Here is a 60,948-nt window from a genome sequence, read left to right on the forward strand (position 1 = left end):
TAACAGACTTACCAGTAAGCTAACAAACAACCAAATGAAAAATTAACAAAACTGTTTTAAGTGTTGAATCACTTATTTAAGTGAAAAAATATATAGTTTTCAGTTCGGTCAGAAACACTAAATGTTTCATATGCGAGGGATTGCAGGACGGTAAATGTTACTTACAGGGACAAAGTATTTTGAAGCTTCGTCAATAGCAGCCTGTTGTCACGTAGAGAACACTTGATATACATAAATATTCACATAACATGCTCAAAACAATAAATTACCATTTCCATTCACTATACCCTTCATAGAATGACTCATAAACCTTTGTTAAAATCTGAAGTACGCTTAAAATATGCTGCACAAGGCTGGTACGTAATACTACAAATACTATTATCAAACCTTACAAATTCAGTAATAGTTTGTTTTTTATAATTGTATTAGCTAAAATCAGTCAATTAATTGTGTTGAATATACGGTCACGAAAATGCCAAATAATATAAAATATAATGTTTGTTTACTAAAGTTACATTTGGAAACTGATTTTAATAATAAAAAAGGTTAAAATATGTTTCCAAACATAAAAAAGAAAATTTGTAAATGCCTCTTTTGTTAAAGTGCACAGTGATAAAGTTGATAGAGAACTGCTTTTACTGGGAAGGTGTTGCCTTTTCCTAGTTGTTTTGGACAGGTATAGTAGGGAAGTAAATGTGCGAACCACTCTCACCCAAACACTATCAGCCCGTCTCATCCGAAAACAAATAAACAAAGAACCGCTCAATTTATCCATAAAATCAAAGCATTTGGTGAAGGTGGAAGTTGAAGATACTGTTATACGTTTCATTATATACATAAAGTATTATAGACATTAGCAAATGCATCCATCTCATAGCTGTTGAGACTGTATACCACTTATATGTTAGAAACTAATAACCACCAATAAAAATATAATATAAAATCATTGATTTAAATTAACTATATGTATAACAACGTCACAACAGCTTGAATTTAAATCTATCGATCTTTTAAACGACTAAACGATAAAACTGTCTGCCAAAACACCACACGATAAATTTACAATACCCCCGCCGTAGCAAACCTGCACACTAAGTTAATTTCTACTTGTGATCTACATTTTTACTAAAATATTTCCATAAATAGGAAACATTACAAGCTCCAGACATAATGCCTTTACTAATTCCTAATGACTCTCTTCATGGTGCACCCATCAACCCTTCCTGACCACCTATGTACTTAACAATCATCTACTATGGTTTATTTTAATGTCTTGGGCACATTTTATGCTCCAGACATAATGCCTTTGCTAATTCCATCATGACTCTCTTAATGGTGCACCCATCAACCCTTCCTGACCACCTCTGTATTTAACAATCATCCACTATGGTTTATTTTAATGTCCTGGACACAATCCATGCTCCAGACAAAGTGCATTTACTAATTCCATCATGACTCTCTTCATGGTGCACCCATCAACCTTTCCTGACCACCTATGTACTTAACAATCATCTACTATGGTTTATTTTAATGTCCAGGACACAATCCATGCTCCAGACAAAGTGCACTTACTAATTCCATCATGACTCTCTTCATGGTGCACCCATCAACCCTTCCTGACCACCTATGTACTTAACAATCATCTACTATGATTTATTTTAATGCCCTGGACACATTAAATGCTCCAGACATAATGCCTTTACTAATTCCATCATGACGCTCTTCATGGTGCACCCATCAACCCTTCCTGACCACCTCTGTACTTAACAATCATCTACTATGGTTTATTTTAATGTCCTGGACACATTACATGCTCCAGACATAATGCCTTTACTAATTCCATCATGGCTCTCTTCATGGTGCACCCATCAACCCTTCCTGACCACCTTTGTATTTAACAATCATCCACTATGGTTTATTTTAATGTCCTGGACACAATCCATGCTCCAGACATGATGCCTTTGCTAATTCCATCATGACTCTCTTCATGGTGCACCCATCAACCCTTCCCGTCCACCTCTGTACTTAACAATCATCTACTATGGTTTATTTTAATGCCCTAGGCACATTACATGCTCCAGACATAATGCCTTTGCTAATTCCATCATGACTCTCTTTATGGTGCACCCATCAACCCTTCCCGTCCACCTCTGTACTTAACAATCATCTACTATGGTTTATTTTAATGCCCTGGACACATTACATGCTCCAGACATAATGCCTTTACTAATTCCATCATGACTCTCTTCATGGTGCACCCATCAACCCTTCCTGACCACCTATGTACTTAACAATCATCTACTATGATTTATTTTAATGCCCAGGACACATTAAATGCTCCAGACATAATGCCTTTACTAATTCCATCATGACGCTCTTCATGGTGCACCCATCAACCCTTCCTGACCACCTCTGTACTTAACAATCATCTACTATGGTTTATTTTAATGCCCTAGGCACATTACATGCTCCAGACATAATGCCTTTACTAATTCCATCATGGCTCTCTTCATGGTGCACCCATCAACCCTTCCTGACCACCTTTGTATTTAACAATCATCCACTATGGTTTATTTTAATGTCCTGGACACAATCCATGCTCCAGACATGATGCCTTTGCTAATTCCATCATGACTCTCTTCATGGTGCACCCATCAACCCTTCCCGTCCACCTCTGTACTTAACAATCATCTACTATGGTTTATTTTAATGCCCTAGGCACATTACATGCTCCAGACATAATGCCTTTGCTAATTCCATCATGACTCTCTTTATGGTGCATCCATCAACCCTTCCCGTCCACCTCTGTACTTAACAATCATCTACTATGGTTTATTTTAATGCCCTGGACACATTACATGCTCCAGACATAATGCCTTTACTAATTCCATCATGACTCTCTTCATGGTGCACCCATCAACCCTTCCTGACCACCTATGTACTTAGCAATCATCTACTATGATTTATTTTAATGCCCTGGACACATTAAATGCTCCAGACATAATGCCTTTACTAATTCCATCATGACTCTCTTCATGGTGCACCCATCAACCCTTCCTGACCACCTCTGTACTTAACAATCATCTACTATGGTTTATTTTAATGTCCTGGACACATTACATGCTCCAGACATAATGCCTTTACTAATTCCATCATGACTCTCTTAATGGTGCACCCATCAACCCTTCCTGACCACCTCTGTATTTAACAATCATCCACTATGGTTTATTTTAATGTCCTGGACACAATCCATGCTCCAGACAAAGTGCATTTACTAATTCCATCATGACTCTCTTCATGGTGCACCCATCAACCTTTCCTGACCACCTATGTACTTAACAATCATCTACTATGGTTTATTTTAATGTCCAGGACACAATCCATGCTCCAGACAAAGTGCATTTACTAATTCCATCATGACTCTCTTCATGGTGCACCCATCAACCCTTCCTGACCACCTATGTACTTAACAATCATCTACTATGATTTATTTTAATGCCCTGGACACATTAAATGCTCCAGACATAATGCCTTTACTAATTCCATCATGACGCTCTTCATGGTGCACCCATCAACCCTTCCTGACCACCTCTGTACTTAACAATCATCTACTATGGTTTATTTTAATGTCCTGGACACATTACATGCTCCAGACATAATGCCTTTACTAATTCCATCATGGCTCTCTTCATGGTGCACCCATCAACCCTTCCTGACCACCTTTGTATTTAACAATCATCCACTATGGTTTATTTTAATGTCCTGGACACAATCCATGCTCCAGACATGATGCCTTTGCTAATTCCATCATGACTCTCTTCATGGTGCACCCATCAACCCTTCCCGTCCACCTCTGTACTTAACAATCATCTACTATGGTTTATTTTAATGCCCTAGGCACATTACATGCTCCAGACATAATGCCTTTGCTAATTCCATCATGACTCTCTTTATGGTGCACCCATCAACCCTTCCCGTCCACCTCTGTACTTAACAATCATCTACTATGGTTTATTTTAATGCCCTGGACACATTACATGCTCCAGACATAATGCCTTTACTAATTCCATCATGACTCTCTTAATGGTGCACCCATCAACCCTTCCTGACCACCTCTGTACTTAACAATCATCTACTATGGTTTATTTTAATGTCCTGGACACATTTTAGGCTCCAGACAAAATGCCTTTGCTAATTCCATCATCACTCTCTTCATGGTGCACCCATCAACCCTTCCCGTCCACCTCTGTACTTAACAATCATCTACTATGGTTTTTTTTTAATGTCTTGGGCACATTTCATGCTCCAGACATAATGCCTTTACTAATTTCATAACGACTCTATTAATCATAGACAAAATTTTCCGTATAAGTCACTTGTTTACTATTAGATAGTTCACAATGGTTAATTATTTTTGATACATATACATTTTTGATATAATACAGTACTTTTCTTTATATATTTTTTTCTACTTTTAAGGTTCGTAAGCATTGGTTATATTTTTACAAATTTATATTGTCTTGTATACGTTATACATCCTACTGACATTTGTTAAGTACTTTCGTAACAACACTCTTATTGACACCTTTCCCCTCACTACTTTAATCAACTGTTCCAAAAAAGGCCGCTGAAATTGCTTGTCAACGGTTTTGATTGATTTAAAATTGGCTATGACTTCGTTGCAAGTCCATAATAGATAAAACGCATAAAAACATTCAAGAGAACATTAATTATATCCTAGAAAGTGAATTAATCATGTTAAAATCAGCTCATTCCCGTGTTCTTAGTATAACCGTAGATTAAAGAGTAGGTATTTTCTTTAATCTATGGTATAACTATAAAAATCATTTTAATTTATATAACTTTTCATATACTTAAACCTATAATAATATATTCAAAAGTAACATTTATTTGAATGACAGTCAGTACGAGTACAGTAATACAATAATCAAAATGCTAAAATAGTAACCACAAAATTATAAACTGAGTGAAATTATACATTGAATAAAGTTAATGTAAGTGGAAATAATACTTAATAGTCCTGGGGACTGTTTCATAATAAACTGCAAACAATGTTATTTGTAAATCAGCTGATCGCCCAATGCATAATGGAAATTAAAAGTTACAAGTTATAACTTGTAAGGCCCCTGTTAATTATTTTCGTAATTAATGCATAATACAGAAAAATGTTTTTACGCCACACTACATTATTTTGACAAACTTCCCATGCAAGGATTTAGTCCAGAAAACAGCTGTTTGCCGCCAGCTTATTCAAATGGGGTTTCATTGCGTAATACTGTGCTGCAATGAGTTTTGCCGGACACCAATCAGCTGATTATACTGTATTTAGGTGGCAGTGAGTGGTTATAAACAAAAACATAACCTCTCTTAGAGGTTATGACTAGTGATTTTTAGTCCTTTAGTTGGTGGAAATATATAAGGATTTGTACGGATTTAGTAGTATGGCGTAAACTATCGTACGTAACTCGTCCAAAATGTGTGTACCGGACTCGTATGGTAATCCCGTACTCGACTTCGTCTCGCACGGGAACGACCACACTCGTCCGGTAAACACTTATTTTCAGGACTAGTAACGTAATATACTATTACCTACGACCGTTTTTTAAAGTAGCCATTTCAGTCCAGTTCTTAGAATTGAAAAGTTTCACTTTACAGCTGTTTACTTTCATATCAGCATAGTTTCATTTCATATCATCATAGTTTTTCTCATATCCACACAGGTAACGGACCAATGAGGTTCAAGTATTGAGAGAAAAGAGTTAAAATTGTAATGCTTCGAACGTCAACTAATCAGCTGATCAGCTGATCAGTTGACCAATTTAATTGTTGATCCGACTTGTTCATGTTGATACTCGCGTATTCTTAATTAAGTTGGTGGAAGTCCAAAAATAAATAAAATATTTGCCGAATTGTACCTGATACAATATTATTTATGCTAAGAATGCTGCTAGCAATGTAATATTTAACGAAGTTTAACAAACACGTAATTATAGGAAATCAGCTGATTATACAACAAGTCGTTGCATCACTTTCAGTGGCAATGACAATACATGAAAACATAACCTCTCTAAAAAGTTATCAGTAGTGATTGTTAGTAATTAAATCCAGATTGATAGTAATTAAAAAACGGTCGTAGGTAAAGTAGTGTACGCAACTCGCGTTAATAGTCTTTACGACACTCGTAGAAGTTTTTAAGGCACTCGCCAAGGCTCGTGCCTTAAATTTTCTACTCGTGTCGTAAAGACTCACTTAACGCAATCGTTGCGTAAACTACTATTCCTTATGAATTATTTACTTATTATCATATTATATTTATTGATATACAGTACATAATATAACAATCAATTGTATACAGTATGTTTTAGCGTATTCAAATGTTGGCTAGTAACTAACCAAAAATCTTCTTCTCGAACAGCTGATTAGCGAGTCATCTACACGCATGATGTGTCAGTTTCTGATTGGTTCATTGTTGTCCTGTACGTGACATTGAACTGTAAGCTGTATTTTCATGTTATTACGTGTAGTCGTGTGCTTCTATGTCGTGAGTGTTCATGAGTGTACGCGAGTGTGTTTTAGTGGACATTTACTTGAAATAGTTAGTGTCAAGTGACCTATTTGGGCTGATTTTCCTGTCTACATTAATCATCTACAGTAATAATACTAGTTGGTTAGTATTTTCAATTATTTTGTTCTATTTATCAAGTATACGTATTTGAAGAAGCAAAAGTTGATTGTGCAATACTCTAATTGTTAATATCCTAGTTTAGTCTACTCTATAATTACCAAACTATGCCGTTCTATAATTCCTAGCATATTTTGCCTCATAAATAATTGTTGGGCTATCACAAACTGAAGATTTGTTGTCGTTTCATGATTAATGACTCAATAATGGTATTACGGTTATTATTTGTAAACAAATAAAGAAAAGTATTTGCAAACTGTTGAATTTGAATTGGGTTTAGGCTTTGAAGTAACCAAGCTTAAACGTAGGATTAATGGAATTTCGGATTGAGTAAGATTATATGCCGAATATTAAACACATAGAAAGATTAAAACTACAAATAAAAAAATACTCTGAAAGCTTTGTTTTAATTGTAATTTAGCCTTAATAACCGTATAGTTTATGGAACTTTATTGATGAATATAAATCAATTGAAGCTACTAAAATGGAAGATTAAGGTACTAATAAAACCATGAATATAATAACATTTTATAGCCTCTTTTTATATCCCTAAAAATGTGATGATTGTGTTTGTGCAGCCCTATTAGGTAAATTTAGATTAAATCTGTGATAGTTATTTAATCTTCATACAAATCCAAAGATAAATCAATTATAGCCAGCCAATAGCTTTTGCGGTTCAAATATCATTCGAATTTGATACAGAATTATTATTTTCTTTATAATTTCGATATTTTAAAATAAAATCTAAATTTAATTAACTATTTGGAATACAAAATACCTTAGTCTATACTAAATGCTGTATCGACCACCTATTAATATAGATTTGAAGAGGTCTTCTGTAATTTATTATTATTTAATGTCCAATTAATTCTTGAATGATAAAAACTATTTTATTTGCAGGTTAGTGGTTGCAGTCGTACCAAAGGTAAGGCTTTGTATGTGTGCATGCCTTGTAGATTTGGATCGTCGCATCGTTGGACTTGGAAAGAAGGAGGTTAGGGCGTAAACTACAGCTAATTGGTAGGTTATAGTTAGAAATTGTAGAAAAATTATTATTTTTTAGACATCAGCATTTACTATAACAACGTGAAATAACAGTACGATATTTAAATTTTTATTTCCTAGCATTTTATTCATTATGATTATTTTCTCGTAGGATATTGTAATATATAGGTACAACATATAGGTATAGGTATAGGTATAACGTATAGGTACAAACAATCGGGGAATTTAAAGTTAAATACTAAGGAAACTGTTTATTTGTAGATTAACTAATATTTAAAATCCCCCAAACTAAGGAACCTATTTTCAGCAGACCTGGGAATAATATTTGGCGATACATTAGGTTAGACAACATAATCCTTGTACTTTTTAGCTGAAATTGTAATTTTTCGTAGTTTTTATCTCAAATAATTTTGCCATCGGAGTTTTACCAGTGTATTTACTTGATTGACATCAAGTGAGTAAATGTTATATAACAAATTAGCAGCTATGCTTCTATCAGAACTATGACAAATCCTTGCTTTTCACTTTACACATATAGGTACCTACTATAACAGACTAACTTTGTCGTGCTCTTGTTCGAACACTCATCTCGACTGACGAAGCAAAAGGCTGGGATAGTTGCGGCCGGACTGTCACAGCTGATTGTTACGTCAGACCCGAAACTTTCAAAATTTTTACATTTTAGTAATATTTTCCTTTTTTAAACTTTGACAGTACACTATATATATTTTGTCACGAAATCTTAAACTCTTCCCAACAATTATTTGTAAATAGGAACCTGTAAATATTTGTGTGATGTTCTTTTTTGTGCATTCGAAATAGTCTAATAAAAAAATATTGAAGTTATCATAACAGATGCTATATTTAGTTATATCAGGAAAATTTATCTTACTTTTAAATCTTTGTTTTTGCTAGGTAAAAAACATAACTATTCCATTATTCAACTTCTAGCCTAGGTCTGCTGTAAAATGGTGTCTTGTTTCTTAATATTAACTAAAGATGCAAATCTATTTTACTTTACTTTGAGTTTTTAAATCAACAACCTTTTTACATGCATATCCTTTACACTATTATAGAAAATTTATTATATTCTTTAATATATTTATTTAGACCAGTATATTTTTAAAATAATGTTATATAGATTAGGGTTTATCGTTAAAAAAAAACTAAATATCTAGCTAAAACTAGTGTAAATGAAGTTTTTTTGTCAAACCATTCATAGGACTTTCAACTTTTCACGACATAATATTAAAACTATTTAGTAGGAAGTCAGGAATCACTTTATAGATTAGTGCTAGTCAGGCCTGTTACAACATCAAGACTTCGGATCTTCTAACCTCAAGATGCATGCTTTGATTTTTAGTGCATGATGTTTTAGTTGTTAACACATTCCTTGTATCCAGGCTGCGGGTAGGTTTGTTTTCTGTCGATATACAGCACCACGTGAAGGGTACAAGTGTTGGCCAGTTGCCGTTGTTGGCCAGATCAGACAGAAGACTATCAACAACCACCAATAACACGTCGGGGGGTTTGAACCGTCGATAGGCATATAATGTTTAGATAAATACTGACGACGTAACAGTTGAGTTTTAATAAATCAAGTCGTCGAATTTTACATCTCTTGTGTCTACGTATTTTTAAGCAATGTTATATTATCTTGTGATGTATGAGCATTTGTCATGTTTACTTGTATTATGAAATAATGTGTTATATGTCATTGTTTTGTTTGAATATCATGTCTTGTTTGTTAAAAATCCAATATGATGTGAACAACAACCATCAAGCCCCATTAGGGGTAATTTCTGATTAGTCATATCCTAAAGTTAATTGACTCTTTTATAGCACAAATTTATTTTTTGAGAATAATAAATATATTAGAGTAACCAAAAAGACAATGTTCATCTTTATCGGTCAATGTAAAAGTTTAACTCTTGCAAATGTAAAAGTCTCAGTGTTTTGAAAAATTGATTTTTGGATAAAATCTTTAGATTCATATTTGAAAATAATTTGTTCACACCATAGCGGAGTTTCAGCTGAAGCCAACCAAAGGTAGGAGGACTCAAATTCGTTTATCTTAGATTTGTGTGTTTTAATTTAGCCTGGATACAAGGAAATATATCTGCCAACATATATTTTATGAGTTATGTTTACTAATAAAATTGGTATGAATACTTAATGATAAGAGATTAAAATTAATTTGGAATGAAATTTAAATCAATATATGTTGTGCAGATATTGTAATGTTATAATTGTGTCAACTTTAAAACCATGATTAATGAAGTGAAAGAGTTCAATGTTGCAAAGTTGATATTGAAGTATGAAACCTACAGTGACTTCTGCATCGTTACAAGCAATGGTAGGTTTAGTTAACACAGTTTCTTTTTAATTTTGATTAGTATTTAACTAGTTATTTGTACAGGCTGGAACATGGCCTTAGTATGAATTGTTATTTCTATTATTAATTTGATTAATCAAATCTTTGATAGGCCCAGTAGTGCTTCTGTAGTTTAGTTATTAATTCATGTTACATTTCATTACTTTGCATTTCATTTTAAGGCCAAGATAAATTAGTTTTGGGTTTTCACTGAACCAAATTTCTAACTTTTTTAGATTGCTTTAAACTATTTTTAAAGATTTTAGGACTTATAACATTTTACAGCATGTGACTTGGTTGCATTTTCTTAAAACTGGGCCTTCGCTTGATAGTTTAGTCAACACTTTATTGAGAGGTGCGCCTATAGAGATTGAACTAACTGTTGTATTCGTGGGAATAATTGCGTTGCAGAGTAAACGATCTTGAAGGGAAAACAATATTTTGATCAGTAATAAACGAGTTGACAGTTTAATTTCAACGAATTTCGATATATATGGGTAACATGAATAACTAACATAATACTGTGGTTTTCCCAACTTTTCGTATTACAAGGTTTTCAATGTTTGTCTCTCATAAAAAATACGCAAGGACATAAGATATTTCCGTACTGTAAAATGCAATTCAATTGTTGTTCGTCCGAAAATAACAGACAATTTCCTGGTAGTTGAATTATTTTTAGTTTTAATTTCCCCAGTTAAACCAGTTAAAAACTATTTATAAGTTGCAATAATTCATCTCAATGGCAGCACCTTTATAAGTTAGTTAGGTTAGTGTAGATTAGGCTAAGTACTGGAGGTGGCCGGAGTTATAAGATATCAGGTATCACAGGTGGGAAGTTTCTAATCTATTGCGTTTTCTACTTCGTTGACATTGTTTTACGACAATTGCTTCGGAAATGTTATTAAAAGAGTAAAAACACAAAATGTAATATATTTCGGGAGTAATTTTATTAATGGAAGTAGCTCTTGACGAATCTCTCGGCAAGCAGTAGCAAAATTGTAACCGGGATTAGTAGTAAATTTCAATTATTTTAAGCTATCCCAGTTTTTATTAAACTATGCTATCTTTAAAGATCTAATAACACCTTACAAAGTGGGTATCATTTTGGAGAAGTTACGAAATTCATTTTGGGTTTTGTTACTTAATTTATACTTAAACTGATAATTTATTTAAATTGTAGCTGTGACTCCGCCCGCCTCTACCATATTTTTCCCGTGCGGAGTTGCTAGTCTCCCATCGGGCGCCTCCCCAGGTGGCGGATAGGGGAAGACCCGTCACATGGCGGGTACTGGGAACATACAGGGTGGTTATAAAGTCACTTCTCCTATGTTTTTTTTTCAATCGATACATTATTCAGTTTCCATTGTATAAATAACGTCGAACTCTATAACTTGTATAGTAATTTAAAATATTAGGAAATTACCTGAGGTCTTAGATGAATGACACATCTTCAAAATTCCTTATGAGAAAATAAGCTTACAAACTGTCTAATTTTTCTCTGATGACAGTGGTGCAATCTAAATTCAACAGGGTTGTACCGTAACGTTTTTAGGATATCTATAATGCTAAGATGTAAGATTCAACTACTGTAAAGCAATCTAATGAGAAGCCAAGTCGACGCGTCAAGTCAAACGATACTCTCCTTCACCTCTGTAAACATTGGGGCCATCGAACCATAAAAGGTTTGAAGGAGTTCAAAGAAATAAACTCATGATTTAAAATACAGTTTGACAATACTGACACATGAGTGTTTTTTCTGTGAAAACTATTTATGATCTTCAATCCAAGCAATATGTCCATTTTTACTGAGGAATCTTTAATGGTCGTGTTAGTCTGGATTTTGTTTGCTAACAGAATGGGAATATTTATTTGAAAGGTCACTTAATCAGCTGTTGACTCGTAGATTTAAACCTACCCGTATCTTGAAAGCGATAGAATCATTTTGAATCATGAGGAAGGTGGGTGATATTTGTTATGTCGCATTACTTAGCTTCTCATTAAAATGTTTAAGTTGACTTTATTTCCTAAATGGAACATCTTTAAATGGGTACAGCCCTTTGGAGTTTAGACTGCATAGTGTTTCAGGGTGGAAAGGGAGTGTTATTAGACCTGTAATTTTATTATCCTCCAACAAGAAGTTTTGTAGTTGACTTCTGTATCTTAGACCTCATACAACTTTAAATGGCTACAACAAATTAGAATATGTACACGTTCAATGAATTCCATGGTTGAAAATCACTTGAATATGCATTTTTATATCAATAAATAGGGATAAGGAACTTTGCAGCCACCCTGTACTCCCAGGGTGGACCAAAACTAGCTTAGTATTAGTATCAGCTGAATGGATATAATTGTCCTTCAAATTTAAGAGATTTCTAACCTTGAGGTACCAACATAACTAAACATTTGGGTTTTAAATGAAGGTTATAAAAAGCTTGGGGCTGTAAATAAATTATTGTAAAATAATTGAACACGGATTATTTCATAAGTTTAAAGACCATGATGATTTAGGTTTTACAAAAGATTCATCAAAGTTATATTACAATGTGTTGCCGTATATTTAAGCAAACTTATCAGTTATAATTCAGTGTCATCTATTTAAACATATTGTTAACCATAGAACTGTTCCACATGCTTAATTTAAACTTAGAATTTAAGGATATGTTCGTTTTAAATTTTTTGATTGGATCGGTTGAATACTTTTGTACTTGTATATTAACGACTTTGTAAAATATTTATTTAAACAAATTGTGGTTTGATCATTATTCTGGCAAATTTTCCTTTGCTACAGGTTTAAATACTGTATGTAATCATATCAAACAATAGAAACAATCAAAGTAGATAATAAATAAAGGTCAGTTGTTATTTTTGGATTAGTCTTATGAGAATCTAAATTGCTTAAATCATTGAAATATAAATCTAAACCACAATTCCGGTTGAAAATCTAGTGCCAAACCTTTAGCTTAAAATCAAATCGAAATGAGTTTATTTCTAACATAAATTAGAATACAAATAAAATAGTAATGCTTTAATATTACATGGGGATTTTCGTTTTGGAGGGTGGGAGTGACATTTCTGGGGGTAATATTATGGGACACGTATCCTATCGTGTTTTAGCTTTTACAATGTCTACAAGGGAGAATGATTTGTAACCAAATTATTTATACTTCCAAGAAACATAATTTACAAACGTATTTAATATGTTAATTATGTTTTAACGTTTATTTTACTGTGTGAACTACTGTATCACGATGTCTGTTCGTAGCGAGTTCTACAAATATGTTCAATGACTATAAAAAAATACCGGATACTCTAGTAGTAATCCTGTAATAATTAGACAAATTCGTTAATACCAAAGCAAAAATGTGGTTCGGATTCCAATATAAATTGTAGGTCCCTTCGTTGCCATGGGCTATCAATTAACAGCTGTGTCTAAGGAATATGTCGGCCTTAGTTATTAACAAGACTAAAAGATCGCACCACTCATCCTACATTCATCTCCATTCATACTTTGCTTAAAATACCTGCTTTGTATGGTCGCCATTTCATTGAAAAGTAAAGTATTATGGGAAATTTGCTAAAAGGAAATCACAAAGAGCTTGATTTATTTGCAATTTTAAACCAATAAATAATGTTTTGTGTCTATAATATATATCTTGTTCAGTATGGTTTAGGCTATTACTATATTTCTGTACATTTAACAACAGCTGACCTAAACACCAACAGATTTAAGATTAATAACTATCGTGTGCACTTTGACAACCATGACTAACCAATTAGACATTTGTGTTGCAATTCTTTCTACGTGTACGCTGTCAGCTGTTGACTGTAGACTGTAGAGTTACCGGGTGTCGGGTAAGCGAGGTTTTACTGTAATATGAAACAACTTATTGCAATTGCTACATAAATTCATGGTGTCAAAATTGTAGGATTATTATTGATATTTACAATGCCAGTATAAACTGCCAATGGCATAAAATACGTACAGTACATAATTATGGAGTTACTGTGATCATTCCCAATGATTTGTTGGAAATCACCTGCCAGAAGTACTTAGCTACGTGATTTTATTGGAGTATTACACCTCTTAACGAAACATTCCTTGCTTTAAACATACTTCATAGCTAAAACACTATAATACTCTTTTTAAACAAGGCAACCTTACCTTTGTTTTAAAAAACACATTTGTTTTAAAAATACGTTTAATAATGGTAGCCTATATTAAATTAATTACTTAATTATTAATTATATTAAATTAATTATGGTCTGTTAAATTAATTACTGTGCTTATCAAGTATCAACTACATTTGGCAATTTTAACAGATAAAAAATACACTAAAAAAGATTTGGATAAATTACCTTGAGTAAAGACTGCTCCCAGATATACTACCGGTAATTATTTTACCCGAGCAATGCTCGGTCCCCAGGTACTCAATATAAGCACTAATATTGCAACGAAACTCCTTAAATATATAATTTTAAAATGTTTAAGAACTTTATAAAGAACTCATTTTCTTATTACTCTTCGCATTATTCGTAAACTAGAAGAAATAACAATGATTGAATACAGTACTTAAAGAAAAATTTCTTTCATGAGTTAGATATTATAGTTATTTGATTGTCAAAATGTCCGTCAAAGACAGAGTTCTGCTTGGTCGGTTGAAACTTTCAAATGGACAAGTTGAGAGCTGGGCCCTGATAGAGGCGTGTTGAGTGAGACACACAAAAAACACCTCATAATGCTATTTAAAACTTATATTGTTTGTTATATTGAGATATCAATTAAACAAAGTACACACACCATCCTTTTGTCATAACCAATGCCGTTGTAAGTCAAGTTGTAATCGGGATTACAATATAGAGGAAATGTGAACCAAAATCAGATACAGTATTACTAAAATAGGAAATGAATTCATCCTATGATATGTTCATTCCTGTAAGATCGCTATCTTGAGAAATGTAACATAACATTTAATGCATTTCATGCGGACATAAAAATAATAAGGTTTAGTTTGCTGAGTAAACGTGCCAGCAAGTCGATCTGTTACAATCTACCGTTAAGTATTTAGTTTTAAGCTATAAATATGTTTTGTGATTTCAAATTCACCGCTAAGTTCGAGGGGTTCAACACCTTCAAAACGCAACCCGCTCTCCGATATCGGTCGAGAAAGAATTTTTCCGTTTTCATGGTGTTTCCTCGCAATAGAGACGAGACCGATTTTGCCTCAGTGAAGAAGAACCCTTGCGTTCCATCGCGAGCTATTTCTCTCACCCCAGTGTAACTCTTTTAATTGATCTGGCCTTTATGAACCTCTCTTTTACAGTGTGAATCAACCAATCTATTCTTAACTTTGTATTAATCCCTCTTTCTGAGTGTCTGTGCGTCGACTTAGCCGGGCAACCGCGTTAAATGCATAGACTGTTTTTAGAGCGCTCGTAACCATCAGACTTTTGTACGGTGTCGAACCTCAACATCAAGATTCCTCAGTGATTAAATTCCACAATATTTCTCTTCACGAGCTGCGATGGCGGTCGTGCATTAATTGCGCCCAAGAGTTTCTTAATTGCGCTAAGCCCTCAAAGGGTCTCAAAAAAATGTTCCTTAGTTGCGCCCAAGTCCAAGCCAGGTAGGGGTGAGTTGCCAGCAGAAGGACCTGTCCTTCTTTCGGTTCTTCTTTCTTTCTTTGCCTGTCCTGACATGTCCTTGTTTACATATTATCCTAACCTAATTAAATCTTAGCTAACCTAACTTAATTTAACCTTACCTAACCAAACGCAACCTAACCTAACTTATTCAATTATACAGTCAAACAGGGCCGCCACTTGGTGCAGTTAATTAATGTATTGGGTGGCTCTCTGGAGTAGTTGGCGCAATTCAGGAATACCCGACTACCTGACTCAGGTCAGATGACCGCGTCCTCAGGCCATGGCGGACGGTTATGTTCTATTCCGCCCGAGTTTCATTTCGCCTGTAGCCTAATTAGTCTCAGTTCGCCCACGGTCCCAGATTATCTCTTATAACCCTCAGCTCTACCTGCGTCAGGAGTCTCATTCCATCCACGAAGGCGAAGCCCCGCCTTCTAGGTACCCACCCACCCCCAACTATGATCCCCATCACCTTCCACCTTTCTCATGGCTATTGAAGCTTAAAATAAATATTTGTTTGACAAACCAGACAAACCAAGCGAATTTCCTTTATAGTAATAATGTAAAGTTGGAACACAAAGTTCTTAGCATGAAAATATAGTAAAGTGGAACGTGTCCTTATTAGGTTAAGTTAAGCTGAAATAAACAAATCAGAATACAGTAATACTAACAAATAATCACACCTGATGTTAATTGAAAGAATAACAAACAAATAAGTACAGCTGAGGTATTTTCGCACAGTATGAAACATAACGTTGAGGAAAACGTTATGCTTAAATTTGAGTAATTCTAGTTACATCTTAGAGTTTTGTTTGTAAACTTGTCAGAAACTAATTTTAAATATCTCTATTTGCGTAATCAAGGATCACCTACATTATTTCTGCTCTAAGTTTTAACTGATAACTTCCAATGAATGCTAAACACCCTGCTTCAATTCGAGTTAACATGTTGCAACAAAGTTTTTTCCATATTTGAGAACAGAAGAAAACTGTTGCTTTACTGAGATAACCTGTGTTAAGTATTTTAAGTTGGGTAATTTCTTTATTTATTTCATTGATTTGAGACATCCCCTAAACCAACGAATTTTCTCCGTAGAGAATCCACTAAAGTGGGGTGATATCAACCATTTCATGTGGTCAATGTTTGACTCACAAACTCTGGGTTAAAACACAGCCATAATCCGCTTTTAATAGGCTAAAGCAGCAAGCAGCAACACCATTGAAAGTTGATTAACGTATTTTAACGTGTTGTCTGTCAGTCACAGTATATGCCCGGCATCAGATAATTCTCACGTTGTTCAGTGGAGTTTCTCTTAATACCTGTCCCAAAGTTTTGAAAGTATGGATTCATTTGTCAAAATAGGTTGGATTACTTTTGTAGCTGTAAGATTTGGATATCCATTTTTTATTTTCTCTTTTTGAACAGCGTATATTATTTGAGTCTCCTGAATCATAAAAAATAAACTTGGCCGTAACAACTTGATCGTTGAATACATCGTTGAATGGATTGCAGTCGTATCGTATGTTTCTGTTTGCCGTTAAACGCTATAATCCAAATAATTTAACTTGCTTATTAACACATTTTAGACGTGGAGACAATCATACAGTAACTAACAGCACATGGGCAGTAAATGTTATTATTTTTTTTTCTTTTTTTTTAGATACAGCCTCTGGATCGTTATTGAACATAATTAATTAAATTTAAGGCTTACCTTACGATCCAATTTATTTATATAGTGGAGACCTAGGTTTCTACGTCGAAACGTTATCGTCAGTCCTTTGTCTCTTAGGTTAGCTAAACTTCTTGTTTGCCATCTCTTGCTTGAGATATAGTCGATTTGGTATAATTTGTAAATATTTACAAAGACATAAATGGAAACAACATAGATACATGGCCATGAACTTCGTCTTTATCAAACCTAACCTCCGAAGTTGGGATGTGATGACTTTCGCTTCTAGCAGCATGGTCTTATCACTCCATAGAGTTATGTATTTGTTGCAAACAGGTGTTTGATAATATTGTATTGTATTATTTATTACTTATTTCAATTAATGAATCAAACATGATGTTAGCGGTGGAGTTTCTGGATTAAGGATGGGTCTGTTTTGGTAGCGTTATATATATGAAAATGTTCTATTGTATTTAACTTGTTACTTTTGGGGGCTTTATGTAAGATCTCTAAGTTGGCATCTATTGAGGTGTAGGAATGGTTTTCTGTAATTAGATGTTCGGAATATGTTGATGAGCTGGCTGAGTTAAAAATAAAGTTAAATCATCAGTGTGCCAAGTGTTTTATTATAAAATAGAAGTATGAAACGACGTGATGTTTGCGACGATGCTGATCAATAATTCAATAGCAGTCAGCTTTACAATAACCATGGCGATGAGGATTAGATTGATGCCAGCACTAGGCAACCCCCTTCATAGGATAACAAACACAAATGAAAATTCCATTAAAATACGAACCTGTTCTCGATTCATGATTTGAGGGTAGATTTTGCTAACATTTCTGCTTTATCATAATATGCCTTTTAATATAAAAATTGACATTACCGTATACTAAGATTGAACTTTATTTTCAACTACACAATTACAATGAACAGTCCTCAAATTGATTCTGTATGAACTGTGTATGGATTTTTGTATTTTACCTATTGCATTACCAGATTAAAAAGGGATAGATTAAATAAGTGTACGGATTTTTGTTACAAACATCTTTCCTTGGCACCGATATATCAATTAACTAATTTAAACAAAAAATTCAATATGTATGACTTTTTTAATGCATGTCGGTAAATTGAAGTATCACGATAATAATGCAGTCCGATCAAACATTGCTATGTCTGTTTCCATTTACCAATCACTTAGACATTGGTTATGATTTTTTCTCCGACCTAATTTAAATTTAAAATTTTAATATTAAAGCTGAAGTGGTAAAACAAACTAAGTACTTTCTATTTAAATACCTGAGGTGATAGATTTTATTGTATCTTGTTAAATTATTTTTAATTCGAAAGTATTATGTAAACTAAAACTGTAGCGAAACACTGATCAGTGAGCTGTTGCAGCTGGGGGCAGAATTAGTATCCATACCGTCATCATATCAATGGATTTTATTCCGTGTAGCGAATGAGAAACTGTCACATTCAATCGATGGAACAAAAAGTCAAGAGTATGAAAATACTTTGATAAACAAATAAATAGTAGCTGTGTAAATATATATTGCATTGTTAACAGTTTTTGGTCTAAATTAACTTCAGGTTATGGTTGATACAAGGTTTTGGTAGCGCTCTGAAACTCAGCTTAATAAATATAACATTTTGCTTTGCGTGTAAAAGGCTCGGATCTCTTTACGAGATCTTAGCGTGTACGTGGCTGGAAAACAAAGCTTCTATTTGAGAGGGAGAGAACGAAATAATCTTGCAAAACCATAATAGCTTTTCCAGGTAAAGTGTACATTCGATTTTAGTTACACAAAATATGTTGTATACATGTTAAATCAATACATAGGAAAGCATATACAAACAATGTTTGATGTTATATTTCTGTTGTTTACTTGGTGAATCTGTAGTTTAAAAGCCTGATTGTCCTTTTGATATTTTCTACTTGTGTACGCAAACGGTATTGATTCATTGATTACGAATCAATGAATTTGTTCGTGGCCAATATTTTAGATTATGATTACTGTAGGGTGGTCTTAAGTTGCATTTAGTTCTCTAGTACCTCTTCACAAACGAGTCCTATTATTTACCTGATAGGTGGGTCGAAGGCTTTAGGTGGTTTCCAAACTACTAGTTGCTGGTATTGTTTACACCATTGGTTACTAACAGGAATTGAACCCATGCCTTAACTCAGAAGTCTCACTATCCAAAACATACAGACTATGAGACACGTTTCAGTTAGAGAAGATGTTAATTAATGGTCGTTTCATCAAATCTTTTATGTCATAAATTATCTTAAAACATCTATGAAACTAATTAAACGATTTATTTTTTATTCCCAGTATTAATAAAGGGTAGTATAAAACAACCAAAAAACAACAACCTCCATAAAACAACCAACAATCACATAAATAACCAGCATAAAACAATCATTGGCATTAGGTAATATTTTAGATATTTTATGGCGTTTGGCTTTTTTCCCCAAGTCATTAGGCTTGATTACTACAGTAATATAACGTCTATTTACAAACAAAAACCAAATTAAAATAAAACATAAAATGAGGTCCAATTATAGACTTTTATCGATTGTGGTTTTAATCAGGTGTAATAAAACAAGTTTGTATTAATGAAACCAATCATCACCAGTTCTAATCTTTCACTGTGTGATTAAACTAGCCATCAGAAGACCGTACTACACTTTGGTTGGATAGCTACAATGTCACCTGTTATTTTCCAATCATTTTAATAGTTTAAATCCTATTCAAAGGCTCAGTTAGCCCCCTGTAGTTTGCATTTCGATTCCCTTACTTCTCAAAACTTCGGACAGCTGCGCCAAGAACACAACTGTAGTCTTTATTGTCCAAACGTTTAACTGGTGTTCCAATGGAATACTAATAATGTATATTCAGAACAACCACTCATATGAGAGTGGAATCAAAACAACAATGCCCAAAGTGTAAGGTTATGTACGCCCGATGAATTGAGTTCCATATGAGTATTTTTAACACAGTTGTGTTATTTGTATTTGTTTTAAATGTGGTTCAGTACTACTCTCTTCACATTGATTTAAATAATAACATTTCCTGAAAAGCACTACATGTAAGCAATGGAATATTTTGTCCGAAAAATCCTTATAGTTGGCCTTTGAAACTGTATTACCCAGTCTAAGTTTTTAAAATGTTTATGTACATACAAGTATCATATTCTGTAAAGTCTATGATACATTTCATTATATTTATAAAAGTATATTCATCACTTAAATTTGCATCATCTGGAATAAAAATTACATTATCTTTTGGCCTCTAGTGACTCAGATATTTAACAGAGGTTATGCCAATAAACTATGAAATATCAACATTACTATTAAAATACTATGGCACAACTTAAAACTAATTATTAATTTGTGCGAATAATTAAACAGTTACCGTATTAATTTATAAAATAAAAATAATCATATTATTTATAATTAAGGGAATTGTAGAATTTAGCTACAATTTAGTTTAACTTCTAAGCCACAAATTAAGTGATAAAGTGATTATTTTATGCTTCAAACTCTTGAAATATGCAATTTTAAAACTAACATTACATTGGAATAAATATAAGGGTTATTAAAAGCCTTTTAACCAAAATTTTATATTTTAAAATTGCTTATAAATGGAGACTGCATTAAAAATGTGTTTTAAATTCAAACGCAATAACCAAATTTTCAAATTTATTAATTAACTCTGAATTCATCAAAACATAAACCTAAATAGTTAAATAAATTAATCCTCGCCTTTAAATAATTATAGCGTATTGTTGATTTGAAAGTTGTTCTCAATGAAACGTCTTCATTTCAACATCCTAATGTCAATTCAAATAATTTAATTTAAATAATCATTGAAATCATTATTCGAAAACTCTGCCCTATTTTATTGATTTCATTTGATAAAATTATGTAAATATATAATTTCATTCGCAATTAGGTTCTGAGATATTAAACATTAGTAGATTACATACCAAATTTTCTTTCGGAGCTTACAATGTTAATCCTATGATAAATAAGTACAAACTCATATTTAACCTATTAAACACATATATATAAATATTAATTCCAGGACCTTATAAATATCTTCCAGACCTTGTATAATCCGCATATATTTTTACTTAATTTATTTCTGTATTTAGGGTACACTTTATAATAACCCGTTCTGCTTAAATATTTTTATAAGACATGACATGAGATTTGTATGGTCGTGATGTCTATTTCATGTAACTATGTGTAGATATATTGAGATAACTCTATTTTGATGGTTTGATTGACAATGTTTTAATTGACAAAAATGTTACTTTCTGTAAATCCTAATAACATGTATTCAAGTGTTTTTTTAAAATAGCCAATCAATTAAAAATATCCCCGAGAATATTCTTTGGTAGATTATGATTACATATTTGATCATTGCAATGTTGTACGAACGTGTTGTATTGTTCAATCTGCTACTTAGTGGTTGGGCAGTTTTGACACCCGAGCACGTTTAATGCGTGTCTATACCAATACAGTACAACGTTTTTAACATCATTTAAATGGGATAAACATTATTAAATGAGTTATAACCTATTAATATTTTAAATTTTCCCACGAAAGAAGTTAGAACCCTGTCCCAAAATATGGCCTGTCAGACTGGATGTTCATTTTTAAGTCTAACCACGCTTGGTAATATTTTTTTCAAATATTGAAAAAATAAATGTAACCGAACTTTAATACATGTATCATACAATAATAATAATTATAAAGCAATCATTAATATGAAATATCATGATTTGGAAGGAAGCAGTTTTATCCAACAGCCAAAAAGTAAAAAAGAACAGGAATAGTGTTACGATTAAGACAACAAATACATTTTAGTCACTTGTTTTTTTTTTATAAGTGATTTCTTTCCTGTTTTAGTGTTTATGTAAGAAATAAACTACAGTATGATCACTTTCCTCCTCTTGCCCCTTTCTATGGTTATTTGGGGGCTTTTACAGTTGAAAGCACTTTGAGTATTACTAGCTAGGTTGTAGATAGTAATGTTTTCATTTTTAAACGTGTTCTTGGTAGTTTTCTATGCAGTGCTTTAAAGGGAACGATGTACTGACGAATATAAGGATTTTTAAAGTAATTCTTGTAAAGACAGGTATAAGGAACGGACCCTCTCCAAGAAGGTTTTGTCCACCAGCATTGAATACTCTGTTCATTCATTAGTTACGATATAGCGTTTGAAATTGGTAACTAAGTAAGTCGTAATTTATTTGAAGCTGTCTTGCAAAGCTTACGGAAGGCAGTAAGTAGCTTTGGCTGAGGTCTATGCCGAGCTATTGTCATTAGTTAGTGGAAGTGGTTGAACCGTTGGATAACGAGCTCAATTTCACCCTACTTGCTACTTGCATAACTTGTGTATGATACTCTGTGATGCGCGTTTTCACAAATTACTTCTACTGTACACGTATAGATTGACAAGTGATTGATTGTAGGGTTTTTAGGTGTTAATGAAGATTGTATATAATAAAAATATAGGCTTAGGTGCAGCAAAGAGTGTACGTGTGTGTGCCTGTATGCTAGGGGGGAAAAAGTATGTTAAGTTTTTTTATTTTCTTTTATGTTACGAAATGTGTATTTTACTTCTGTGCATGACTTGTATTATTATTATTATATAGAGGCTGACTGTAAAGTTTACCTCAATAAATAATCATTTGGATTTCATTTAATAAAAAAAATAATACAAATCAAAAACAGGTATTTCCAGTGATTATAACATTTAACATGGAAATTTAAAAATACAGTTAACTAATTATTTCCGTTTAAATTTAGACAAAATTTAAGTTAAATACATTAGTTTAAGCTATTTGTAGTCCTAAAACTATTTAAAACTTTATCGGTCTAATAAAATATAGAATTTTTATAATTTTGTGTTCATAAACTTTATAAAAAAACTTACTTCATAAATAACATATTTCTTTTCTATATGTCCAATCGAAAACCATCACCACTTATCATCTTCATATATTTACCGTTTTGTGAGTTAACAGTACGAGTGTAAATATTTGTTTTAAGTTTTATAAGACGTATTTTTATTTACTTTCCATAAATTTATTAACACGTTTAATGCTGGTCAAGAAATTGTTTTGTTTTTATTCTATGGAACAACAAAAAATAAGTTCTTTAAAGCTTACAGTAGAATAAAGATTGTGAAGGGAGAACGTCTTGCTAGAAGCATGTGGTCACTGTCACAATAGTTTCATCCTCGGTAGTAAAACCATCTTGAGTAGTCTTACTGTCAAATCCTCACCAAGACTTCTTAAACCAAGCTTTTAAACGTTGACCCAACTCATTCCCCTTGTTTTTTTCTTACCCCAGTGATTGTTAGCATATACTTATTTAATGAAACCCGTAAATATAAAGATAGAGAATTTAATTCCAAATCAAATGAGACCTTGTTTGTTAATATCGGATGACAAACAACCGAATTATCAGTTTTCTTCTACATTTGGTTACGCAATTCAATATGACTTCCAAATTGTTTATTATTTGCTATTTTACAGAGCATCTTTTTGATCTGAAAAACAATTTTCTTAATATTTACGGGTTTCATGAAATTTGGCATTAAGATTTTAAATGGCCGCCATATTGAAACTGTTTGAGATATTGAAACGAAACTTTGTAAGCTCTTTTTACCTAATAAAATACACATTTATACCAATTATGAAATTTCTATCTTGAAAAATGTCCAAGATATAAAATAATTCTTTAAAATCACAAACAGTGAGGATTGAATCCTACACTAAAGTAAAGTGTTATACCATAGCTAAGTATGGAGGAAAAGTATCTTGAAATATGAAATGTAAAAATATACTATCGAACCATAGCATGTACGTAGGATTGTAATTTCTAACTTCGTATTGTTCTACATGTTGACAAGGTCAATCAATGTACACTGTATAGCTATTGTGTTGCGTTAAATAGGTCAAGACGTTGCTTTGTATATATCAGGCATATATATGCATAGACTATGTATATAATCAGGTTAATTGGGTGTACTCTTAAAATTGACTTTCTTGAGCGATCCCTCTCAAAAGGATTTAGTCATCAAAATTAAACTGAATTTCACATAAAGGAAAATGGTTAATAATAATACTGTTTGATGTGTACAAAGAACGATATCACAATGGCTTAGGAAAGTGCCCCTTCATCAGCAAACCTGCAGACTAGGTGAAAGTGAGATTATTCCCCCAACTGAAACACTTTACTTTTAGTAAATCAGTTTAGCATGAAATTAATTTATCTTTCAATTTGTTTGAAAAACAAGAAAACCTAAACGACAACAGTTTACTAATTCTCCATGAGAGTAAATATAGGAGTTATAACTTTACATGATATTTTAATTTTCTTCATAATTTTAAAACAAAATTATTTGGTAGGTTCAGACAAGATTTCACCTAAATTGGAAAATGTTTACTCCAGTCACGCTATCGGACACACACACATACATATACACACACACATAGAGACATTTTAACGAATAGTGTGCAGTTACACAACAATGTTTGTCACAATAAAAACATTTGGAAAACATTTTGCACACAGCAATTGCCTTCTGGGTGTTTTCAATATTATTTCATGTGGAATTCTTTGTTTGTTACATCTGCTTAGAAACAAAATTACAATAAAAATGTATTTTTTCTTATAATAAAATTATGAATCAAAATATATTAAGTGTGGCGATTAATTATATGGAAATTTCAATAATAATCAATTATCAATTATTTGAGGTGGGAACGCCACTTAGGTGCGTATTTTAACATCGAAGAAAATATGGCGATGATTCAGAACTTTTTGTTATAATCTCATAATAAAATATAGAATATTTCATCAGATGACAAAATAAATCCATGCTCATTGTCTGTAAATTGACTTCATATTGGCTATCTTAAGGAGATATCCGGAGAGCAGTAGAATCAATTATTATAATTACGCAGCATTTGATTCCTTAGTCTTATTTTCGGACTTGAATCGAACCTAACTTAGAATTATTATGTAGTATGAATAACTTTATGTTATCACTAAGTGTGACTGTTACATGATGACGAAATCTAATCCCTAGACGCAGAACTGATGTCCACAGACCAATTATTATTCTGCTCAGTTGGTCATGTGAATTATTTAAGTCCCAGATGGTCTGTGCAATTCTCGAGAATAATAATGAACTTTACTCAAGGGAGCCAGAACTATTTTTCTTTAAGTTAATTTACGGAGATGTACAAACATGACAAGTTTGGTTCGTAGCATTTACCGTATTCTTCACAATCCCCATTAGTATGAATAAACTTGTTAACCACATATGTATATGTCACAAATGAGGTAGAAGAGGGATTTGTACCGCATAAACTAGATTTTGAGACTCATTTTTCGAATTCAAATATAATTACTCTTGGTTAAAAGGCTGAAATCAACGGCCTTTTTAATAAATATCAATTGTGATTTAGGTTCCTCAGCAAATCATAAAATTGTATTTACTAACATTTACATTAGGAGAACGAATGTTATCACATAAGCTGTTGTAACCGGATTTTTTTTTTAAATTATATTGACTCAAATAAAACATTGATAAGGTAGGAAACACACTGCATTGTACTTTTAAATAATTTATTTATCATCTTCAGTTACATCTTACAGCTTAGTTACAATATAAATTAAATGTTATGTAATCAAATATATAATTGGTCCTATTTATAGGGTGTCCCACGAAGAGGTTGCTGTTTTTGAATTAATAAACGTATCGAAAACCCGGCAAACTGTATACCCCATTGTTGTAATAAGTACTTATGGAAAATACTCGTGAGTGTCGTTTGGTTCTGATTAATAAGGTAAAATGGCGGGACAAAATATTTTCAGAACAACTTTTTCTACCACAGTTTAAAAAAGTGCATAGGTATACATTAGTTCAGCTGAAGAGTTGCGAATCAAACTAATTAAATTTTTTAATTTACCACTACACTATATGTTTTGATATTTTAATTTTATATACTTAAGCAACATTGTACAAGAATCCAATAACCGATGAAAAATCGTATTTTAAATCAAATTACTTTAACCAAACTTATTTTGCTTGTTTTGTTCTAATTGTTCGGACTCTGGGGTGTTTGTGTAGTTCAAGCTTGTAGCACGCCATACGTTATAACTGTCTGGTGTAATTGAGAAGAAGCAACCTTTTTATGGAATATGGGACACCCCATTTATCATAAAATAAAATAAAAATTGTAATGTCAGTAAAACCTATGACAACAGTTAATTAAATATCCTACCGGTAATGATCCCGCACATTGGTTTTAGGGTTAGCACCATTTAAAAGTTCAAAGGAATACACGACAATATTTGCATTGCATAAAACTATGAAAAAACTGCTCTACCATTAAATAAATATCTTTTCATCACTCCGTGCCGAATTATTATGTAAGTTTTCTCTAGAAAATTTTCTTTTATATAGATATTTATGAAATGTTAATTGAAAAATATGATAGGTAGTTTTAATGTTAATTGGGTTTGTATCTCTTTGTATGTATTTTTTCGTCATGATGAAAAGTATCGTTCAAAACTCGATCCGAAAGTGATTTTCCGGCACTTGCTCCATTATTTCCACCCTCGGCTTCGCCTCGTACGTGAAAATACTTCTCACATACTTGGCTTTACCTCGCATAATGAAACTCGAGCGCGCACCGGAAAATGCCACTTTCGGTCCTAGTAATGAGATAAACTATTCTTAGGTAGCTATTGGAATACATAATCGGAAAGTCGCATATTTACTTCTTAATCAGTAAACCAATAAGAAACAACTTCACTTCAATAACAGATCTTTCAAACATATAACACAGGGTATGACACAAGCGTAGTTACGGTAGTTCTTTTTACATAAGAAGGAACGTTTCCCATCCGCATCGTTGTTCGCCACGAGGAGGATAATATATCCCGTACCCACATCTACATTTTGATCCGAATCTTCTCCTTCAGCCTAAGTAGTATGTCCAGTACAGGACATTGAAGACAGCAAACGCTAAAGGAAAGAACAGTCTGGAATATTCATCGATTCTGCGTGCCATCACCATGTTGTTGTTGGAACAAAGCCCGCTCGCATTCTCAGTCACTACAACTTTCCTCACCTGAAACAGTGCGTTTTATCAATTATCAATTTGTAGCGATCGGGACCACAATATGAGTGAAGGATGAATGAATCATGGTGAGATGATCGGTGTAGCTCAAGATTTCATCAGTCAAGACAATTTAAGTCCAATGATCGGGAGCGCTGGGTCCAGTTTCGAACCAACAACAAAAAGCTACTGAACCGACTACCTTCCACTCAGCCACCATGAGCCATTTTGAGGGATGGCTATTTTGAAATTACAGGCTTTAAACACATTAAAAGCGTATTAACATCTAGCAGAAACAGCAATCTTTTATTTGTTGTTGCTTGAAAAAAAATACACCGGAGATTTGAATGCCCCAATTAAAATATTAAATAAGTTGTATAGTTGAGCCATATGGATTCTATGGTTTACATAATTCAAAATAATTGATCCAAAGATTTTTTTTTAATTGGTAAAGTTATTTCAATGTTTGATTAGTCGGATCAATAAGATAATTGAAATGTAAAGCTATTTTATTTAAGGGGTGTCTGCGGTGTTCACAAACTATAAATAAAGGTTTAATGACGTTCTTGTTGTTTTGTAGTTTGATTCTTACCCGAGAATGAGATGAGATTTCAAAACGCCCACATTGAGTGGAACTGTTTTTTAGTAATCATGATGGAAACTTTTCGCAATTATTCCTTAAATGACCTCCATAATATACAAACATCACCATAAATACCACCAACCACTAAACTTACTATCAGCAAAAATTAAACATGAAAAAAGAATGAATACCAAATAGTTTAAATGACAATAATCTCTGTACATACCACAGTGACTGCTACGGTCTGAGTGTTCGTCTCACTGTCCAGCCCTCTGCCACTAACAGATTCTGGTAGAGTAGTGGTGCGCTTCAGAACCTCAGGAACCAACTTGCGCCACATGTAGTTGACAAAGGTGAACTCCAGGAGCGCACAAAACACGAACGCTTCAACGTACAACAAGTATTAACTCCTGACACCTACATCATCTGTGAAATTTAATTACCTTACAAGCAAAACAAACAAACAATCGGAAACGAATATTTTCAAGTAACCAATTCAATTTTCGTTTAGACTTACTTATACTATATGATAATCGTTAACTTGAATGGATCTTCATTCCCACCCATTTCCCAACTAGTCTGTTCTGAAGATGAGTTGTTCACTTGTGAAAAAGTCTCAAGAATTTTCCAGCTTGTATCCCATAAGTATGATATTTGACTACATATTAAGAATCACCAGTCAGAAATGTGTCTCAATAATTTTGTATTATTATGAACCGTGCCCAAGACTTATTAAAAAAATGCTTGCGAGATGGATGGCAATTCTGCAGGTATTTAAGTGATTCTATTTCTCAATTTATCCTCAATGGAAGATATTTCTTTGTATTTCTTTGCCAACCTAAACCATCTGCTAAAAATATTTAAACTTGATATGCCTCATGAACATGAGTTAAATATCGTATTAAATTGTAGACGTAACGTAATAATACTAGCTACATTTTAATTTAGTATTACTCGTTGTACCTGTGCAAGTTCCCATCCAAACATCAATTGCTTTGACGTAGCTCACTTGTGGCAGACCACTCTGAATTCCTATAAACAAGATTGTATCAGATATATGTTTAAACACTTGCGTGTATAGGGTTCACATCACAACAAACACATGTGTAAAACACCCCTGCCAGTGTAACAAACTACGGGGTCCACCGTGAGGCCACTCAACTTATAGGGGTGCTGACTGTGATGGGCTAGTTGCACTTTGCCCGGAATATTCTTCAAATAAAAAAAGAACGATCTGGATTGGATTGCAGTCTAGATCTTGTGTAAAAGATTTACGGCTATAGACGCGGAGTTAAGCCCTTCGGGCGTAGGCGAACTTGGCCTAGTTCTGATAAGGTGCAACATGTGTTCCCAGGCTAGTGTCCGAAAAGTAAATGAGGTTTGTAGTGGGTAGTCTTTTGGTATTTAACCTGTTGGAGTCCCACACGACAGGCTAGCCATCTGTGTGCGTAAACGCATACCCCCTCCCTCAAAAGAAAAAGAAAAACAACACTCTCGATGTAAAACAAATATATATTACAAAAATTCTTCGAGTAATTAGTTTGTAAATACAGAAAGTCTTACAACACTAAAAATCTAGTATAAAAAGGCAAAATTCTAAATGTAACGATTGGATGCGGGTAAATAGCACCTGAACTCTGTGATGATACAGCCAGCAGTGTAGTGACTCCCAGGGTGGTCCTACCAGGCACAGAGTCGACGTCCATCCAGAAGCTGACCCAGGAGATAACCACGATGAGGATGGTCGGCAGATAACTCTGCACTAGATGGAAGCCAACTGACCGACTCAGGTAAAACTCCGCTACTAGACAACTGTAGTTGCCTAAATTATACGAACATGTCATGTTAGTGCCAGAGTAACACACGCACACACACTGATGCCAAAACGACTTAGTGTATTGTGTCGTCGTGTAAGGAAATTATAGAAAAAAGTAATACAACATTTAGTGTGGAATTTTCACTTACTAGTAATTATATAATTTAGAGAGAGTTGTTTAATTATCCTTCCAACACTGTTCATTTTGTCAGAATGACATAATGTTGTTGAACAATGTGAAAACGGCAGAAGAGGCCTGTTCGTTCCATTAAATTCATACAATTTAATACAGATAGTAGACCTTCAGCTTCATGTTCTGTACGTTAGTAAATGGTGTTTTTTCTATGTTAATATTTTCACATGAAAAAGCTAAATCAGAATACCATCATACAGGGTGAATAAAAAGTCAAGACCCCCCCATCTAATATTTTTCCAAGTAAATATACAGAGATATGCTTTTGGGGGTCGTGCAATCTTAGCAGGAAGTTTCTTTTTATGATTTTGAAATTTTTGAGTGTCCCCCCAAAAGGGGAGATTTGGGGGGTAACTCAAATATTTTAAATGTAAACCCCCTTCAAGTGACACCTCATTTTAAAGTGTTTACAAAAACTTAAAGAATGGTGAAAATTAGAGGTCGCTATCTCTTCTCTGACCAAAATGGTAGCCCGTCAAATGTTGTGGAAAATCAATGGTAAAATTGGTTCGTAATTGTAATATTGGCTACCATTTTGGATAGAGAAGAGATAGTGAACTCTGGTTTTCACCATTCTTTAAGTTTTTGTAAACACTTCAAAATGAGGTGTCACTAAATGGGGGTTAACGTATAAAATCTTTGAGTGTCCCCCCAAAAGGGGGGATTGGGTGGGCAACTAAAAACTTTTTAATGTAAAACCCCATCAAGTGACACCTCATTTTGAAGTGTTTAAAAAAAAACTTAAAGAATGGTGAAAATCAAGAGTTCACTATCTCTTCTCTATCCAAAATGGTAGCCAATATTACAATTACGAACCAATTTTACCATTGATTTTCCACAACCTTTGACGGGCTACCATTTTGGACAGAGAAGAGATAGCGACCTCTAGTTTTCACCATTCCTTAAGTTTTTGTAAACACTTTAAAATGAGGTGTCACTTGAAGGGGGTTTAGATTTAAAATATTTGAGTTACCCCCAAATCCCCTCTTTTTGGGGAAGACTCAAAAATTTCAAAATCATAAAATGAAACTTCCTGCTAAGATTGCCCGACCCCTAAAAGGATATCTCTGTATATTTACTTGGAAAAATATTAGATGGGGGGGGTCTTGACTTTTTATTCACCCTGTATAGTTAAGCACAAAATTTACATACTCTACTAATTCAAATGAAATATGGTTTGATACAAACTAGGTATAAAAACAAATTTTTTTTTATTTTAAAAATTCATATTCGATCATATTGCCTAAATATTTTATTTTGTAAATGTTTTGAGAGACTTGGAATGTAAATAAAAAAAATTTTGCAATTATGAAAAGCCTAAACTTAAGTCTAAAAGCGGAAAAAGTAATTAAAAGTTACCAATCTGGAATGATTCTTGACAGTCCGATGCGATTATCTCCACTATCTCAAACTGAGGCATCTTCAGGCCTTTGCCCATGATTACTGGGTTCATAGTCTTCCATTCAAGTCGCAACTCTTCTATCGTCTTCGAAACTGGAACCAAGGACATTGCTGGATAAGTGAGCTCTTGATGCATGGTGTAAGACGGTGTTGCCACCCACACTTATCCTAAATTAATACTCTGAAGGAATACTATGATATATCTGTCTACTTGGGTTTCCTTCTAGTTTAGTGCGATTCCCGTACATTCTGTAGAATGATCTATTTCGTCTCAAAACTGTTACGTTTTTCAGAACAGAGTAAAGAAGAGTGAGACTCTCTTAAAATTCTCATTGTTTATCCTGAGGTTTCAGTTAAATTTAGAGTGCTTGGTTAAGAATAATTACTTCAATGTAGACAACTTGTAGAAACAAAAACATTCCATTTAAATTTCAATACGTGTTATTCTCAAACAACAATTTCACACAGAGTGACTCTTTGAAAACATTTCAAAATCTAATAAGAAAGAATAAACCAGCTTAGTAAAAACGTATCTAAATATACTAACCGAAGGTGATTTTATACTTACAAGAAGCTACTTCCATTGTACATATTTGGTTGTCCAGTGGAAATTTTGATAGATCCATCATACAGGAGAATGTCAACTTCAACCTGAAAAGCAAATACCATTATTTGGATAATTACATCGAACAATGTATAGTTCGTAAACCGTACATTGCTTCCAGGGAAACTAATTAGTCTAATGACTACACACAGTGGATGGAAGAGGACAGTTTTTCTCGAGAACTGTCAGTTAAATCGTTGACACTAATTAATGGCAATAGCAGCTGAGTAGTGGTGAACTGGCAAAGAGACGGCACTTGGGGCGTTTTTTCCCATAAGAATAACATGGGATCATTTTTTGGCCACCAAAACCCAAAATCCTGATCTTTGTCTAAATATTCCTATATAATTGTCAAACCTTATTTCTTACTTATTCCCCATAAATATATTCGATATTAAGCTAAAAAAGCTATTTCTTATATTTATTGACCCTTACAAGTGTAAATGTAGAGTAGAGGCAATATGCCGGTTTAACATCACTTTAGGCACGTTTTCCCCATAAGAATAACATGGTGAGCTTTTTTTGACCACTTTTTTAAAAATCCAGCTCTCGGTCTATACAAGCCTATATAAATGTTCAATACCATTGTACAACTCCATTACAATTTCAAATCCATATCCATTCGCATGTATATTCACAAAATCATCAACTTGACAGTGCGAGGTTTGTACGCGAACTCGGCTCATGGCGTGTGCGCGCTCCCGACCCATGGTCCTGCTCTCACTTCTTGTCTCTAGTGGTCTAGTCCTAGTTGGGAGACCTCATGTTGAAGTAATTTTTAGTTAAATTGTTTGAAATTTTATAATTTCTAGTAAAAAATTTAGAAAATTTCACAATTTCTGGTAAAAAATTTTGAAAATTTCAAAAAGTCTATAAATAGAGGTGGCATCGGCCCAAGACCTCATTCTCGTGCGTGATGCCGACCTGTCAACACTGCTCCGTGTCGCTCTCCACCAAAAGTAACCTGATTCGCCACTACAAGGTAATTCATCAAATGAAGGTGAAACTGTCAATTTAATCTGTGATAATAACGTGGCTCTAAAATCACATATATTACAAAGTCACAAGACTTGTAATTTATGTAAAATTAATGTTGTTGGACATTTTAGAAGACATGTCAATTCCTGTAACAAATGTCCATACACAATGATTAAATTTGTTGGTGAATCGATAAAAGCTGAACTTGAAAATACTCTTAAGTCTTGTCCTATGCCAATAAAATGGACTTTAGTTAGGAGAATTAAATTTATAAAATATTCAATGGATAAAAATGGAAAATTAGTTAATGAAAAAGAATGTATAGCGGATTTTAGAAGTCTTACTACCTTAACTATTGAGAAGCGAGATTTAAAGCCTCAAATTAAAAATGCACTTTTAAAGATTGATGCATCCATTCACAAATATCAGGCCCAAGGCAGTGGTTGGATATATGACCATACTAAGTATTGGCAGCTGCATGTTTACAAGTATAAGCCCCTAACTCCAAAGTCATATATCCCCACACCAAAAAGTATTCAATCAAAACATGCAGTTTTAAATATAAAAAATTCAGATAATAAATGCTTCCTTTGGTCAATTTTAGCAGCTTTATATCCAAGGAATTGTATCAATGAAAGTGCTAATAGATTATCTAACTATACACCCTATGAAACACAGTTAAATATGACAAATATAAAATATCCCGTAAAAATATCTGATATAGATAAATTTGAAAGACAAAATAATATAAGTGTTAATGTTTTTGGAGTTGAAGACCAGAAATTAATATATCCATTAAGAACAACTAAACTGAATAGTAATACTCATGTAGATTTATTATTATTACAAGAAGGTCGTAAATCACATTATTGTTTAATTCGTGATTTTGATAGGTTAATGTTCCACTCTACAAAACATGGCCATAAGCAGCATTTTTGCAAGTTGTGTTTGCAACATTTTTACACTAGTGATAAATTAGAACGTCATATAACATATTGTAAAAACTTTGATGCCCAACGAGTGGAAATGTCTAAACAAGATACATTAGAATTTAAAAATTATAAATATCAACTTAAAGCCCCATTTGTGATTTATGCAGATTTTGAATGCTTTATAAACTCTAACAGCCATACTCCATCTGGATTTGCATTTGTTGTAGTAAAATATTCTACAATTATTTATGAAGAGTTATATAGTGGTGAAAATGTTATGGATGTGTTTTTCAAAAGATTATTTGAGACTTATGACTTCATTAAACGTCAAATAGCGATATGTATTCCCCTAATAATGACTCCTGAGCAAGAGGTATCTTTCCAAAACTCAATGCATTGTCACATTTGTGAAAAGCCCTTATATTTTGATAGGGTGAGAGATCATTGTCATTCATCTGGTCAATACCGTGGAGCTGCCCACAATGATTGTAATTTAAACTATAAAGTAACAAAGAAAATCCCAGTATTTTTCCATAACTTAAAAAATTATGATGGTCATTTAATAATGCAACACTTGAGAAAGTTTAATCGTAAATTAAATTGCATTGCCAAGGATATGGAAAAGTACATTTCATTCTCAGTTGATGATTTAGTATTTTTAGATTCCTATAACTTTCTGTCCCTTCCATTATACAAATTAGCTTCCAATTTAAATACATTTAGATTCATAGACAATCCACTACTACAACGTAAAGGCGTATTTCCCTATGAATACATGACGGGACCAGATAAGTTTGCAGAGTCTCTACCCCCAATTGAATCATTCTATAGCACTCTAACTAAAGAACATATCTCTTCCAACGAATACGAACATGCTAAAAATGTCTGGACCCATTTTAATATAAATAATTTACAAGAATATCATGATTTATATCTTAAAACAGATGTATTGCTACTGGCTGATGTGTTTGAGACATTTAGAGACCTGTGTTTAAAAGATTATAAACTGGACCCCGTACATATGTATTCACTTCCTGGATTAACATGGGAGGCCTGTCTTAGAATGACTGGTATAAAATTACAACTATTTCAAGATATTGACATGCATTTGTTCATAGAAAGTGCGATTAGAGGAGGAGTCAGTATGATTTCCACACGTTACGCTAAAGCCAATAATAGATATATGGGTGAACACTATGACCCCAATCAAGAGAGTGTCTATTTAATATATTTAGACTGTAACTCACTATACTCTACAGCAATGTGCGAGCCACTGCCTGTGGATGGATTTCGTTGGACTAATGAGATAGACTACAAATATAATCAAAATGATGAGTTTGGATACATTTTAGAAGTTGATTTAAAATATGATAAAAGCTTACATGATTTACATAATGACTATCCATTAGCACCAGAGAAAATGAATGGCAAATTAATACCTAATTTAAATGACAAAACTAAATATATTTTACATTACAAAGCATTACAAAAATATGAGGAATTGGGTTTGATTGTTACAAAATACCACAGAATTTTAAAATTTAGACAGTCTAAATGGCTTGCGCCCTATATTAATTTTAATATTGAAAAACGAAAATGGGCTAAAAATGATTTCGAAAAAGACTTTTACAAATTGTTAAATAATAGTCTCTTTGGTCGAACAATTATGAATCAACGAAAGTTTCGTGACATTTATCTCAAGGATGAGTCACTATTAACAAAATATGTCACTAATCCAAGGTTTGACTGTAGCAAAAAGTTCGATAACAATTTACATGCTATACATTTAAATAAATTAGTTGTAAAGTTTAATAAACCTATATATTTAGGAATGACAATTTTGGATATAAGTAAAGTAATAATGTATGATTTCCACTATAATTATATGTCAAAATTTAAGAACAAAAGATTTCTTATGACAGATACAGATTCTTTAATGTATTCTATAGTTACACAGGACTTTTACAAGGAAATAGAATGGGACTTGCACTTTTTTGATACCTCTGGATATAGTAAAGACCATTTCTTATACTCTGATAAAAATAAAAAAGTCACTGGCAAGTTTAAAGACGAATTAGATGGTCATATTATGTATGAATATTGTGGTTTAAGACCAAAGTTATATTCTTATATTCCTCTAAAATGGTTATATGAAGAAGACAAGCAAGCTTTAGAGGTGAAGAAAGCTAAAGGAGCTGATGGTGCTACAGTTAAACATCTCCTTAGACATCAACATTATTTGAACTGTCTTGCAACTGGGCAAGATTACTATGAGAATGTGACAAGAATTAAATCTACAAATCATCATCTTCAAACCTTGACCATGAACAAGAAAGTACTATCCTTTGACGATGACAAGAGGTTTATTCTTGAAGATGGCATTAATACTCTTGCGCTTGGTCATTATAAAATTGATCAAACATGAATTGTATGTGTAGATATATAATAAATACAAATGTTAAAAAACTCCAGTCTTTTATTTATTTACCCTTACCATCCTCTTGATAGAATTGGTCAAACATAAATCTATATTTGCCATTATTCTTTGACCTTTCTTTGTCTATTACGAAAAAGCCATATTTAGTTTTATCCCAACATTGATGACAGAGATTTTTAAATTGGTCAAATGAAAAGTCATTACCAACATGATTGTGATATACATGTTTTAAATTTAAATCATCTTGTTTGAATAATATTAGGAAATTTACATTATCACGTAAATGTTTGTGTATTTTGCTGTAAGATTGACACAAGTAAAAACAGTTAATATTTTTATGTCGACCCATTGAGAAAAATTGTGTAATATTTGGACTATTTATGTCATCAAATACAACAACTGACTGTGATTTTACATCATTTGGTGTGATTTCACAGTCAGTAAACGTGTGTAATTTCACTTCATCACACAAACTAAATATTTCAATTATTTTTTTATATTTTTCTTGTTCTAAAGATTTAGATATTAAATATAAGTTTGTAAATTTTAATCCTTCCTTTCTTACAATTAAGTTATAAATTACAACCGTCTTCCCACTTCCACTTGGACCACAAATGACACATCGAATATTGGTAGGAAATAGACCCAACTTCTTTGGTATATTTTCCTTAGTATGTACTATTTTAAATTTGTGTTTTTGTTGAATAAAAGACATTTTTTATATAATAAAAATGGTAAAAAATGTTAATAAGAAAACATGTAAAAAGGGCAAAGGTTTATTCCTAAAGCCTTACAGGGGTCGAGGGTTATTGAATACTCTTATAAATAACCTTCCATTCCCACTTCACATACCATCATATCGGTACTGTGGACCTGGAACGAATATACGTGAAAATCTAGCTAAAAATGTACCTCCAAAAAATAAACTAGACTCTTATTGTAAAGAGCATGACATATTCTACATGAATAATCCCGATACCGCTGCTCGGAACAAAGCAGACATGAGATTAGCAGACTTAGCTTGGACTAGAGTAACGGCCAAGGACGCAAATCTTGCTGAAAGAGCAGCTGCTTATGCCGTGACAAATTTGATGAAGGCAAAAGCAAAAATGGGAATGGGATTAAAATTTAATAAAAAAGATGGACAACTACCAGCTGTTAGAGGCCGCAAAAGACGTGCCTCACTTCAGGGGAGTGTACCTAAAAAGCGAGCTAAAAAATCTAACACCAAGAGTAAAAGAGTGCGGAATAGTTAATTTAGATAGCTCATCTGGCACACATTGGACAGCATATCGTAAAAATAAAGATATTGTAATTTATTTTGACCCATTTGGAATCCAACCTCCAAAAGAAGTAATTAAATATTTTGAGGGATATAAAATCTACTATACAACCGATCAAATACAAGATTTAAATAGTTCAATTTGTGGAATTTTATGTTTATCATTCATAAAAAATATTTCTTTATAAAAATGGATTCATTTACTATAACATTTTCGGGTACAGAGCCAGAGCTAAAGTAAGTGTTCTTTCCTCCCATAGAATTAAATGATGATTATGTAATTGGATTAGTAGATTTTCAAAGTTATAATTCTATATTTAATGTTAAAAAACCTCTAAATACTTTAACATATTACAAAGTAGAGAAAAAAACATTACCAAAGGGAGAGATCTCAGTTGATGATTTAAACCAGTTATTAAATGGTAAACTTAAAGTTATAATAGATAAAAATGGAGAAGCATTAATTAATACTAAATCCAAACTTTTATTCAAAGGGCTTATTCCAAAATTAAATCAACTTAAAGGCAACAAATTAACCATTTGAGAAGGTGATGATGTTTTCTATTATGATCACAATGCTCCAGTTACAATAGAAATTTCTGAAGGAACATATGAGGTGGTTGAGCTTGCAAAGGAAATTCAAAAGCAAATCCCAGACTTTTTCTTTACAGCTAATAATAAAACTATGAAAGCGACATTACTTTCTAGCCATGTGTTTGATTTTACAAAACCATGTTTAGGGTCTGTTTTATTGGGATTTAAAGGTATTTCTACTCCTGGTGTTCAGTTTGAATCTACAAATAAAATAAACATTAATAATGTAAATGTGATTAGAGTAAAATGTAATATTGCAAACGGGTCCTATTTAAACGGCAACAAATCACACACCATACATAGCTTTTATCCAGAAGCTCCTCCTGGCTACAAAATTATTGAAGTTCCAAGAAATATTATATATTTTCCTGTAAATAAGAGAAGTTTAGATGTTGTCAGTATTACATTTGCCGATCAACACGACAAGGCAATTGACTTTAACGGAGAAGAAAGTACAATTACTTGTCATATAAAAAAGATATGAGAATTTATAAGAATTTATCTATAAGTGTACAAAATGCTAGGTTCCTAAAGTCAATAGGACTAAAGTTAAAATTTTCTATTAATAAAAATGGAAGATTTTCTAGACGTTACAGGGAAATCCCAATTCGACGATAGTGTGGTTAAAATTACAAATCACTCCTATGTTCCCCACAACACTTTGGCAATAAATAATTCTGATGAAATTCGAATATGTATTGATAATCAAGATTTGCTAACTCTCCCATGTAGGAGTTATCTGTATATTAAGGGAGAAATTGAAAATCATGATAAAGGTCATTTTATAAATAATGCATTTGCGTTCTTATTTGATGAAATTAGATACGAAGTTGCAGGTAAAGAAATAGACATTGTAAGAAACCCAGGAATTTCTAGTCTTATGAAAATATTGAGCTCTTACAATAAAACTACTAAATTGTCAAATGGAGCATTTGATTCTGACACGAATTTAAAAGAGTTCCATAAAGGTGGCAAGTTCAGTACTTGTTTGCCATTAGAGTTGTTAATGGGTGTATTCGAGGATTTTAATAAGGTTTTAGTAAATGTCAAACAAGAATTGGTGTTGAAAGATCCAAAAATGATTTGAATTGTATATTAACAACCACTAGTGCTCCAGCCAGTGGCACTGCTGATACAATTCCCAAAATTACACTTAACTCTATTCAATGGGTCATGCCACATGTGATACCATCAGATGGGGAGAAGTTACAATTACAAAAGATGTTATTGCAAAATAAAAATTTGCAAATTGCATTTAGAAGTTTAGAGTTGCATGAACTTCCATCATATCCCAATACCACAAGACATACATGGTCAGTAAAGACATCTTCAAGTTTGGAGAAGCCTAGGTATATTATATTTGGTTTCCAAACAGCTAGGGATAATAGTGCACGAAAAAGAACTGACGAATTTGATCACTGTAAATTAAAAAATCTCAAAGTATTTCTAAACTCTGAATATTATCCTTATAGTGATTTAAATCTTGACTTTGAAAATGGAGATGTCTCTAAAGCTTATGAGATGTTTATGAGGTTTAGAGAGACTTACTATAATACTATCCCAGATCCTATGATTAGTAGGGCTGAGTTTATGAAGAAATATCCACTAATTATAATAGACTGTTCTAGACAGAATGAAACAGTGAAGGAAGGAATTGTTGATATTAAATTAGAGATTGAAACTGCAGACAATGTGCCAGCAAATACATCTGCATATTGTTTGATAATACATGATAAAGTGTTTGAGTACAATCCTTTGTCAAATGAGATAAATAAAATGTAAATAAAAGATTAAAAACATTCAACAAGAATTGGTTGACTCTGCAAATCAAATACGAGAGAAATATAGAGCTTTAAAACGTGGCAAGTTTCTAGAGGCTGAAGAGAGGTTCCAAACATTCCAACCTTTAATAGAGCCATTACAAGAATTAAAAAAAATCACAGCTATTGGCAAAACAGAGAGGCCTCAAATGGAGATACTCCCAATGACTCCATCTAGAATATCAATGATACCAAGATTACAACCATTACAACCATTACAGCAATCCACTCCACAGAAATTAGATTTTGGTCTTTTAGCATCAGACTATTTAGGAAATTACCTCAGTAAAAGTAGTATGACAGACACAACATATGGTATTAGACGAGAAGCAAATAAATTTTTTATTGGAAATAAGGAAGTTGATATTGCCAATGATGATGTCACAGTTGCAAATAAAACCTACAAGGGGACAAAAGGCTTGTGGCAGTTGTTAACTTTAAAAGAACCTGAGGATTATACTCAGGTTGATTTGCAAAATTATAAAGAGATTTTGGAAGCCACAAATGGACATTTAAAGAGTTACAAAGATGGTGCACCAATTTCAAGTAATAGACATACTAAATATCTTAATATAATTAAACCTCTTTTTAAATCTGTTGGTGAAGGTTTGAGACAAGTGACTGGTAATAAAATAGACTATATTTATTGGGATGATCCTAATGAGCTTGTAGATAGGTTAAGACTTCTTTGGCTAAGTCGCCAAGCCGGTAACTCAGGAGTGGATAATGAAATAGATTCCATTATTGAGGAATTAAGAGAAAGTGGAATTATTTATTAAATAAAAATATGTTTATAGATAAATTTTATCGTTTATATAATCCATATAATAAGCCTACAGAACCCAGGGCTAGTAATGAACCTACTTTAAATTTACAAGACGATAGTTGGAATTGTTTAAACCGTAAAATTGGTAATGTTAAAGATGGGGAGTTTGTAGATGATGTATCAACTTTGGGTCAGACATTAACTAGAAAAGGTGATGTATTTTTACAAGGTAAAACTAAATATGAGTTTTTAGAATCTAAGAATAAAAATTGGAATGCTAAAAAACAGAAAATTACTAATGTGGAAAAGGGTGAAAGTTTAGATGATGTGCCCACTTTACAACAGACTTTAATACGAACAGATGGTGGTACATTTGTACAAGACAATAAAAATTATGAATTTTTAGAATCAGAGAATGGTGTTTGGAATGCTAAGAAACGGAAAATTACTAATGTAGAAAAGGGTGAAAGTTTAAATGATGTGCCCACTTTACAACAGACTTTAATACGAAAAGAAGATGGTAAATTTGTACAAGACGATAATAATTATGAATTTTTAGAATCAGAGAATGGTGTTTGGAATGCTAAGAAACAGAAACTTAGCAATTTGATAGAAGGTACAGATAGTAAGGATGCTGTGAATGTTTCACAAGTTCCAAAAATGGAAGCAGGCTATTGGGATTTTAATAATAAAAGGTTAGTACGTGTTAAACCTGCCGTTGATGACACTGACTGTGTTACAAAAGAACAGACTATAACTTTTGATAAAAAAGAAAAATGTTGGGATGCCAAAAAACAATATATAAGAAATCTGCCAATGGGGGAATATTTAGATGATATTTGTTTAATGTCACAAGCTATGTATTATGATGGATCAAAATTTGTATATGCAGGAAGAAAATTTAATTTGATGGAATACAATCCTGATTTATTAGTTGCCGACCCCACATCTTTGAGTGGATTTAAGTATATAGATAATAGACCATATATACCAGAAAACTATGTATTTAAAAGAATGGAAGATAATCTATTGATTGGGGCTAATGGTAATATATTTACAGTACAAGGAAAGAGTGATGTTATAAAAAATTAATGAAATTGCATACGAACTTCATAAGCCTGCAAGAAAGAATTTCATTAGAAGGTCTTTTAAAGTATTAGGTATAAACGAAACTGTACAAATAGATTTAATTGATATGCAAAACTATGCTAGAGAGAATTCTGGCAATAAATATATTTTAACTTTAATAGATACATTTTCTAAAAAAGCTTATGCTGCTCCGCTAAAGAATAAGACAGGTTTGGTGGTTACAGAAGCCATTAAAACCATTATACCAAAGGGGGTTAAAAACATTCAATCTGACAATGGAAAAGAATTTTTTAATCAATATTTTAGCAAACTAATGAAACAATTAAATATTAATCACTATCACACATTTTCTACAACTAAGGCTGCAATTGTGGAGAGGTTTCAGAGAACTTTAAAGAATTGGTTATATAGGGAATTTAGTGCTCAGGGGAGTTATAAATGGTTGGATTTACTTCCAAAGTTAATTCGAAAATATAATAATAAGGTGCATAGATCTATAGGAATGAAGCCTAACCAAGTGAATATTAAGAACAGTAAATATGTGCATGAGAGGTTGACTTCTAAAGTAGTGCAAGTTAAAAAGCCAAGATATAAGGTAGGTGATAGTGTGAGAATTTCCAAGTATAAACATGTTTTTAGTAAAGGATATACCCCGAATTGGACAGGGGAGCTATTTACAATAGCAGAAGTAAAGAATACAAAGCCTGTGACTTATATCTTGAAAGATGAAAATGGTAATATAATCAGGGGAGGCTTCTATACAGAGGAATTGTTAAAGACCAAATATAAAGACATGTATTTGATAGAAAAGGTTATTAGGAGAAAAGGTGATTTATTATATGTCAAATGGTTTGGGTTCCCAAGTAGCCAGAATTCATGGATTTCCACTAAGGATGTCCAAGGGAGCACGCCATGAGCCGGGAGCGCGCCCAAGTTCGCATACAAACCTCGCACTGTCAAGTTGATGATTTTAAGAATGGATGTGGATTTGAAATAGTAATAGTGTTATACAATGGTATTGAACATTTATATAGGCTTGTATGGGCCGAGAGCTGGATTTTTAAAAAAGTGGTCAAAAAAAGCTCACCATGTTATTCTTATGGGGGAAACGTGCCTAAAGTGATGTTAAACCGGCATATTGCCTCTACTCTACATTTACACTTGTAAGGGTCAATAAATATAAGAAATAGCTTTTTTAGCTTAATATCGAATATATTTATGGGGAATAAGTAAGAAATAAGGTTTGACAATTATATAGGAATATTTAGACAAAGATCAGGATTTTGGGTTTTGGTGGCCAAAAAATGATCCCATGTTATTTCTTATGGGAAAACGTGCCCCAAGTGCCTTTAAACCGGCATATTGCCTCTACTCAGCTGAGACAGGATCACACCTATTTAATCATATTCTATTATCCAACAGTGAGGACCGGATTCAATATAAGTAGGTTTTTTAATCGAGACTAAATATTATAACTATGGTAAAACAAAAATATTTATTTATTAGATACATTTTAATCTCCCACCTCTTGTTTAAACTATCCCCTATATAATATAATTAGTGAATACAAATTTATATGCCACCATTTTGTTTCTACATGAGCTAGGGAGCTGAAATTTTCCCAGAATATTTTAAAACCCTGCTTCATATGTTGTGTAAAGTTTCAAAATGTTCGGTCTTTAAATGGGAAAGAAATATAAAATCAAACGTTTAAACCTCTTTGTGGGACACCCTGTATTTCTTGTTTGTCTCTTTATTTGTAAAACTGTAGGAAATTCAAAGGTCTCAAACCCCTTTGATATTTGAGACGTAAGTCTTTTATCCGTGTGAACAAACTGACAAAAACCTTGTCCGCACAGCGTCCTTGTATTAATTTAATCCTCTCTCTTAACAAACGATGTGTTATTTTTATTTCATAAAGATTATTAAAACATTTTTAAACTTATTTATAAATAAACACACTAATAAATAACAATAATTAATAGGTAATAATGAATAAAAAAAACACTTCTACCAGTGTTCATAGAGTGATATCCTATAAACAAATTTAAATCTTTTTATAGAAATTACCGACCTATCTTCAAATTAATATCTACCTATATCGTCTACCTATATTGCGGACAAAACAGGAAGGGTATCCCCTGCAAAAAACCCAAACAATTAGCAGCGTGAATCCACAGACATTAGTGATCCATGAATATTTAGCATTGCCATTGCATATTCGATATTAAAAACCAACATTGGCTCCAAATTTAAGTAAACAAAAACTGACTTCAATCAACAAATATTTATGAACCCATCGATATCAGGTCTGTCTGATAGAACTGTGGTGTTTGTTTCATTGTCCAATGTCCATGTTGTAGTGACTCTTCAATATCGCGAGATGTTTATAATCTTAACCATTTAATCCGTTTCAGAATTTTATAACTATTAAACTGATACCTTCAATGAATGCATTGATAGAATCTTGACAGTATCTCAGTATTTTTCGGTGATATATTCAAGTAAAATGTCTTGATATGTTGTTACCAGAGGCTGAAGATGAGTTTTGATGTAAACTTGATATACCTCCACATTTTTTAATAAGTTGTGTATAATTTTATTTATGTGATGAGTAGCCGACTAACCAAGATTAACAAGTAAAAAGTAACTAATCAAAATTCTAAATATTTGGAAACAAAAAATATTAATTTCTCTTTAATATGCTGTTCATCAATATTTCAAAATCAGTTTATATGTTCCCCTTAGGCATTAAAGAATAACTATTTTTTCAGTCACTAACAAAAATTAAAAGTGATTTATAACTTAAATTCAATAAACGTTTTCTTGTTTAGAATCAGTCACTTTGCGAGAAATAATACAAGAAATCAAAATTATAATCATCAAGAAATCAGTAAGTTACAGTGACATATTTATGTTAAACCTTCATACATAAGTACATAGGTAAGTCAAATATCTCGCATGCACCCCCTATACGGTATTGATAGGATTTATAGGATTTACGGTTTTAATAGGTATTTTAAAATATATTTTCCATTGTTACGATAATTAATGGTTGTTATCATTGAGTGAGAGAGAGATCTTATGTTACGGTAAATGAATCATGATCTATTTACCGAATGATTTATATTATGAATAATAAGAAATATTTCATAACAGTATACTTGGATAAGGTACACAATATGATTGGTTGGTAACTGGTTCTCGTGGCTTGGGTTCCTATACTGATGTATTGTAAAGTATTTTTATTCTGGCTTTATTTTTACCAAGTCCACTGACCTCAACATGTAAAGTATTTCACCATCAGGATTGATGCGGATTAGGACGTTAGGGACCGTCACAAACTGGAACTCTGCGTGTTTTGCGTTAGGGAAGTACACTTCGGGCTTCCATATAGCCTTCACCAAGTTGGGGTCGTTAAGATCCAACACTCCAGTGATGTCCGGGTGTTTGAGACGCTCGTCTTGCCACTTCTGTCTTAGGTAGAGATCCACCTCGTAGTCCTGTAGAACAAATCAGGAGTGTTAGAAGATTTAAACAAACACACGTAGTTCCACAGTGAGTCCAGAAAAAGATATATTCATGCTCTTCACTTTTTTGATAATGTGTTGTTTTAGAGGTTTTAGTTATATGGAAAACTGCATTTTTAATGGATTAAATGAGGTTGTATTTGATATTTTAACTTAATCCTGAATCTATTTGATCTTGTTTGGAAGTTAAATTATCGTTTTTATCTGTTAGCTGTTTTGAGGAGCCAAACAAAGATATATTATAGAGAGAAACCCCTGTTAGCAGTCATCAATTAAACAAGACTTTTCTAAGACTTATTAAATGCCTTTCGAAGGAATTGTATTTTTTAGGATAGTACATACTAAAACAATACTAACGCATTCTAGAGCGTTGAGGCCATGCGCGCATATTTTTGTATTTAACTTCAAACACAAGTGTTCAAGAAACAGATTTGATAACATGTTTAGGAATTGTTATTTCATCTTTTATACAGTGTCCAAATTCCTTGCAGTTCGTTGGAAAGACTCAATTTTATTTTATAAATTATATCCAAATGTAATTAAAAACATTAAAAATGGATTAGAATCTTTGAATTTCCAGTATTTGACCAAGCCAACGGATTGTAAGAGTTTACTTTCCTCTTAGCTATATTGTTACGACTGTACCGCAAATACCTAGACTATATAATATTTTTAAGCTTACCATGGTGACGGGACTTATAGATCCAAAACTTCTGATGTATAGTTCGCAGTATACAGTCGTTGCTTTATCTGCAAAAAAAAACTTATTCCTTGGAATGACAAAGATATATTCTGGTTTGGACTATCTACGCATAAAACAATGTTGTCATAATCATAGCCTAAATTCGTATTCAATGTATTTTCTCAGGCTTCACAGTTAGTTGACAGCAGTGTATATTTCCCGGGAGTTTCACGGTGTTGCTTCCCACCTTCAGAAATGAACCCGTTTTTTCTCAAGGCTGTAAACCTAATCAAACCTGTTGGGATTTATGGTTTATTATCCACAACAAGCTATAACTACAAGGGAGTTGATTGCTCTTGTGAACTTGAAATCACATTTCGCAGGTAGTAACAAGTTTAAGACGGGTGTGAAGATTTAATCTGATAACTCCCAGCTACAATTGTATCACTCTTGGTTTTAAATTACCTCTTAATCAACATAATTCTTAAATATTCTTTTAATATTGGGGGTTGGAAAGAATATCAGTCAAAATACCGCAAAATATACTGACGAAGGATAAGGAAATGATTATTACAAAATAATTTAATATCTTACATCTCCTCATTATTCTTCACATTTGCAATATGTTTCTGCTATTTCTGTGTCAATAAAATGAAATGTATGTAATTAAATGAGGTAATCTCTGAGGCTAAGAGATGCACTGACATATTTATATTTGCCTTAATAATAATGAATAATTAATAATTCCTTAATAGTGTAATATATATATATATATATATATATATATATATATATATATATATATATATATATATATATATATATTCCCGTTTTAAATAAAATTAAGTTTAACGACTACTTAGGTTTACTGCTACTGGGATGTGATACACATACACACATATACCTAATGAATACCTATTAATTTTAATATATAGGAATACTTTATCCATTAAAAATATTGTTTGGTAATGAGACAAAAGTTATTACACATCCCACTTTGAAAAAAAACCAAAACCATGACACTCGCAGTAATCTAAGAACTATAAGGTGGGTTTTAATCAAATATAACATTTCCTCTACAGTAGTATGGTACATACTGAGATGATTTGTAGGCGTGGCTCGACGGTCGTAGTCCTTCTTGAGGAGACTGTCCAGAATCTGAAGGTGGTCAACTTTGGCTCCTCTCCTGCGACACAGAACATTACTCAGTTGCGATTACATTTTATAGTATGTTATGGCTTTTACTCTGAGCTGAATCCTTTTGATGTTTCATTGCAGGGAGCCTATAGGGAATTAGGTATTAACTTAGTCTTCCGGGTAATGGGACTACGTAACCTATTCATTTTGGGGTCTATAAAAACTGCAAAACACCGTTTAATATGAGACATTTTATATTAAACCTCTGAAACATCTATTAGATACAGACCAGCTCGATTCGAACATGAGTAAAGGAATGGCGTTAGTTAGATAAATTAACCACATTAATCTTCCAGGAAATAATTTTAAATTATGAGAAAGGTTTACCCATTGACTGTACAAACTCAGTAAGCGGTATAGTTGTCTCTTGGAGATAAATTTATTTAGGTCGCTTGTCTATTGAACTATGTTTATAAATCCTTTTTAACATTTTGATGTTTTGGAAAGCTTAAGAAATGTATTAAAACCAACAGTTTACATATAATGTCTCGATTATATACTGCATAAGGTGCGGACACAAGTGCTAGTAACTCGTTAATGCAACACTGTGCGGATAAATTAGCCCTGACTAAATAAAGCATCTGTGAATATGCTTCTCTTCAGGACCATGTAGCTGTGACGGGACCACAACTTTAAAATAGGGCCATAATTATTACTTTTCAGTAGTACGAGATCTATAGTCGAATACTGCTGTACCAGGCATAATCTTAAGACTCATATGAGCGGGAAAACTTGAGATTGATATGTGCCACAGGTTTACTTCTGTTTAACTAAAGATTACTAACTAACGATTTAGCTTTAGTAAGAATGTTATGAAATATCACTACAGAGCATCAAATATTTTAAAACGGCTTACTTTACTCTTGTCTATGTTTACGAAACCATCGACATTACTAGAAAGCAGAGTTTTGAGAGGATTAGGCTACTGAATTTTGTGTAGGAAATATTTTGACATAATTTCTCATAGTGGAGGAGATATATTACATATAAAATTTTATAATAAAACCCCGCATGCTGCAACATCCGTGCGTCAACCAAAGGGTTGTCAATTAAAAAGATAAAGTGGAGCTCTAAATCTTGTTAACATGAGGTGTTTTCTCAACCAACAAACTGCTTACTATGAACGTTTTAACTTAAATACATCTATTCAAAGTAAATTATGCTAGTCTTTTCAGCTACTTTTATCATAACAATTAATTATAGAAGAGCGAAACAACATTAATAATTACATAAACTGTTACCCAACCAACTAAATTGACTTTGCTTACATCTAAAGTTATCCTGGTGCATTTAGTTCGGACTAATTGAAAAGCGAATACCAATTAATACCAATTAGACTAACGTGAACATCCAGAGTCAACTGATTTAAGCTAAAATTGTGGTTTGGTTTGTGTAAACCCGAGTAACCCAGTATCGTCAATCTGCTATGAAATTACCACATGAAAAATGTTCTATAAAACCTACAATATTAAGACTCTGAAAAAAAAAACAATAATGATTGTTATGCTTGAATACATTCCTTCGATTTTAAATAAAAAAATAAATAAATTAGCATTTTCCTAAATATGCATTTCCTTACTTTGAAATGAAAGTGAAATGAAAAAAAATGCTTTATTTACAATAAACTAATTTTTACACATTCGCTGTTCGAAAATACACTTTATAAAAATTGTTAAATTATAATCGTCTGTCCGGTTGACACTTACACTAAATTAAACCATCTTTAACTATTTTTAGAAAAATCAATTTACACATATATAAGGCAACATGGTCCTTTGAACCCTCCATTACGATTGTGTTTTTAAAACTCCAAATTTGGCTAAAGAAAGGCCATGCCTAGTTATAAATATTATATAAAGAAAAACTTTACTTAAGATTGATTTTTACACCACAATAAAACTGATTATAGATTCATCGTACTTTCTAATTTGTCATCATAATGGACCAGCTGAATAATTCAGAGATGTTGTCAATTGTAGACTTGTCACTATTTTACATTCGAACAAACGCAACATATCAGTTAAAGAGGTTTACCTGTCCTCGTTCAGTAAAATGTATACCAAATAAGATGGACACGTGTTTATATAGACGATTACACAATATTTCCTACTTGTAGAGAGAGTACAATAGAGGTAACGGTGATATACTTGATTGTTGCACCTATCTTAAAAACTAGTTTACAAAGGTATGTAGAAATGTTACATCTAAATTCCTATCCAAGATTTTATTGGTGAAATGGTTGCGTGTAAAAGCTTTTGGTTAACACCCGAGAGTAACCCAAGGCTAATATTGTTATAACTGAAAAAGTTACAATTACAATAAACATCGGGTGGTGGCGGTGAAGTGGTGAAGCGGTGAAGCGGTGAAGTGGCGAAGTGGTCTGCAGAACATGTTTGTCACCACTGATACAGATGGAATGTCAAATGCGTTTATAGTTTTGACATCTGTTATTGGATAAGCACAATTTTTACACTTTTAGTACTTTGTTTTGTTTTACTTATAAAAATTTCTAACCACGTTTTAAAACTATTTACTGCAATAGTTTTTCAGATAAAAAGAAAGGTGATATATCTTTGTAAGGTTTAAATATTTAAACACGATTAAAAATAATAATAAAACTATCAAAACTATAAACGATGATTTTGTCGGTCAGCGATGAAGTATGCAAGTATCAAGTTGTAAGTAAGTAAAGAGTAAATGTCAATGTTATAGTAGTGAGACAAGCGTGATATGGAACGATAATAAACGAAATAAACAGCTTGATAACTTTAATATTGTTATAAATCGGGACTACTTAATTTACAAAATCAGTGGACGAATTTGAATGTTAGAAAATAGACAGCTCCTCGACTACAGCTGATTATTTTTGCCTAGAGACTAAAATTACTCCTTTAGCCCCACTACTCGTGTTGAAAACAGCTGTTTTCGCTTCAACTACACACTGCAGCTGATCGTAAAAGCCTGCAGTTATTATCTAAACGCAAATGCAGCGTTGTGCAAATTTCCCAATTTGAATCGTTGAATATCAGTTAAGTGTTGCAGCCTTTTCTGTCTTCCTGTGTGAGGCGAGTTCTCCAAGACATGTTATGCCATGTTTCTAGTGCGCTGGGTTGTCCTCAAGGTGTGCCAGCTAAGCCAACATTAGTCTGTAGGACGTAGAACAGCCGTCAACTCAATATCCGAATGTTAGAAATAATTATAATTATGAAAATAATTCTTCATTCAAATAGTTATGAAAATAATTATAATTATGATGGTTCGTACATTGTAGTATTGCTAGTATTGTACGTTCAATTTTGAGTTTGTTATTCGTGTATATTTTTATACTTTCAAGTTAATAGCTACAATTATCGAGTAAAAAGTAAAACGCAGAAATCGGTGTACCAATAAGTTGAAGGTATATCATTAAAAAAATAGTATAACATTATGTTTTATTTTATTTCACTGACTTGAAGTCACTAAAACAAAAGTCAATTCGTTATATACATATTTCTTTCAACCAACTACCATAGGTAATCACCTAATAGAACTGGGGACTACCAGCATGGCTATCAGAGTTTAGCATAAATTCCGATATTCAAGGACTGATAGAAGTAATCAAACAGAAGTGTTTATTTACACTTTTTAACTACACTATTTAAACCTCATATAGATGTATTAACTTGTTATAGGGGTAAATGTAAGTCGAGCTCTTAGTACTTTTTATTTAAAGTTTTCTTGATTTGCTGGCAAAACAGTATAGACATAAATAGTATACATGGTTATGGTTATCTACCGTGATCATAAATGTTTTGAAACTTTTATTTGAATCTATATAGTATAATATAAAGAAGGTCTCTGATGATTGTTTATAAAACGATTCTGAACGTACGATGTTACGGTAATACGATAGTACAATGTTTACAAAAGGTCGGCGTTATTCAGTAACTTCAGTACAACAAATTATAAAAAAACAACTAAAGCTAACAAATTATATTTAATAGTAATATTACATTTATTACTTGACCTCTGGACACGTACACGGCGAATTCTCAGTTACAAAGTCAATAACAAGCAGGAACAGTTGGTGGTCGGTTTGTGATATATCAACTTCACTCAATATTCACACAGGATTCTAACTTGTTTACCATGCATCATGTCATAAACTCACGTTACATTCCATACATTTTTGGTTAAACAGTTTAATACAAATTTTACATTTTATATTTGTATTTTTCTTTATGATTGATGCTTTTAACAAATTCTTCCTATAGCGAGATATATCTCAAGCATAGTGATCATCTGTCTAGGATAACTAAAATTGAAATATTCCTCTTCCAGCATTACTTATTATTTCATTTACATTTTAAATCACTTTGTAGTTTAAACGATTAAAGTATCAAATCTTATAGTCTAAATAACTTGGAATATCATGGTGACAACAATTACCCAGGCATAATAAAAATAATACGGTAAATTGTAAATTGATTTGTAGGAAGAGGTTTTGCAATAAATTGATTTAAGTCTTGCATTTACTCAAAATGGAATAAGCAGAGCACGAGATTTAAATGAACGAGGGTTTGGCTTTTCGAAACTTCTAAGAGTAGTATTTAAGTGCTGAGGGTACTATTGTCCATATTGTAAAGCTTTATATATGAATATGGTGCGGGATATAAGGTAAACTATATTTTTTTAATTAATAATTGAAATGTAATGATAATGCTGTATTATCATTGGTTATTGGCTGTTAGACAGTCGAGCCACACTTAAGCTCCAAGTGGTTATGTTCCGTGAGGGGATTGTATTGATGAACTAAGTATTTAATCTTTTAAAAATATAAATTAATATTATCTGTTTTGCTTCCTTTAATAATTCTGAGATGTTTTTTAACACGATAATTCTCGTCATTAAAACTAAGAAAGTAATTCATAAATATTAATATTACACTAAACCTAGCCTATTACTTTTACACTGTATGTCCACTTAAGTGAGAATACATTCCTTATCGTGTGTTTAGCGATGGCGTTAGCTCAGTTGCGGTGTCTATAGGACTGATTACGACCAGACTTGCTACTGTTAAAACGAGCTTCCAATTTTGCAATAGGATGAGAGGTCTACTTTTATTGGTTAGTCTGAAATTGTGACGATAACGATGTAGGGGAGAGAAAAGATATTACCATCGGGTGACACGGTAAGACTTAAAACCTAGACAGGTTTACAAAGACATTTTTTCTTCCCTGTAGCAGCAAACTGAGATACTCGTTGAGTCTAAGTATTTGAATGAGGAACTAATCTGGCATATAATAACATATTTCAGTTAAAGCCCAATCAGGCAAATGGAAATATTGCTTTGATGTGGCGGGGCTATTTACATTAGATATAAAGTTAGTTTACTCTTGAAATACTTTAGTTTAATATTTTCTTTTTAAGATGCTATGTGAGCTATTATGAAATTAGTCGTATTTAGCGGAAAAAGTTAACTGTTTTGTTATCAGAATGTTTCCAGAGCCTAATTAATGCCTCGATTAACGCAGCACTGTAAACAACTTTCTGATTAATTAATATTATGATTGGCCGTATTCAAACTTTAGAAAATAATATATTCCAAGCAAAATAACTTTTAATATTTTTTAGATTACATGCTAAACCACATTAGCCGAGTCAGTTCCAAAATGTTTCCAAAAAGTTTCCAAAATGGTCGTGACTCACATATGGGTGCCAAACATTATGTGTTGTCTTACTAATACTATATAAATTCGCTGAACATATGTAACATACGTTTTTATTCAATGGATTTCAAATATGTGTTATAGCTATAAAGTAATTTTACATTGAGTCATTGTAATTTTAATTTATTGAACATTATATCAATTGTCTAGGCTCATTAATGAACCACTAGTGGCTTGTTGCGACAGAAGTCCCTAAAACTCTCAATGTAAAACAAATTATTGCAATATTAAAACAAACTAAGAATTAATTCATCAACGTTTGAGGGTACATATCCCTGTACAACATACAATTTAAGTAAAAACCTTCTCTTTCTTTGTCTTTGTTTGTGTTATTAATTTTCAATAAATAATTTAATTCCTTCCAGATCATTAAATCTGCTAAAGGCAAAAAATGTAATTGTTTGTGGGTAAATACTGTAAAAATACTGTTACATACTGTTAACAACTAGCCATCGATTGATTAGATTGATTTATTAATAATGTGCCACTGGTTAGGGTTCCGTTTCCCAGTTTCGAAGCGAATCACCAAATTCTTTATCATCGGCATTGACAAACATATTTTAGCTGCTTAAAGAAACGTTAACTACCTTCAGATTTTACTGTTATGCATGTAAGCTCCCTTAACTATGTAGATACTATGTTATATTATTTTAACCTTTTTTGCTATCTGGTTAAAATCTCCTCCGAACAATATTATTTTTCCACCTTGTCCTTAACCATTCCCTATTGCACCATTCCTAAATACTCTCCTTCTTAGTCGCGGCCTTCCCCTAAAACGATATATTTATACACTGCATTACCATTCTAACCTAAAAAAGAGCACTAAAATCAATAAACAATAGTTATTTGTGCAACTAGTGAGAAAAGTGAGCAATTGACTCACTCGAGAGAAATCCTGACTCACGAGCCGTAGGCGAGTGAGGAATGGTTTCTCGAGTAAGGCAATTGTACTGTGAACTCGAGTTGCACATTATACTTTTCCTACAGTTACCATAAAATAAATAAATTGGTGAAGAAACATAACCTATTTTTACACAGAAGTGAACTTTTAATATAACATTTAATGTGAAGTGACAAATGCAACAGTACAACAGCTGACCAGCTGATTTACAGCCAGTGCTGCCAACGTATTTCGCGCGCATACTACGTTGCCTGCATGTTACGCGCTCACTATTTCGTGCCTTCACGTTGAAAATCTGGAGTGAGACAAAGTAATTAGAGTGAGACAATGTTAACATTGTCTCACTGATGAGCGAATTGGCCACTTTGCTTTCTCAAATCAGTGAGAGAACATGTACATTGTTAGGTAACTGTAGGAAAACAAATACGCAACGTTTACATCAGCTGATAAAAACACTTGACACTGTAGCAGTACTTGTATTAGAAAATGACTGGATCTTTGACTGTGGGGCTGAGCTGTGGTAGTTTTTGACACTTCAGATATTTTTCCACCGTCCTTGGACCTTGAGCTTTAAAATGAATCCTCAACAGCCATGCTACCCTTCTCCTAGCTCGATATATTTTATGGGGATCGATTCGATTACGGAATTAACTATAATAACAGATGATTTTATTCAACCAATCTTTTTGTCGGGGCCATAGTATTTAATCGTATATATTTAATGTTCTGGTGCTTTTAATATACGGATAAAATATATATTTGACATTTTTACTTAACATTTTGTGTTAAATTGATAAGGGAAGTTTTAAATCTAAATGGATGCAAGAACGAATCCGTAAATTGTTCGCAAAAGAAATCAAAATAACAAATGATCACACAGATTTCCGCCGACTCGCGAGTTAGAAACGCTTTTCTTTTCAGAAGAATAGTGTGACTTGATTTAACATTTTAAAAAGTATGATATATATCTGTCTCCAAGTATTCATTTTGAACTTTGGATTGTTTCCAAAACATAATCATTCACTCAATGGCTTTTAAAACTTTAAATATCAAAGTGGAAGAGTTCATACGAGTAGAAAATTACGATTCTAAGAATTAATCTGCATATTAACAGTGCATCTTGGCAAAAGTAATTGAGGTTGTTATATACTTAAATGCTTAACTTTCCATTTTTTTAGCTATTTATTTGATTTTTTAACCCGAAAACTGGGAGCATTTTTAAAAGCATAGTTAAACAGATGCATAAGGAATTACACCCTGTAAAATATGGATTATAGAAAATGTTATTTGAAATTGTAAAATTTTTGTTGGGATGTATTACATTGAAGTTTCAAAGGTCAGTAATGTCTTATATTTTGGCGAGTTTCAGTTGGTGCGATAAAACGTTGCTTTTAAACCATTACGCTTTGTGAGCTACAAACAAGATTTTACAATGCTTGGTAGAACCAGTGGTCCATGAACCATGAAAATGATTAAATTATAATCAGTTCTATTGTTTAACAAGCATGAAATGCAGAGTGCGTGTTTTGAGGCAAATCGATTTGTAATACAACAGAATATTACATATATTGCCGGGAAAAGGACGAAGATTCTTTGTTTTCATGTTGGACGTGTTATGTGATAGTTTCTACATTATTGGCATAGCATCCCAAATCAATGTGACAAATCAAGTAAAAGTATATTTTTAAGGCTTCATGTTGTTTTATTGAAATACGAATAGATTTTATGGTAAGTTATTATAAAATAGACACACATACACATTTTGGAAGCTAATTTTTAGACTTGGAACCTCTTATATGCATCATCACACTTCATTTAGGCTACTTTGTACTTACACCAAAAAATTGTGTAACATTGATGTGAGACACCCTGTATACATCTATTCCAAAGATTTTCTTGTTAAATGTATACCATTGGTGTAATCATAATTTACCAATGATATATTATTATGTATCAATTTATTTTAATTGATTAAAAATTTAAGGGTCCTTATTAAAGTACCCTTCATTTACAAAGTAGTTCATTTACATTCCACAATCGTTCGTATACTTAATTAATTAAGTTTAGATTCTAACTGTGATTCATACATCGAATTATAATAGAGGTGACAACCGGAAAATTATCTAAACATCTTCTAAAATATTCACCACAGGCCATGAAACAGTATTCGGATCTTTTAATACTGTAAAATAATAACATACGAAATAATAAACCATGTCCCATAAAAACTAATCTAATAGCCAATCTTATAGGCCTACTCAAAACATTTACCAGGTGACAAATAGTAGAAGTTACAATGGCAATCGGTTTCGATCATGAATGTATTCAACATATAACTAATATACATGTTTAAGTGAGTATATACAAACGCTAAGAAGCTTAACATTAAGCAGTAACCTTACGTATTACGTAAGGTACTGTTTACGTATTAAGTAGTGATATTCCCCGTATTTTGAACATTTCATAAGCAATAGACGTGTTTGACACTAGGGATGGGTCGAACTTGCTATAGGACGTCTGATAGTCCTACCAAATGTACGTCTTAACAGTTGAAAATGTTGGTGGTATTTTACCAGTCTAAAAGCTGTATTTTGAGCACAAATTTTGATACAAGGTTAATTTGCATAACTGACATTGAAGGTGGAGCTGTATTACATTTACTGATTTTTCATCGGCTCCTCGTGACTCTAGGCAACCTACTTGTACTTCTGACCAATGATGGCTAAAACATGCTTCGCTGAACAATCATTTGCAAGTAGAATTTCTTGTGGAGAGCTTACTACATATATTTTGGCGGATGATTCCGCCATCTTCGGGCTAACAAAAGGATTCGTCAGATCAATTTGCACACAGCTGCCACATACGGTAAGACAGAAACTATAACATGTATGCCTATCAATTTTGTAAGTATCTACATTACTGCGGGAAAGGTAATTTTGAATATTCTGGAATAATGCAAAATATACGAGGACATAAATCAGGAACGCAATAAACCTCAATAAAGAATGCCATTATGCTTTTAAAACTCCAACAGACCAATATCAGCTGATGGTCAGTGTCCTCATCAGTCCGTCATAACCTAGGTCAGGTCTGCTCGCGGCAATGTAAACGTGTGTGTGAATGATCCGTGATGGTATTTTTCTTAGTTATTGTGTTATACGTAATCTGTGTGTAACTTATTACGACGACACTTCATGAAATTGATCCTTTTGTTAGCCTACAATGGCGGAGTTATAACAACCACCGAAACAATTAATATACCAAGTGGCACACGAATCCCTACTTATTATCTGCCCAGGTATGTTTCAATATTATTTGTCATTAAATGCAATCCTGGGGCTATAATATACAATAACACATTATTACTATTCAAATTTTATTTTGCTGATAAGTCACTTATCATCAGTCCCTAAAGATTACGTTCACACCCCAAAGCTTAATGATACAGAAAGCAAAAATGTATTCCTTTTACTTGCACAATTGGTTGGTCTATTCAAAATGTAGTATCAGCTTTAGTGGAGTATAGCTCAATATGAACAGCAATCAGTGGTCTCAGTTCGATGTCAACTTTTTAGTACAACATCTTATTCACTTTATTGAATTAAGTCTAAAATATGTACAGGGAACTAAAGGTGAAAATATACAGTGTGTTTTTTAGTTAATATTAAAATAAATGACAAACTGTTGAATTGCTAGAGTTATGAAGAATAATCATTAAACTTTGTCTGAAATGCTTAGAGTGAATATAAACCAAACGTAAACGCAACTGTTCTTATGTCAATAGCCCATATCTCACATGGTAAATTTGCATTTCTTGAATTTCCTTCCGTTCCTCAGGATTTAATTAATGCGCTTACATAAAGACCGGCTCACACAGCACATATTAAATATCATGTTTATGAAATAAGTAGTCACATGTGTAATACCATTCAATGGTCTAAATCTTTTGCATGTGAGCTTGTATTTATTTTTCACCATTTATATAATGTTTAAATCTCTACGAATAATCGCCAGGGATGTATGTAGGTTTACACTGATTAGTGGTTGGGCATACCTTTGTTTAAATAGTACACATTTTAAAAATAAATAAATACTTCATTAAATGTACAGCTACAGATATTTAAAGAGTTCATGAAAAATCATCTGTTTCATACAAAATTATGTAATAAAATATAACTATGACAAAAGCATGCATGCACTTTGAATAGAAGAATCAGTAAGGAATTGTGTTTTCGGAGTATACTTTACAACGTGTATTGTATTGCAGAATATATTTGATATTATACAGGGTGTCTCAGACCACCCGGCCGGCTTCTATAGCTCCAATATGAAAGCAAATGGAAACCTAATTGCAACTGGAACCCCCTATTTTGACCCCAAGGAATTCAGCTAAATTATTTTCAAACCCAAAAAACACCCCAAAAGGGCAGATTTTGGGGGGTGGGAGTGGTTTTTTGGAAATTTTCAAAAGTAAGGGGGAGTCGTGTTATACCTCATTTTAAAGGTCCTTGAGTTCTGAGTATTTTAGTGGAAAAAGTTTTAAATTATTTTCATCCCTATTTACAGGGTGTTCAAAAACGTACAAAAATATACCTTTGAGCTAATTTTCACTGCAAAGATGCGGAATTTCGTGGGGTGTTCAAATTTTGATAACATTTTAATTGCTAAATGAGCTTTCAAAAAACTCTGGTTTTAACCCTTTTCCTATATTTTTACTTATTTTACGCATTTAAAAATTTTTCGAAGTTTCAAAAGCTGTTATCTCAAAAATTTCAAACAGCAACATGGGTATCATTACAAACCACATTGTAGCCCTTAAAATTTGCTACAATTTTCGTATTTAATGCTTTTTGGTATCTTTATTGGTTAAAGAGCTGTAGCAAAATTAGTGTATTTTAATGTTTTATTAAATGGTATTCAAGGTGTTTTCTGTTGTAAATGTACACGTCTAGGTCTCAATTGAACCTAATTATGTCTAAAAAAAAATAAAAAAAGTACCCAGATTGTTAATCTTGGAAGATTATTAAAGGAATGATCACAACTGCAAATATTCTTAGTTATTTTACAATTCCGTTAGCCGTTTATTTCGTTTGCTTGCATTATTAAATTTCAATTCTCCAATATCAGAATTTACTATTTATTTTGCATTATTACTGTAGGTAGTTACTTAAACAATTAAAAAACCTTGAATGCAGGCTAGAACTGGTTTCTGCATTCACTTCTCTATTTGTTGCTTGAACTAGAGTTTTTGTTTATTTTTAAGTGTATCCATCAATGTATTTATTGTTACGCTGATCTTACGGAGCCTTTGCCTCTTCTTTTTCAGATACTAAGCTGAAACTTGTACTCTTGTTGAGTTGTATTTCAAGAGTGATATTCGCGTGGTGTAATACTCGTACAAAACAACTCAAAAGATAGAATATCAAATAAAACTACTAATGAAACTGCCTATAATTGTAAACACCCGTATCAACTCAACAATAAACCAAGGTCGAAGCGAAAGAAGCGAAAATAGTTAAGATCTGGAACTAAAATCAGTGACAAATTAACACTTCGCTATATAAATAATTAAATTGGATCAATCTTACAATATTGCCACACAATGATATGTAATATAATTAGATAACATTGTTTCAAGACAAAGTGAGATGAGATGCAAAATATTGTCCAAGAATTATTAGAATTATGGTGTTTGGTTAGCCTCTCCGGATCCCAAATGGTTATTAAAACAGTGTATATACCTGCTTTAATAGCAATCCTTAAATGCGTTAAGTCCTTAAAGCATAAGGAATACCATTAGGCATGTATATACAATATTTTTTTACTATTAACATTTGATCAAATCGAACATAACATGCAATACATGGGATTATGAAAATAGCTTGATCTAACAAGCGAACAGATTATTTTTAACTTACGTTGAAGAAGCCTTAGAGCCGAACACATGGAGCAATAAAACCATAAAAACTGACACAGGAAATTCCATCTTGAGTAGTGATGTTAAACTTAAAATCATTGTTTAGTTAAGATTATAATACAGTAATTTTTCTATACGAAATAAACTAACAGAAGAAGTAACATTAAGGTTAGTTTCTGACTACAACAAGAGCTGCAGTTGAACACATCCGTTCGTGTCCACAACAAGCGCTTACTGAGGTACGTAGGGCGCGCGCCTCTCCCCCACCAACCCCCGTCATCCCCGCAAACAGCAACCCTTACATCAAACACGTATAGACCTACTGTTGCAGTTGCACACCTAAATTGCTTTGTTATACCTTAGCATCTCAACTTTTTAAAATTATTAATGAATACTAGATCTTACTAGATAAACTAATATTCGTAAACTTTAATTCGTAGCTTAAAACTCTCTCAGATGTTTGAACTGACTCGCTTTCTTGTGGAAAGTTAGGATTTGCAGTAAGAACTACGTAATTTAAGGTGTGCAACTCTCTTAAGTTTTACTGTCTCAATACTGAAAACCTGACATCGTGTAAAAAATTTTTTTACAATAATAAAATACCACCTAAAATGAATATTATTGTTTTCAAATTCGATAGCAAATCGCACAGCGAGCGAAGCAAAGCAGTCAGATTAGCTCATTAATTATGCAACTCGCCCGAATGTAAACATTATTTAACATTACTTAAATGGAACTGTCAAACCAAATGTTAATGTAATTAGTATAGGATTCGTTCCAAAAAGACAAAGTTGTGATATTCCCGTCAGATGCTAATATGGACATTTGCAAAATTATGAAAAATGTACTAAACTTACAACATATGTGTAAATGTAAGAAAAATAGCATGTAAACTTATCTTTCAAACAAAAAAAGTTCATCCCGATCCGACAAATAGTTTGCGAAATATATACTTTATAAAAATCCAT

The 60,948-nt window shown here is 32.6% G+C and overlaps 1 protein-coding gene across 1 annotated transcript; it reads right to left on the reverse strand.

The window, feature by feature from the left end:
• Window positions 1–26,078: 26,078 nt before the first annotated feature.
• On the reverse strand, window positions 26,079–60,129 carry LOC128998433 (glycine receptor subunit alpha-2-like). Its single transcript, XM_054424557.1, has 10 exons — window positions 59,982–60,129; window positions 47,355–47,443; window positions 46,258–46,325; window positions 45,325–45,548; window positions 32,112–32,194; window positions 31,502–31,636; window positions 29,764–29,955; window positions 29,097–29,165; window positions 28,360–28,517; window positions 26,079–27,562 (listed from the first exon to the last, which is right to left on the reverse strand). Exons 1-10 carry the CDS (start codon window positions 60,077–60,079, stop codon window positions 27,410–27,412), a joined length of 1,269 nt encoding a protein of 422 aa, XP_054280532.1. The 5' UTR covers window positions 60,080–60,129; the 3' UTR covers window positions 26,079–27,409.
• Window positions 60,130–60,948: the final 819 nt, after the last annotated feature.

This window comes from Macrosteles quadrilineatus, unplaced genomic scaffold (genome assembly GCF_028750875.1).
Source record: "Macrosteles quadrilineatus isolate MER2022 unplaced genomic scaffold, UCM_ALF_1.0 Scaffold_7__1_contigs__length_78375512, whole genome shotgun sequence".
NCBI lineage: Eukaryota > Metazoa > Arthropoda > Insecta > Hemiptera > Cicadellidae > Macrosteles > Macrosteles quadrilineatus.

Coding starts and splice junctions, on each gene's coding strand:
- LOC128998433 (XM_054424557.1), bottom strand. CDS start 60,079: ATGATTTTAAGTTTAACATCACTACTCAAGATGGAATTTCCTGTGTCA. Junction 29,166..29,763: donor TGTATCATCACAGAGTTCAG/GTGCTATTTACC, acceptor TCTTGTTTATAG/GAATTCAGAGTGGTCTGCCA. Junction 27,563..28,359: donor AGACCGTAGCAGTCACTGTG/GTATGTACAGAG, acceptor GCACTGTTTCAG/GTGAGGAAAGTTGTAGTGAC.